The following is a 72,089-nucleotide window of genomic DNA, read 5'->3' on the forward strand; positions in this document are numbered from 1 at the left end:
CCTTTTTAATAAGTTCGAGTATATTAAAAAACTTAGAGAACTTCAGCCAAACTCATGCTAGTTCAAAACAACAAGGAAATACATACTAAGCTTATTTAACTTAAAATGCAAAACTGAGATCATTACAAAAACTTTAAATAATAAAAATCAAGTTGTTTAACAAATCTGGATATAACTTTTTATTTTTCAACTTTTATTATTACTCGTAATTAGAATGTGGTCCTGCTTAAAGTAAACGAGGTGAAATTAGAATGTCTATAACTACTAATATTTTTAAAAAAACTTGGTTTGTAGTTAATATCTCTTAAGTTTTTCAGTTTATTATTAACCAAGACTTAATTAGACTTTCATAAAAATTAAATATTTAGTAACTAGTGTCTTAACAAAGTCATCCTATTAAGCTAGAATTATTTTTATCTATCTTAACTATTGTTTAATTTCTCAATATTATTTACAATAAAAATCTAGTTGTTTAACAAATTTTGATGAAAAAAAAAATTAACTGTTTAAACTAAACCTTATCAAATCTATAAAAATATAACCTTAAATTTTCAGATATTTCAAAACTTTCCTTATTTTTTTTAACTTTTATTATTACTTATAATTAGAATGTGGTCTAGCTTAAAGTAAAAGATGAGATATTAGCTTGTCTATAACTTCTAACATTTTTAAAATGTTTAGTTTGTAGTTGATGTCTCTTAAGTTTTTCAGTTTTTTATCTTATAAAGACCTAGTTATTAAGACTTAAATACTTAGTTAGTACTGTTTTATTGAAGTCATTGTATTAAGCAAGCAGTGTTTCTATTTGTTTTAACTGTTGATAACATTTATAATGTTGCTATTTTTTTATTAAGTTCACTTACATTCAAGCTACACATTTTTTTATAAACGATTTAATGCTAATAAAATTATAATAAAATTAAATTATCAAAAGACAAGTTACAGTTAAGAGAAAAGTTATTTAAAACCTTAGTTTCTATAAAGTTAATAACATTTATTTTGTACAAATATTTCAAAAAGGCTTTAAAAAGTTATTCATGCATAAATTGTAGAAAACTTACGTTTAATATTGTTTTAGTTTTTAGTATCTGATTGTCATTTTTCTGTTGAGACCACAACTTTATTGATTTGATTGACATAACTTGTCATGACCTATTTAAAAAACATTAAGCTTTTTTTATTATCTTCTAAAGAACTTTTAGAACTACTTGCTACTTTTATAAATTATTGCTTAGTTTTAAAAGTTTGTATGATTATTACTTTTGTGTATAACACTTCTAACTGTTTGGAATAAACTAAGTAGATATCATCAAAATTCAAATAAAATAAACTCAGATGTACATCAATTTTTTTACACAATTTGTTAGACTCATAGGTACTTAGTTTTATTTTAACCAATTTATATAACTTAAAGTATTATACACAACAATACCTTTGTTTTTTTAAATTGAAAACATAATATATTATTAAGCTGTTAATTCTTAACAAGTTTTTAGCCTCAAACTCAGCTAATTATAATCTTTTATAGATTAACGCCTAAGGCTAGTACTAAAAATAAAACGTAAAGTAAAAAGATAACATCATTAAGAAAGCGTCAAAGCTTCTCCTAAGTTTTAAAAAAACTTATGTTTTCAAGATCTTAATAACAGGTTAGTATAATAGGGCCCTGTAATACATATACAATCTTTCATTAAAACTTAAGGTTGAAGTTTCTATTTTTAGCTTGTTAAAAATTAATAACTTATATTTATTCGTTTTTGTACCTAATTATTTAAGGTATTTTACTAGCAAGCTAGCTGTCACTGTTTTTATTAATCATATGTGGTCCAGCATAACTGAAAACATGGACTTTAATGGGGATTGATTTTAATATACTTCTAAGGTTATATTTTTAGTTAGTGTCTCTGAATTTTGCCTGTTTTTTTTTGCTTTACCAAGACTAAAAAACTTAGTTTTTAAGACTCATAAATTCAAAAATTATTTTGTTATTCAAGTCATGGAAATAGACTAGGACTTTTTATTTTTATTTTAACTGTTTTTTTAATGATTTTAATTTCAAGTTATTAATTTACTTAACTAACATTTCAGCTGATGTTATGTTAGTTTAAATTCAGTCAAGATATTTTTTTTTTGTCTTAACTTTTCTTTAACTATCCTGTAAGAGAGTAGCAACCCTGTTTAAAAAATAAATAATTAATTTGTCTTCATTCATTTTTAATTATAATCACATCTAGTAAAAAAAAAAATTGACTAAGTATCACGTATATTTAGTTTTCCTCTCGTATCTTAACTAAACCTTTAGTATTAAAATAATAAATTTTATTAATTCTGTGATGTGACACCTGCATATATTAGTTGATGTTTATTTGTTGTGTAAACACATAATTTCTTAATGTTAAGATGAAAACTTAGAACTATTTTTAACTTTAAATAAAGGTAGATGGTTTTTAAAATATTTTGTGCATAGTTTAACACTTTGAAAAACACTGATATGGAGCGAGAATTTTTTTTAGTTTTAGAAACAAGTTAGAAATCTAAACCTCCTATCTACTGTATCAGTTATGTCTTTCGTCAGAGTTCTCTTTTTATGAATCAAAAAACTGTCTTGACTCCTGAGTCATCCTTGACCGTTTATAGTTAGTTTTTAAATAAATAAAAACTTTTCAAAAAAAAAAATCTGTTAAAAAACTGGTTATAAAAAATAGAATCTTGAAAACATTTCATCTAAATCCTATTAAAAATAGATAGGCTAATCTGATATTTTCAGAGAATTTAAAAGTTTCCTTATTTCTTTTTTGAGAAAATAACCTGGCTTGAGTTTAATTTTTTAGTATAAACTAGCCTAAACAGTCTACTGATTAACAAAAAGTTAATCCTAAGTTATTCATGCTCCTTGTTTATTTTTTGATTTTTTAAACTAGTATTAAAGAATACTTACCTTTCAAAATTACTCATAAAAGATTAATAATCAATGAAGTTCTTTATAAATTAGAACAGTAAATGAGATTTATAAATTTTTTGGACAAAGGTTAGTCGTGAGATACTAGAAGAAAATTAAGTATTTGTGAAATGTGCACCTAGATAAGTTTATTATACCAAGTATTGTTTGATTTGAACAATATTAGACAAAAGTTTGAAACTTTTTATACATTTTTTTAGAGTGGACTTCTTCCAGAGAAAAAGTGAAACAAATTTGATTCACAAAAATATATCGTGATTTAGAAATTGTCATGACATTAATGCATGTCTGTAGCTGGAATGTTATTGAATTAAACAAAAAACTAGCTATGTTAAAACTTTAACCAACATTTAAGACAAAAAAACAATGCTGACTTATAAAAAGTATCTGTTAAAAAAAGCTTTTTATTTTTATTTTATTAGTTTAATGTATTTATCAACAGACTTTAAGCATGAATGATTAGCATAATTTTTACTGTTCCGGAGTGCTTTTAATACAGGATTGTTCTTCAAAACAATTCAGGATAGTTTGAAAAGTTAAACAAAAAATATTTCAGTTTAAAACATGACATAAAGAAAGGCTTATTCATGCTTTTTTTTTTCAAAAATCAGGCTTTTTTCAGAATTTCTCAATAATAAAATTCATGTGTTTAAAGAGATTGGATAAAAACAAATAAAATTTTAGATATTTTGAATTAAGTTCTACCAAATTTAGTAAAAAAAAAAAGTTTTAGATTTTCTGATATTTTAAAACTATCCTGAGCGCTTTTTAAGTAATTCTAACTTTTACTCACTATTAATTAAAATGTGGTCTAGCTTAAGATAAAAGTAAAATAATATAGCATGTGGATTATTTATAATATTATTTTAAAACCTGGTTTGTAATCGTGTCTTTAAATTCTGCCTTTTGTATTTAAATGAATTATATAAAATTATTTACTAAGAATTACAAATTTAAGAATTATTTGTTTTTAAAAGTCATGCTTTTAAACTAGCAATATTTTGCTTATCTTATATATTTTTTAAATTTCTTATATTGCTGTTTTTTATTTAGTTTACTAAAATTCCAGCTACAGACACAAACTGATGTAATAATAATTTGTCAGGATAGTTTTTTGTTAATTAAATTTGATTTGCTCTTTTTTTCTAAATTAGTATTAAATAAGTATTAAATTTATCTAGTTAAAATTAAAGTCAAACCATATCTAGTATAATTAGTCTACCAAGATACAAATATCAAAAATACTTAACTTTCTTATTTTGTCTTAGCAGCAACCTTTTATCATTTAACTTTTAACCTATATCATTAATTATATTGTAAAAGATCGTCACTAACTAATAAATGATTATGAGTGATTATAAAACATCAATATTTTACAATTTTCAGTTGTTAAGTTAAAAACTATCTGTGAGTTTAAATGATAGTTGATACTTTTGAAATATATTGTGTTGATCTTTATACTTTGAAAAACGCTAACATAATTTGTTTACTAAATTATGCTTTAGTTTTTATCAAGTTTAAAAGCTACTTTTTCATTTATAAGATTTAAAAGGGTTGCAACCATTTAACTCAAATAAATTGCCCTGTATCCCTAAACATCCTGTAATCCTGGGTTTTTTGAATTTTTTTAAAAAACTTTAGTTTACAAAAATCAAGTTCTTCAACAAGTTATTTTTGAATATCAGGTCTTAGAAAGTATTTACCTAAATCTTAACAAATCTACAAAAAAAAATAGTCGAATATTTTCAGAGATTTTTAAACTAAACTAAATTCTTTTTGAAAATTTTAAACTGGATCAATATCTATTTTTTATTTTAAACAAGTCTGAGCTATTCCTGTTCTAAACATTTAATATTAAAAAAATATTTGGTTACTTTTAACACAGTTTTTGTTATTTTTTTAGAGACTTCGACAATAGATTTGTGGCTTTCAAACTGTTCTGGAATTTTTTAAATACAGGGTTGGTGTTTAGGTTTAGTCAGTGTAGTTTTATATATCTAAATTATCTCATCTACCTTATGCTACTTAAGAATAAAAATATAACAGAGATATTTTGGTTTATTTAGTACAGTTTTTTATTTCAAAATTAGTCTAGTATGGATATTTCTTAATTTTCTGAAAAGTATTCATGACTTGAAGATTTCTGATTTCTAATATAAGGTTTTTATTAAAATATAATTAGTTTCTTAATAATATATATAGTTTGGAAATACTGTTGAACAACAATAGAGTCAACTGGTCAAAAGAAAAAAACTTTTTATTTCTGAGGGCGCTGACTATAAAAAGTTCGTGATAAAATAATTAAATATAAAATTTCAGTCAATTTTTTTTCCAAAAATTATTTATTGACATGAAAAAACCTTTTTGAGTTGTGCTCTTCTTAGACTCTTCTTTAACATTAACCTACTTATTCTGTTCTATAGATTTATCCTAGTAGAAAATTTATAAAATGTTTATACTTATTTTAAATAACAGTTCTAATTGTTTTAAAAACTAATTTTATAATTCAATGACCAATAATTTTACAGGTTTACCAAATCAATAATAAACTGGTAATTTTGATTAATTTTTTATTACTACTACTAAAAAGAAATGATGTTTACAGAAAATAATTTAATTCAGATAATAATTAAATTTTTTTTATTAACTTTACAGATTAGTTACGTATACAGTTTAAAACAATGGCTAAAAAATATAAGAGTAAGAGAAAAGGCCAAAAGAAATCTCAGAGAAGAAAAAGTAAGAAGGTTAAAATTCCTGCAAAGAAAAATAAAAAACAAAAAACAAAAAAACTAGTAGCCGTTAAAGGTCAAACTATCAGTCCACATGAGCTTAAGGTACAAAATGTAAGTATTAATTTGTCAAGGGTAGAAGCAGAAATTGATAACACCATGAACCTACAAATTAAAAATGATGCCAAACCGACAGTTAAAAAAGACATCGGTAAGAAAGACAAAAATAGTAAAGAAAAAAGTAACAGCAAAGCTAAAAGTCAAACCACTAAGAAAAAATCAACAAGCAAGCAGGAGAACGCAGAATCTTCTTCTGAAGATGACGTTGAAGTTGTATCAAGTGAGCTTAAAACTTTAAAAAATCCAATTATCAGATTACAGAGGCGAGAAGCAGTAATTTCTGATCTTAAAATGAGCTCTTCACAAAATGAGGTTGATACCATGCAAAAAAAAGAAGACCATAAAATATATGATGATGAAAAAACTTCTACAATAAAAAAACGAAACTTAGACACAACTAAACATCTCAAAAGTTTAAACATAAAAAAAGATATGAAAATACGAAACGATGAAACTGTAAGAAGCACTGAAGACACTGAAACCAGGAAGTCTAAAAGAAGAAGAAAAGAACCAGTAAAAAACAAATATGCTTATGAAGAGTCATCGATCACAAAAGATTTAAAAGAAATGTTGAAAAATATTAGAAACAACTCTAATCTAAATGAACAAGAAAAACAGCATTGGCACACTTGCTCAAAAACTCTGAGCAAAGAATCTCCTACCCCGGTAAATTATTTGAAGGTAAAATTGGTTTAAACAATTTTGCATTAGATGGAGAATCATTCTTAAGTCTGGTATGCAAAAACAAAGAGCTACAAGAAGAAATTATTGACTTTTTAATTAGTTTAAACGTCAAAAACGAATATGTTCAGTACTTACCATCATGCGTATGTAAAACTATAACTAATAAAAATTTACGAGGAAGTGTTGATAATAGGGTCTTTGAAGAAGATAAAAACTGGCTAGTAGCTGTTTTCAACCAGGACTTAGACAGGTTTGTAGATGGTCAAAAACACTGGATCCTCATATTATTTGACAAACACAATAAGGTTTTGTACATTATAGATCCACTAAAAAACTCTGCGGACAAACAGCTTGGACATGATATCTTGAGTTGGTTTAAAGAAGTCAGCAACCGCACGGATCCCAATGCAACAGAACCTAAACGCATAAGCACGTGGGGATTTGATGAGGAATGGGAAATAAGAACTATTGATCATTCCGTTCAACAGGATGGTACTAGTTGTGGCCTCTTCTGCGTAGAATTCGCAACAGAAGTACTAAAAAATATCACTGTCCTACCTAAAGAAATTAAAGTAGATAACAGCAAAAATGGCATTTCCGAGTTGAGAAAGAAAAATACGGCAACCATATTGAAACATTTAAAGTTTTGCTCCAGAACCCATTAAAACTTACTAAATTACTTTAGCAGTTCCAACCTCTATAATGTCATCACACATACCTTACCACAAAAAATAATTTTTATTCTCAAGCGTTTGTTTGTTTGTATTTCATGCATTTTTAAAGGATAAACCAAAAGCAACATTATTCTTTAACCCTCTCTTGAGTAACTAATCTGCATTGCACACACTGTTTTGCAGATATTTGATAAAGTTTTTGTTTGAGGTCGCTCTTTATCCTAGATGACGTCATCACACATCGACTGTTTCTTGAATATTTTTTTTTATTGATTACAACCATTTTATTTTGTTGTTGTTTTTTTAAACAAATGAAGTTGAGATTTATCTAAGGTTATTTATTTGATATATTGCTTGTTTTAATGTCATGAAGTTTATATAATGGTGTTATATTAAAATGTGCAAAAACTAAGTTATTTTGTTAAATTGATATTTGGGTACTTATATATGTTTAAAATTAAAAGTCTAAAGGTTTATGTTTTAACTGTGCATGAGCTTTCTTATGTAAATTTAAGTAACTTTGATGAAATTTATTAAAAATAAGTCTTAGAATTTTAACTTTCATAAAACTATGTTTACCATTTTACTAAATTTTTACAAATATTAGGGATATAATAACAACTGAACTGATGCTTGAATTGTATTAATTTCGTTTATAAAGAGATTTTTTACAGATATGCTATACTTTGAAAAGAAAATAACTTTTTAATTCCTTAAATACATTAAAAAACTTACTATAGTTACGTTTTAAAATTGAAGTTTTGTTGAATAAGTTAGCCTAATTTTATTTATGTTTAAATTTTGTTTTGTTCTTAATCGTTTAGTTATAAAAAAAATATATATTTTAGAAATTTAAACTTGTTGATTTATTCTAAAAAATTTAAAGCTTTTTATTTATAACAACTTACAACAATAATTTTTACTGTATACATATCTTTGTTTTTTTCAATTGGTTTTGACGTTTAATAGGCAACAACATTTAGTTTTTAATTATATATATATATATATATATATATATTGTATAATAAAAGTTTAAAATATATAATATATATTGTATGAATTTACTCGTTGTGAATTTAAAAAGCGTGTTAGTAATAAAAACCTTTATATAAATGTTTTTTTTTTTAAATAAGTCTTTTTATAATCTTAGATAGGTAGTTTTTTTGTTTAACTGAAAATTAAAAAAAATTTATAGAATAAATAGATTAAATCGATTATAAACTATTGTTATATACATTTTTAAAAATTTTTCAGGTGAAATTTTTTAGTTAAGTTACTTTTTTTAAATGTATATAACACTAGATTTTTTCATATATATAAAAGTTAAGTAAAACCTTCCAATAAAAATTTCCACAAATTTAAAATGTTACAAAAGTTAAGTTTTGACTTCATTGCATAAATTTTGTAAAAGCTTATTTTGCTACGTAATCTTAAAATAAAATAATAAGTTATTTAACTGAATTATTAAACAAATACTTGCATAATACTTAAAAACATAGTCAAAAACTCAACCTACTAAGAACAAATCACACTAGTTAGATTTATTTTATCTTAGGTTAGCATAAGCGAAATTTTTTTAAACTCAGGCTTCTTTTAATGTTTATCACAAATGTCAAGCTAGTTCATAATACCCAAACTGGACCAACTGACTCCCTTGGGGAAGTAGAATGCAAAGAATTTAAATGGTTGAAACGAACAATAAAGGGGCAACATGGGAGCTATGGAACATAACTTTAAACTTACTCTAGATATCCTGAAGTAAAAAATAAGAGCAAAAAATAAAAACCTTTGGTCTTTTTGTTGATGGTAGTTTTGAAACTTATACTAAAAAATGTTTGAAAATTTAAGTAGATTAAGGGGCCTTAAGCTGTAGAAGGGGGAGCTACGAGATAATAATTTGTTATTTATACTCAATAATCTAAAGTTGATGATTAGAGAAAAATATGTTAGGCATATTTCATAGTATTACTTTATAAATGTGTTCGAAGGGGGCAATGGCTTTTTGATTTTTTAATGTCGGCCTTTTGAAAAAAAAAAGTTTGAGAAACCATAGTCTAGTTTTTTGGCAGTAAATTGTGTTACTTAAAGTTAATTTTTATATAACTATTCAACTTTTCAGCTTTTAACTCTACAGGTTCTCATAATGTTAGGATCGTTTAGCTCTTCACCTAGTTTTTGCTCACTCAAGCTTAAAAATATTCTGGAGAAATATGGACTTAAAAATTTTAGTCAAACTTTGAACGTAGGCACTAACCTTAGTTGGACATCAGTATTTTTGTAAATTTACTAGCTCGGTTTAAGTTGTTCATCTGAAAATTATTAATAGCTATAATAAAAAAGACGGCAGCTTCATTTTCAGTGTTATTTTTTAAATTAAAGCTTTCTATTTAAAATAATTGTTTCTATTTTTATTTAAAATATCAGCTCTGCCTGCTTATTACAACCATACCTACTTTGTTCAAAGTGCAAATCAGTAAAAATACAATTGACAAAAAAAAACTAACCATATCCAAACGAAATTGAAAACATAAAAACCCAGGAGTGTTGTGCTGATTGTAAGGAAGATTTTCTTTATAGTTTATTTTGTGCTGTCTATAAGTATTAATTGTCATAAAAAGTTTTCTTTAATTTGTTTCAGAAAATCTAAAAAAAAAAATACTATTTAATCTGGAAACTTTTAGGTTTTTAAACTTATAGTTATATTTTTTAATACGTTATACTTTGAGAAATTATAAATAGAAAACTAGAAACAAAAACAAAAACACATTTGAAAACGATATCAATTTTACAAATCTGTTTGTTAGTTTCAAATGGCAATTTAAATGTGTTAAACATTGCAAATCAAAATGTTTTTATATAAACACAATGTACTTTTCGTAAATCACAAAACATATAATTACTGTTAATGAGCTTTTATTCATATACGGTCTCGTATAAGTATTTAGAATAACATCAAAACTAGCACAATAATCTACAGGTTCAACTCAAATTTGTATTAGGAAAAATAATTAACAATATATTTAAATCGATATAATGATTTTATAACTATAATAAAGTCAATATTTTTTATTAAACAACTGGCTTTAGAGAGGAGTCAAACGACAACAGACATCTTTGATGATTAAAAAATGAATCAAGGGAATGGTTGTTTTAAAAAGTTGAAAACATTAAAAACGATGAGATTTTGCCCATTTTAAATACTTAAACTAATCAAATACTTGAATAGTTATTAACAAATAACATCTTGAAAAATAATTTTTAATTTAATACTAAATACTAATACTAATAAATTAATACTGGTTTAGTGTTTTATAAAACTTAGTTAAGTTTCTTGAAAGATAACAATTATATAACCTTTATTAATCATTAAGATGATAATTTAATATAAGCTTACAAATAAATTTCAACACATTTCTAGTCATACTTTGTTTTTGTACTATAAAATATTTGGTACTACAACCTGGTGCACGAAAAAAACCATTTTTGTTTATTAAGCATAATGTAGTACAGTATTGTTTTATAACTTTTTTTTAGTAAATAATTTTTCATACGACTATTCATCTATAAGGTTCACTTTTGCATGAAATATCAACTTTTCACAAGCTACAATTTTACAGAAAAGTATAAATAATAGAGAATTAACAAATTACCGAATAAGATTAAGAGTTAGGGTAACTGTGATCATAAAAAAAAATATATAAAAAACTGACCGAAGGTATGGGGGTATCAATCAAAAAGAAATTTAAATAAAAAATAAGTAAATTTCACAAAAGATTAATATAATTATCAACCAAGGGTAATAAATACTTATGAAAAAGAAAAAAAAGTTTAAACACTTTGTAGTTCACAAACGTCCCTTGTAAAAGTGTTTTTGTGCATTTTTGACACTAATCCATTATACTATCTACCTAAGGAAGAGTAAACATTTAAAAAAATTTTAAAAAATTTTGAAATTTAACTTTCTTAAGTTATTTTTTAGGGGAATTTAGAAATAAAAACTCAAAACTGAATAAAATGAAAAGATATATAATAAAAGTCTATTCATATTATAATGAATATAATTATTAATTTTTACATTTAGACTAATTGAAAACAATTTTTAGCAGTCGAACCAACTTCAAGAGTCAAAAGTTTAGATTTTGTGGAAAACTGGTGGCAAACCTCTTTCTAAACACATTTACATAAACCAGTTGTTTTTGTCCAATTTATTGTAATAAATAAACTGATAATAAGTCCACAGTGCTTGATAGATTTAAAGTATAACTGTTTTACATAGAACTGTTAAAGAGCTATAAGTTTTTATCAACAAATAGTGGTTTTACTTAAAAAATACTTTTATAGCAAATTGAATACAAAAATTAAACAAAAAGTTTTACACATTTTTTTCTAGTAAATAATAGAAAATTGTAATTTGTTAGCTAGATTTTTTTTTAGTTAATGATTCTACCAAATGCATTATTAAAAATGTAGTAAGTTTTCTTCTACCTTTAATTATAACATAAACAGATTTAATTTATTTTTGTGACTGTTTCGATAACTTATCTATATATCTTAAATTTTCTCATATACTGGCTAAAATTTAACACACATACATTATAATCTATCAAAATACTTGAATAATATTTTTGTTTTAAATAAGTTATAATAAAGTTATACTTATATGTTTCAGCAAATTGGTTTAAATCAAGGTTCCCCAAAGTGGACCAATCTTTAAAAGCCATGAGGCGAGAAATGAAAAAGGGCCGTGACTAGTAAAGCAGTCATAAGAGGTTGCTTGTATCTGAAATTAGAATTTTACACTAATTATTCAAAATTTTAAATTGAAAAAAAAAACCTAAATGTTGATCACAACTTACAAGATATAAAAAAATAATTAAGAAATCCTGGTCAGCATTATCAAAGTTGAACTTAGAAAAATTTTAAAACTACTATAAGCACCTACACTTCATTGAGCTTGACTTGAGCAAAAGTATAAAGAAAGCCTTAGTTAATGGTCAAAATTTTGACTTTGTCAGTAAATCATTAAAAAAATACTTCTAAAGTTTCTATAAAAGTTCTAAAACATGATTATATTAAAGTGACTCCAAAAACTTATCTAAAAAAATCAAAAAAAAATCTAGTAACATTAAAAAACTATTTTTTTTTTGTTATGATTTTACTTTTCAAGGTTCTATGAATGCAGTCTGATAAATATAAAACACTACTTTTTATCAACTACTTAATTTACTTTTTTATCAAATTTAAAATGTATTTGAAATGTAATAAAAAAAAATACTTACTTACTTATGACTAAATTAAAAATACTTTGTTACTAAAAAATTAATGTAACTGATGATACACATAGCTTGCTGTAAAAATTGTATATAGTTTAATTTAAGATCATAGTTTATGTAATTTTTCTTGGAAAATATTTTTAAGTTTTGCAGTGTATTATATTTACTTGGACGGTTAATTCCCGAAAATGATAAAAATAAATATCACTCGGATGCAAGCAGCATTTCATAATTATTTATCATTCTTAAATAAGAAATATATTTTATTACTGTCTAAGAAATGAAGTAAAACTTATTTAGTTCTAAATTAAAAAAAAAAAAGCTTTAACAAAGATAGTTAAGCTAGAAAATGATTTCAAATTAAAAAAAAAATTAATTTAAAAATCTTTTATCGCCAAAAACTTATTTCTAAACAACAAGTTTAGTTCAAAGGCAGGCAATAAGAAGAATAGTTCAAATTTGATCAAAACTTTTAAAGATTGTTAACTAGCTATTTTTTTAGTTAATTGAGATAATTAAATGTATATTGAACAACACTAAAACCTTTTACAATGTTTATTAACAATTACAATCAAGTTTAGCAAAAATAAATTCATTAAAAATTAAAATTAAAGCAGCACAACGCTTCTTTTAGATTAAAAAATTTTGTCATCAAAGTAATTCAATAAAAAAATTAATTAACTCCTATAAAATAAAGTGTAGTTAATTTTAATTTACAAATTTATAAATTTAAATTTACAATTTAACAAAGAAAAATATTTTTAAAAGTTTATTGATTTGTTTATGTTAGTTAAGACTAGTAACTATATATTAATATTTATATCTATACTAGTGATTTTTTTTCTAGGCAAAATTATTTTAAAACTCACAAAAGACTAATAAAAAGTAAACAAGCGTTTATTAGAATTTTTATGTATGTTTTTCAAAAATAACGAAGCTGGTGTTTTATTTAATTAAACTAAGATAAAACTTTACAGCAATTGTCAAGTACATTGAACTGTAACCAAAAAAAAATTCATTTTAAAATCTAAATACATAAAAGCAAGCTAAGTAAAATAATTGTTAAAAAAAAATTGTTTAATGTCATATTTATTGTGAGCTGATTTATATTTGAATATTATAGAAAAACTTATAAACGTACTATTTTAAAGCATAAATTTTTAGTTTTATAAAACTATGAAGTTTAGAAAACTAATAAGAGTACATCGTAACAATATTAAAAATAGTTTTTTAAAATAGTTGAAAATAGAAATTTTTTCTTCGTAAATTTAAATATTATTTAGTTTTTCCCATATTTTAAGAATAAAAAAAAAGATTACCTATTAACTGAATCTAATTGACTTAATTCAAAATTATAATTAAGAAATTTTATGTAAAAAGATATACTATCTTAATGTTTTAAAATCGCGTTAGCGCTAATTTGAGTACATAATTTGAGCTGAGTTTTATTGGATTTTCGGATTCGCTCATAAAACTCTTGTTTTACTTCAAAAGATTTCAAAAAAAGAAAATAAGTATAGTGAAGTGAAATCGGTATATTATTTATTTTTTAATGCTTAAATTACTTTAATTGTTAATATTATAAATAAAATGTAGACAATACCTTTTATAATTTTTGTTAAAAAGGTTCCAAGCCGTTTATAAACAATACATTTTATTTCTTTTTTGTATTTTTGCAAATAAGTAAATATTAAAACATTTAAGTAAAAACTTAAAAACAAACTGCACACACCATTGCTTACACTTTATAAACATTGTTGTTCTAAATTCATTATTACCAAGGTAAGCTTCAACACTCAAAAAGTTCCAGCCTTAAAGAAGTGTAATCGTACCATCTGATCGGGTATACTCTGAATTTTTTGGCCTTAACTGGTTCGGGAAGTTTGTTTATATGAGGGGTTAGGTTGTCGTGGTTTCCAAGAAACCTCTGCAATTTATAAAACAGCATTTATTCTATTTTCAAAAATGAACGACGTTAAAATATTTTTTGAGGAATTAAAAAAAAGTAAGAAAACACCATTTTTGTAAAGCTAATAGATTTTTTCATGTGAAAACATTTAAGTGAAAAAATACTTCTAATGCTACAATAGGAAAATTAAGTTTATGTATAAACTGTGATATGTATAATTATCATAAAGTTTAATGCGTGATAGGAAGAATGTGTATTTTCAACTGAAAAACCAATAAAAAGTCAACTCACAATTGGTCTGCCGCTTTCATCTTGCACGTCAAAAAGGTCATCTCCCGAAAAACCGTACTTAACATAGTACATTTTAAACCATCTATCGGTATTATGGTATCTCTCCATGCCTTGAGTGGCTATACTATGAATCGTTTTGTTTGATCGAAGTCAATCTGGATCCAAGGATCTAAATTGGATACTGCATCAAAAGTTAGTATTGATTTCAACATTATTCTCTATTTCTAACTGAATATATTCAACAAAAAATGTCATAAACAAAGTTGTTCAATATATTAATAGAATTTTTTTGCAGTTTTATGAGAATATTTTAATAATGTTTACTAGATGGATGGATTGGAAATTAATTATCTTTGGAAATTTCTAGAAAAATTTTGCAATTTTAGTGTGACTTTAAAGGATTTCTAATTAACTTTTTACTATTTGAAGGCTTTGGAAAATAAGGCATTTTGTATATTTGAACGGACAATATCTGACTTTTTTAAATTTTTGTCAAACTTCCTGACCTCTATTTAAAAACCGCTAATTTATTCTAACTTTTTCTGGTGGCAGCCGTGAGCAAAGAGTTTTTTCTAAAAATTTGAGGTAATTATCTCAACAACCGTAGGAGGAGATATATTTTTAGTGAAGTTGTTCTTTTTCTACATTTCAGTTTGCGCCCCCAACAAGTAACTTATTGAACTCTCCGACTTTAATACCTCAAAAGCTATTATGAATATTAAAAATCTGTTAAAAGCAACTTGTAGCTTACTCAAAACTCTTAAAATAAGATGAAATTTTGAAAAAAGTGATTTTTTTTAGTGAAATAGTCTACTTTTACACTTTTAGTTTGCGCCTTCCGAAAGTAACCTATAGAATTCTCAAGCTTAATAAATAATTCTTAATAAAGCATCAATAGTACTTTGCCAATAGAAATATGAATTTCTATTGACAATGAATAAATTAGTATTAATAAATAGATTAATATTATATTATAACGCATCCTAATGCTAAAGAAAGCGTTTCTATTAAACTAAGTTCAAATTTATACATCTTGATGTCAAAAATTTAACTAATATTTTATAGAAAAAGAGTTTGTTAAATTAAAAAAAAAATGCAAAAACAAGTAGTTTAAAACCATTCCTAAAAATTTAAGTTAATTATAGATATTAAACTAAATTTTATCAGATCAAATTTCTTTACACTTGTAAAAAGTCGTGTATAACAGTTAAATTATAAAAAAAAATTGTTTTCGAAAATTTGTTACTCAAAAGTTTTTTGAGTAATTTTTTATTTTATTAAAATTCAGCAAACATACTTTATGAAGTTTATCTCACTATTTTGTTATTTAAAAGTCTTTTAAATGCTATAATTCTATTTTTGATTTACAATGTAATAATTGCATTTGCATTGATAAAATTTGTTTATCATCTAATTACTGACCAAATAAAATTCAAGTTATTTTAATGTGGTATTAATTATCAAATGTTTAACGTTCGCTTAACTTTATTAATTTTTTACTTCTGATTAAGAGCACATATTAGCTAAACCTTCAAATTTCATAACTATAACTTTTTGAAGTATTATTTAAGCTAAACAATAAATGATATATTAATAAGTATGTTTTATCGAAATAAAAGCATACTTTTTGTTTTAGACTGACAAGTACAACTATTAAAAAAGCCTTGCTATTAAAAGTCTTAAACAGTCTTAAACAGTATCAACACATTTCTTAACAAATTTTAAATATAAAAAAGTTTAGTTCAACTATATTGTTAGATAAATAATTTTGAATTCCTATAAAAGCAAAAAAAAAAACTTTTGAATGTTTACGTTTTGCATTATTTATGTATAAATTATCGTGAAATAAATGTTTATTTAACTATTTTCGTTACACTAAAACTTACCTGTAATGTTTTCTATAACAAAAAATAAATTTATACTCAAGCTTTATTTTAAATAACAGTTTTTTATGTGATTTATTTCTGTTTTGTACGATAAAAAGTATCTATTAATAAAAAACTAAGATAAAAAACTTGTAAATCACATGAATTAGCTATTTAATAAGTAGACGAAATTTGAGTATATAAAAATATATAATAAAATAGCAACTGTTTAGAGATCTAAAAACGACTCAAATTCCCTAAACACAACGTGATGCGTTATAAATTCAATATTTCGCTTTCTTTAACATAAGTCATCGACCCGTTTTTAAATCGCATTAATATAAGCTGCATATATACTTTGAGCCGATTCATATTGATTTCTCCAGGATATACTATTCTAAAAAATATATTTATCTTCAAAGCTTGTTATAATGTAACATGACTATGTGATAAATTTGCTACACAATTTTGTACGGGTGAAAAGAGGCTTAATAAAACGTCAATACATTGAACTCTTGATAGAAAATAGTTTAAATATTTTATTACTACACGGCTTTATAACAAGAAAGTTTTCCTTTTAGTAATTTGTGGTTTATAAACTTTTACAATATTACGCTTAAAATATTAAAACAAATGTTTTAATCGCAGTTTTTATTTTTATCTTTATTTATGAAATATACGTTTTTTTTATTAGAATACAGCAAACCGCTAACACATACTAAACTAACTGTGTTTTAGGGTGTATAAAAGCTGTATATGGGTGATTCATAACCAACACGTACACGGAAGTTAAACGCGGAAGAACAAACGCGTTGTAAACACGGAAGAGTTTCAAAATGTGCTGAATTTTTATTTCTCAATTTCTTTGTAACTGAAGCTGACGAAATGAAGATCCTTTTCATTCAGCTTTTGAGCATTTTAGTTTAAGGCAGTATGAATGAAAATGTGTTGAAAATAGTACACTTATTTATATACTTGTAAGTACATATACTCATTCACACACTAATGCTTATTCTTAAGCAAGATTACAAGTTACCATAAAAAAGAGCCAATTTTTTACAAAAAATATTAATTCAAAGAAAAATTCAAATACGTGCTAAAATGTATGTAAATACTGCAACTTTTAATAAAACAATTAATCTTAAATAAACCTAAAGTTTTGGTAAGGTGGGTTAAGAATAAGAATAAATTGTTTTAATACTATTATAATACTTTGACATTTCTTTGATAAAGTTATTTTTATCATAATTAAAGCTAAACTTTATTTACTTTTAGCTAGATATATCACAACACTTCTTAACGTTACTGGAATTTTAACTTTACATTTCACTGCTTGTATAAACAACCAAAAAAAGCTTAATTTTTTTTTGTTTACTGGAATCGGTTTATAAATTAAAAACTAGGATTTCTACAAACTTAAATTATCTATAAAGTATCTTTTCATACCATTGATATGATTTTTAAGTTTAAACTTGACTTTTGTAACTCTGTTAAAAAAAACGAATACTTTTACTTTATTTAGAGTCTTAACATCTAGTATTTGTATTCTACTTATTTAAACTGAAACTTTCGTTTTATAAAATTTTATAAGTTAAGACATGCAAATTTAATACCTAATAAATCTATTACAAACATTATATTTAAATGTTTTATTATAAAAACTTACATTTAACGCGTTCAATTTTAATACCCATTAAATTTTATTACTTTTAATTTTATTAAAATTATTACATAAATAAAAACTAACATTTCTACACGTTCAACCTTGGATCTGTAGCTTCGTCCAATTTGTTTAAAAAGAATTAAAAATGTTAAAGTTACCTCGAAATAATAAACAAATAAAAACTTTGTGGATTTCTTAAAAACTTATTTTGAAAATTATAAAATATTTTTTTCTATCATTTTATGTTTTATTAAAACTTTTCTAAGTTCTGCATTTTGTTTTAAAGTTACTTTAAGAAAAAAAAACTTGATAAAAACATATAAAATTTCATAAATAGTATTTTTTATTCAAATTATTTCAACAACTCAAGAAATCAACATTAAAAAGAGTGAATTAGATTCAAAAAAAAATTAAATAGTTTAAAACTGTTGTTCAAGAGGTCAGTAAAATATCGATCTTTTTGAATTCAATTTTAATCAGAGTAGTGAATGCCAATAAAAGTCACAGCTGTGGAAATCAGTCAATAACAACGAAGTTAAAATAAAATAGTTTTTAGTTGTATTTTATAGTTTTAAACCTACGATTAATTTGTTGGATTTTAGTTTAATATAGTAATTATAAAAAAAAACATTAAACAAAAACTTTTTTTTCAACATTGAGTTCAAAAGAATTTTAGTTTGTTTTTAATTTACAAATTTTATATTAGTAATATAGAAACAATTCAATTCAGATTTTTAGTAAAATTCAAATAAGAAGAAGTCTCAGAATATATTAAAGTATAAAAATTATTATTAAAATGTTTTTGTATAAAAATATGATATTATGTAGGGACTATATAGTATCATGAAAAAATGTTGAACTAATGAGCTAATAACACTGATACTTAAAAAGTGATACTAAAAAGTATATAAATGCTCTCTAAACAGTATAGAAATTATAAGCAAAACACAAGTAAAACAATTTTTTTACAACTGATTAGCAATATTGTGAAAAGCTTTGAATATTTTACAGCATTTCGCCAGCTTATATATCCTAAAAAAATTCATTTATTACCTCATAGAAATGTAACTCGTGAAGTAATTGCTTTACTAAATAGATGACGTTTCTCTATGCTAACCTAGTAAAACAGCTCAACGGAGATGTCAATGAAACTTTTCAAATAATTATTACCTACTTTAAAAGCTTCATGAATAACCCCGTAGAACTAAGTTTACTATTTTTACATGCTGTTGTTTTCGTTTTATTTTAACAATTTTTTTTCTTTCAGATCTTTTTTAAAAAGCATACCAAAAATATAAAACTTTTAAAAATTTTTCCTAAGTATTCTTAATTGATTAAAAGTTGTAAAGTTAAAAAACCTCTACCTGTATCAACCTGTAATTGTTTCTAAAGATAGTTTGATAGTAAAACATTAATGTTAGTTGATTTCTAAACAGTGTTTATTTTCTTTAAATAAATGTATGTACATGTTATAAGAGCTTTTCGAATATAATGTCAAAGTATGTTATTTTACAATGTTATACTTTCAATATCAGAAAGGATAATCACGTTAATTTCTATTATAAACATTTTTGAAATTAAATAAAATGTGCAATTAAATCATTAGCAAAACAGAGCTTGTGTAAGCAAACATTAGTAAAATGAATCATTAACTTCCTTTAGTTTGAAAGATACTTAACTCACACTTCTATCATTGTTTTATTTTTAGTTTTGTGTAGTTATACGAAAAAAAACTTTTTAACAACGCGAGTAACACTCTGATAGCTTTTAAGATTTGACACGGGATTATATAGGTTTAATAAGTACTAAACTTTTAGGCCTAAATATTTATTTAATCCCTTAACAAACTTTTAAGTTGTGTAGTTTTTTATGTTATAGATTTTTAAAATAAAAATAATTATCTATTTATTTTATCTGATGGTAAACTTATTTAACTTGCTTAAACCAATTGAAATTTAAATAATGTTTATAGAAAACGTGCAAATTTTTCCAAATTTTTCTTGTTAATAGTATACTTAAACTTTACTAATTTTCTTTAATATATGCTTTTTATAAAAAGTTTTTTTTTTTTTTGCTTTTATAAACATTCTTGACTAATGAATAAATCAAAAAAAAAAAATAAAATATTTCAAGATAAAATAGTCCATAAGAATCTCAATATCAACAATTCACACTCGTAAACAAACAATGTTTGTTTTTCACTAAAAATGTTTATAATTTGTCCTCTGGTTTTAACTTTTTTTTATTTTAGAATGAGTAACAATTTATATTTAGAGTTTAAAATAAATCGAAGAAGCTATAAGTTTGAAAATTTAAAAATACCATCTATTATTTACTTAAAACTAAAATTTATTTATTTTACCAGGAGCCGTAAAATACTTTTCGTTTTGAAAAGTTTTTTTAATATATTTTTTATATAAACTATAACACTGTTACTTAAACAGTGATACTAAAAAGTATATAAAATTTTAAATTAAAAAAATCAATCAGTTCTTCTTTTGTGTTTTTGAAAAAAATCTTAGTTTCAACTATATTGTACAAAGATAAACGATATGAAAATCGGTGTATATATAAAAATAAATAATTATTAAACTGCGTTTCTGAAACGTAAATTTATCGTTAGTTTTTGTCTAGTATAAATTAGGAATATTTATTTTGAATTAAACTTTCACTCGAATAGTCTTAAAAACAATTTAACTTAAATTTAAATTACATTGTGTACATCTAATAGTAAATAAAATATATAAATAAAAAGCAAAACACAGGTTTTTAACTTAAATATAAGTAATATTAAATACATTAATTATTAAAATATATATAAAATTTCAATATCATAACAACTGTTTAGGGATATAAACACTGACTTTAAAATCAAAAATGCAATATGAAGCGTGAAAAATTCAATACTTTTAGCATAATACTTTCATAAATTCAATACAACTACATAAATCATCGAACAGTTTTTAAATCGTATTAAATAAGCTGCATACACATTTAAAGCTAACTCTTATCGATTTCACAAAGATATTTTATTGCGAAGAAAAAAATAAACTATTTTCTTCAGAGCTTGTTACATTCATGTACAGAACTTCATGTAATAATGATAGATATGTTACACAGCTTTAGAGAGACTTAATAATTTCTACCGACAATGAATAAATTAGTATTATGAATAGATTAATATTATATTACAACGCATTCTAATGCTAAAGAAAGCGTTTCTATAAAATTAAGTTTAAATTTATACACTTGTGTCAAAATTTCAATTAAACTTATATTCAAAAAAAGTTATTTATTCTAAATTCAAATAAAACTGCAACAATAAGTAGTTTAAAACTGCTGTTAAAGAAGTAAGTTAACTATCAATATTTAATTAAATGTTAATCATCAACTTCAATAAACTGCGCAAAGTAGCGAAAGTAGTGAACAACAATAAATTAAAGTAAAATGGTTATGTTTTTGTACTTATATACTTTTCACTCAAAAGTATTTTTGGAAGTTTTTTATTTATTAAATGTTCTACAAGTACATTTTATGAAGTTATATTTAATGTTTTATTTTTGAAAGTTTTCTTAATGTTTTAACTCTAGTTTCAATTTACAATAAAAAAATGTTCATCATCTACATACAGAGCTAATAATTATAATATAACTTCAACGTTATAAAAATTTTCAAAGATTTGATCGTTAGCTAAGTTTTATTGATTTTTTACTTCTGATTAAGAGCTCTTTTTATCTAAACTTTAAAACTTTATAACTAGAACTCTTGAAAGTCATTTTAAAACTTCAAAATAAATGGAAAAATAATATTTTACTTTTATCGAAATAAAATCGGACTTTCTCTTGTAGAATTACATATACAACAATTAGAAAAGCCTTGCTAGTAATTCATGTTAAAACATTTTCAAATGATACTAATACTTTTTTTTTTTAAAAGGTATTTTATAATATTAAAAAGTTAATTTATACTATCTTTTTGTTAAAAATAAATTATATTTCTTTTTATCACTCAAAAAATAAACCTTTAGAACGTTTACATATTGCATTATTAATGTATAAGTTACCATAAAACAAATATTTACTTTACTATTTATATAAAACGCAAACTCACCTATAGTTTTTTCTAAAAAAATTACAATCGAATTTTAACCTTCAATTTAAACTATCTTATCATTTATGTATGTTACTAAAGTATCGATACAATAGAAAAAAATTTAATAACAAACTAAGTTCAAAAGTTTCTTAACTAAATGAAGTAATTATCATTTAAGTATATAAAATTTATTAAGTATATAAAACAGTAGCAACTGTTTAGATATTTTAAAAACGACTCTTATTCCTAAAACACAACGTGATGCGTTTTAAAGTCATTCTAAAATAACATAAGTCATCGAACCGTTTTTAAATCGCATTAATATAAGCTGCATACATACTTTGAGACGATTTATATTGATTTTACTAGAATATACTATTCTCAAATAATCTATTTTTCTTAGAAGCTTGTTATAATGTAACATGACTTTGTGTTAAATTTGCTACACAATTTTGTACGGGTGTAGAGAGGTTTAATAAAACGTCAACGACATTGAACTCTTGATAGAAAATAGTTTAAATAATTTATTACTACACGGCTTTATAACAAGAAAGTATTCCTTTTAGTAATTTGTGGTTTATAAACTTTTACAATATTACGCTTCAAATATTTAAAGAATTATTATTATCGTAGTTTTCATTTTTATATTTAACTTTTATATATCCATTTAGTTTTATTAGAATAAAGATAAATAATTCTGTATTTACAACTATAAATACATATAAAGTTTAGATTGTGAAGTATATTTTAAGTTTAGGTTATAGCATGAAACTTGATTGAATTTGACAAAGGTGAAAAAATCTTACTTAAAAACAGACAATATGTTTTTTTAAACTTAGATTATATAACAGATGTCAGTAGGTATGTCATAGTTTTATTGATAACAAAAATGAATTCATGAAAAACCAAAGTAAAAACTTTGTTTGATACATTGGTAAACACTTTTCTTAGAATAAAACTACAAGTTTGATTCAAATTTACTTTAATAGAAATAAAAAATATTAAAACATTTAATTGGTCGTGAAGTAATTCTAATGTCACCTTATAAAATTTTAAAAGTTTTAACTAATCTCAATCAACACGAACGAAGTATATTTATAATCATAAAAAAAATTTACACAAAAAACCAGAAAAAGTTTGTAGCTTAACAGGAATTTTTAAAACCTTTTTTTTTGATTAATATTTTTTTTGGATGATATATAAAAAGAAATATACAATCTGAACTGGTTTTAATTGTAAAATAAAGCACTTATTTGTACTTGTAACTTGTTAAGATTTCGCAATAAAGTAACAATACTACAACTTTTTTTAAAGAATTTAAGATATTACACGTCTTTTAATGTTTCATTCTGCAATACTTTTTTAACATTACATTTTTTTGTTTTCGGTAAGAAAGTTACAGCTGATTAAATTTAAAAATTTTTGAAGAAGACTTCTATACTATTAGTTTAATGAGTTTAAACCCTTTTAAAACAAAATGAAACTTGAATTTTTCTGAATACTTTTTACTTTTTAATAAAAGCTTGCATCATATCGATGGGAAGAGGGAAGATTATGGTGGAATTTTTCTCAGCGCTGATTGAAGTCAGGGTCTGGAGGTATCTGTAAACAAAAATATTAGAAACTACAATCAACTAGTACTCCATTAAAACTCACATTTTTAATATGTTTTATAAAAGTTAAAACCATTTTATTTGATTAAAAGTTCCTTAATAGTGTTCCATTAACTTTTTCTAATTATGTTATTATTTTAGTTTTTGTTAAGTTAATAAGCAACTAACTCCACAAAATTTAAGTTGTGCCACAAAGCAGTTTATAACTTGTATTTATAGAAATATCAAAAGAGTATCACTTTAACATACCTCAGTTGTAGGGAGTTAGAATTTTCAGACATGACGTCAGCAGCTTCTTTCAATTTTCTTGAAGCATTCATTTCTCCTTCGGCAGCAATTACCTGCAGAAGTAACATTTACTTTAGTAAGTTTTTCATTTTTGGTTAAAAAAGTTGCTCAAAATTAACTAAACAATCTGAACTACATGCCTTAACACTTAAGTTTGGTACGAACACTTGAAATTAAATGAAGTGAAAATTGTCAGAATAAACTATTGTAATAAATGAACAGCAAGGGTGCAACCGAATTATTTTCTTTTAAAATCCTTATATATTGACAAATAAATTTTAGGTCTGAGTTGCATTCTACTCACTTATAACATATTATATAGTTGATCATGTTCTAAAATAAAAAACTTTAAATTATTTTTGGAATAATAATCAAAAGTTTACGTGTTTCAAAATTAAAAAATGTTGGTAAGCTGCTAATATCTTCCTATTTTTTTATTTTTTTATGTTAAAAAAAAATCAGTCTCAAACTCTACTCCTTGCAACGATAAACGTTTTTTGGGGATTATATGGTATTATTATAATTTTAATATTTAACTATAGTTTTATGGTTAAAATATAAACTTTAATAATCGTGCTTAATAAACAGCTCATGTATGACCGATTTCGATTTAAGAAAAATTCAACCAAATGATTTACAAAATCGTGTTGCGCGCTTTCACATTATTCTTTCAACAATATATTTTTTTATAAGACTTAAGCATTAAAACTCATTGTAAATTTCTTGTTTTACAGTAGTACGACTAAGTTTTGTAATAATGAGTAAATTCATGACATTCTTTTACTTTTTATGACATCATAAAACATGTGATGTTGAACATTTGCAACTTCTGTCACGAGTTTATTACTTTTTATCTTAATTATAACTTAGATAACTACTGATTAAGTTCAAGAGTTTAACAACTAATAGAAACTGTGTTGTACTATCAGGTATAAGTAAATATAAATACTTTATAAACATTAGTAAAATAGTAAAAAAAGCTACAGATGCTAATGATATAGTAAAACATATTTATTTATTATATCTTAACGTTTCAAAATGTTGTTTCTTTATAAACAAAAATTTTTAACCTTAGCTCTGGCATCTCTGGTTGCTTCGGCTTCAGCAGCCATGGCTCTTTGCAGTTGAACTGGAAGTCTTACGTCCTTGCTGTTAAAAATTAGTGACGTCACAAAAAATAAAATCAAGTTCTTTTTAATTTTAAATGGAATATCTAGAAAATATATCAGTAATTATACCAGTGTTTAAAAGTTTTCTAAAACATTTACATACAATATTTGTATACACAATTTTTTGAATATAGATATTCTTATTGTAAAAGTTTAAAATTTAACATTATTTTTTGTTTATAGATTTAAAGTTTTTTATTATATAACTCACCACTTTAACACCTTCAACTTTAATATTCCTTATATTCATTTAATTACATTATGATCATACTTTCAATTATAAAAGTTAACTCTCAACAAGATCTACTTTTCATTACGTAAAATTTTATTATAAAAACTTACATATCAACACCTTCTACTTTTTATTATGTAAATTTTACTATAAAGACTAACATTTCTACACGTTCAACCTTGATACCCCATGGATCTGTAGCTTCGTCCAAAGTATTCTGAAAATATTAAATTTGTTAAAGTTATATCCAATTAATAATAAAAAATTAAACTATTTGAAAAAGTAATTATTGAAAATAACTATTTTTTTTGTATTCTACGACATTAAATTCTATTGAAATGTTTTTAAGGTCATAAAATGTGTTTTTTAAAGAAACGCCATCGCATAAAATTTTTATCTATATTAAATTTCATGTATGATACATCTTTAAAAGTGTTAAAATAAATTCGCATAGTCCATAAAAGAAATAAAAGAAGAGATTTAAGTCCAAGGAAAATTAGATAATTTAAAACTGTTGTTGAATAGGTCAGTAAAATATCGATCTTTTTAAATTTAATTTTAATCAAAAAAGTAAATGCCAATAAAAGTCACAGCTGTGAAAAGCAGTCAATAACAACGAAATTAAATAAATGATTTTATTTTTCTTTGAATTGAACTGAACTTAACTCGGTTTTTTATTTATAAGTTTTATTTAAAAGAAAAAGAAACAACTTTATTTAGAGTTTTATCAAATGTTTTTTAAGAAGAAGACTCAGAATAAAAGATACTTTAAAATTATTACATTCAACATTATAATAGAATGAAAGGACTAAATTGTAACTTGATATGAAATTATGTTACTGAGCTTATACACTTATTATGAATTAGATTTAATTATTTATTTTTTATTTGGAACAGTTTGTACTATTCTTCACATGAATTGAGGAGCTTTAAAGTTACTTAAATAAACTAATTAAAGTAATTTTAATTAAAAAATATTTATAACAAAAAATTGATTTATAGACTGTTTAGAATAATTTTCTTAAATATATTAACTTATTAACTAATGATATTAATTTTTGTTGTACTGTTGTACTGTTTATTAATTTAACAGGGAAATTTACTGTTAAAAAACATAGTTTTATTTTCAATTTTCATCTTAATTCATGGGAAGTGTTATTGAAACAAAAAAAAAGTTTCTATAGTTAGTTACATATTAAAAATTACTTATGGTTGTTTTCTTATAAATTTATTATTAATATTTTAGTGCAAAGTGTTTACAAAGTTGTAGTGTAAATGGAAGTTTAAACGTCAATTTTTATAAAGTTTATAATTACTTTGACATTATGAATTTTTTTTAAATTCGAACAGTTTTTTGAAACTTTTCTTAAAAGAAGTTAACTCTTTTTAATTGTAATAAAGCACACCATTTTTTACGGAATACTTTTTAATTTTAGATAAAATACTTTACAAACATATGATAATCTTAATGAAAAACTAGTTTAACTCTAAGTGTAAGTTTATGAAAGATTTTAACTGAAAATTAATTTCTTAATATTTCTAACTAGTTATATTTTGAACATTTTTTTTAAAGAAAGTTATACAATTTATTACTACAAAACAATTGAAGAAAAAAAAAATTCTATTCACTTACAATTGTTAAACGATAAATTTAGTATGTTCACGTTTTAAAATATTGATGTACAAATTACCATGATTAAGTATTTGTTATTTTGTTTTTCATAAACGTAAATATGTTGCTTTTTTGTCTAAATAAACACTTAAACTTTCTTCTATCTTCTTTTTAATTTGAACTACTAATTATTTAGGTTCGCTAAAGTAGCTGCAAATATGTTTTATACAAAACACAAATAAGAGAAATATTTAATATATAGAAGTAAATTGAAGAACAGATAATTTGTTACAGAAATATTTTTAAAACACTGTAGTATGTGTTTAAGGATAAAAAGCAAAACTCAAAATTAGGCTCAAAATATAAAATTCAATGAAAACTTGAGTGTTCTCAACATACAGAATCATGCTTTTTTAAATCACATTAATATAAGCTACCTACAGACTTTAAGTCGATCTTATCGATCTTGCCCGGTAACTTGAAATGTATTTTATTTCAAAGCTTATTATAGAGAAACATGACTTTATACGACTATGATAAATTTGTTACACAGTTCTGTGCTTGCGCAGAGAGGTTTAATAAAACGTCAATAACACTGAACTACTGATAGAAAATGTAATGAATAATATATTACTACATGACCTGATAGAAAGAAAAATTTCTTTTAGTAATTGGTGGTTTGTGTTTAAAAAGGTGGTACCTTTTTAAAGTTTTATTTAAAAGTAAGTCGTTGTACTTTGCTAAAAATAATTATATACTTTTCCAAGTAGCATTTTGTCTTTGTTTATAGCTTATTATTTATTTTTTCGCACTAAGTTTAGTTTCTTAAAACTATATTATTAATTAATTAGTTTTGGCTATAGAATTTTCTAAGTACTAACACGCTAATAGGTACATTCAAAGTTTTTATAATATTAAATATACCTGTATTCCAGTACTAAAGTAAGAGAGCTAAAATTCGTTTTCATATCTATCTAGTTTATATATAAACTTTTAAATAATGTTATATTTCTTTTTAATATATAATTCAGTATACGTGTTTTCCCGCTTTTAACAAAATATAATTTATTTGTAATCAAAGTATAAAATTTATTTTTGAAGTATATTTACATACACTTACTAGTAACTATTTTTTTTTAAAGCTGCTCGTGTTTTTAGTTTTATTAGTTAACAACTTGTTTTTCTTACCTGCATTCCAGCGCTAATGTATTCACGATCGGTCAGAACTTCAGCAAGAGTCTTGGTTCCAAGCATGTTCCTCAAAGTGGTTTGTGCAAGCAATCTAAAATTTTAAAACTAAATGTGTTTCTAAGTTACACATTACAATATAAACATAACATTATGAGTGTACTGAGTAAGTTGCAAATATATAGATATTAATATCTAAACTTGGTTGCAAACAAAATACTCAAAACGGTTTGAGCAAGCAATCTAGTTAAATAATAAACATTCAATAGTTATACAGAGTAGAATTTAAGCTTACCAATCTAAAAACGACTTTATTATTTGGTAAATCATTGACATCACATTATATGTGTATTAACTGTCTAGCATTATTACTTGAATTAACTAATAGCATTATATTTAATCTACGTAAATACTTGAATATTATCTTTTTAACAACAAAAATAAAGGTTAAATAGTTATATAAAGTAAATTACTTTTTTTAAACCTTAGAACAAATTTATGCTTTAGTATATCACCAATAATACAATATATCTGTAAATTATGCTTAATTAAACTTTAAACTACGATCATTACTATACTTATATTGTATGTGTAAAATCTCAGTAAAACTCTATTGAACTTTTAGTGTCAAACTAAGAGAACCAATTGACACCATTATCCGTATGCAGTTAGTTAAAAGTTAGTATAACATTTTCCACGATTCTTTATATACTAATATAATATACACACTATATATTTTATATATTAGTATACTACACTAACCTGGTAGCTCCGTCTGCGTTGGCCACATTAGCAATAGACATGGTTGCATCTTGAACTCTGTAATAGACAACTGCGTCCACAGCGATGGTTACACTGTCCTTTGTTAAGATCTAGAAAAAAATGTTTTGCAATATATATGTATGCTTAAATTTAAAATTACACTACTGCTTTATAAGCAAGTGCAGCATTGTTTTTGATTTTTCAAATTTTAAAAGTATATTTTTACGTTAATATTTACATTAGCATCTGTATCAATAGCTGTTGTTGCACTGCCTAAAGTTCAAATTTATTATAACTGGTTTTCAAAAGAAACTTAAATATTAACTAATATTAATTTTTTTTGAAGATCTATTAAACAATTACATAGTATAAATGCAATAAAAGCATTTTGAAAATGTATTTAGATGTTTAGTTTGTCTCCATAAGTGTAGTAAAGTAGTATAATTTAAAGTCAGGTTAAACTAAGTATATTGAATCATATTTAGTATTTTTATATAAGTTTGCAACCATTAGTAAACCTAAAAAAATTGTCGTGTTAAATTTAAAAAACATTTTAGGAATTTCTTGAGTTCATAGGTAGATTACAATTTTGCTAGTCATGATAGCGTGAAGGAATTTTATACTTGATAAATTTCAGGAGACATAAAGTTAAAAATATCTTTGAAATCAGAGTAACCAATAAAAAACAGTTTATATTAATCTACCGTTATTACACTAAATAGATATCTGTACTGTGATATTAAATATTCTTGGTTATTTTTTTTTGCTTTTAATATCGCTTTTTAAGAAATAACTGCAAACAAAATATCAAACTTTATATTATGTATGAAAATAAGTAAAGAATTCAGAAACTTTTTGTTTAAATTATAATAAAAAGGATATGAATTTTTAGTTTTTAACTGATTTCACCAGATAATGATTTAATTGTTACATAAGTCTTTATGACAATAGATAATAGACCACAAATATTTTAATGACGTAATTCAGATCAAAATATTTATAATAACATTTAAACTACTGCTGTTTAAAAACTTACTTCTTGGGGCGGTACATCAAATGACACGGTTCGTAGATCGACAAGCTTGAATTCGTCAGTGCATGGAATAACACAGAAAAGTCCTGTGAAATAATAAAACATGAGTTGAACCAATATGTTTTTTGTGTAGTCATAGCAACCGTGATGTTTTTAAATTATCGAAAATTTTACAGAATTCAGTGCACTAACATAACTAGTTTAGATAGTTGGTGTTGTTGAAACTAAAAATATGCAATTAAAAAAATAACAGGAAAAATTCAGTATCAGAGTTAATTTCAAAACTTCATGTGCTTGCCAGAAAACAAACTAATTTAGACTAATGCCAATATATTTACTTAACTACTAATAAATCGAGCGATTAAGAAAAAGTTTAGTTGTAGAATCAGTATACACATTAACATAAAAATATTCTACGGTTTGTATGTTTAGTATTCTAACACTATACATTTATTGTATACGTACCAGGTCCTTTAGCGCCACCACTTTGGAGTCTTCCAAGTCTGAAAAGAACAGCTCTCTCATACTCTTGTACAACCTGGTAACAAATTATTTAAAATTTATTTTGAAATTATTCATTTAGTGTTTAAACTTTTTTGAATGAGTATTTAAAACAATATGACAAGTAAAATACATTGCTTTAATAAAAAATAACAAATTTTAAATGAAAACCAAATTACTTGTATGTTAGAACATAATATAGGTTATAATATAATAATAATAAAATGTCATACCTTAACAACAAGGCAGCAGGCTCCGAATGGAAACAAAATAACAGTGAACAAAATGCTAACTCCAAGAAGAAGGTTTCCCATCAAACCATAGTTGGTCTGTCCCTCTGTTTTTTAATTAACTCATATAAAAATTGTTAGCTAACATATAATAACTGCTTTGCTACTCATTAAGTTACATAGTTAACATGTAATAAAAAATTGAAGAGAGTATATTGTAAAAAAAACTCCCATAAAACAATAGTTGGTCTCTCCCTCTAAAATTTGAGTGTTTAATAAAAATTACAGAAAAAATATTTGTATTTAGTTGCACAATTTAAAATGGTACTAATATACTTTCACCCGCTGTTATAGAAGTTTGTATGTAAATTTGAATGTTAAATATTTATTAAATAGTGATTATTTTTAAAATTTAGTCTAAAAGCTGATTTTAAGAATGGCAACGTATGACTTGAACACTTTTATAAAAAAATTTAAAAAATGTAATACGAGTAGTTTATTAGTTGTTTTTACTCTCTTCTGTTTTATATGAAATTTAAATTCTTATCTTTATTTAGCAGTTTACTTGCTCATATTACACAAATAAACATCGAATTAAGTTCTATTGGTTGAAACTTTGTTTTATATTTTATTGTGAAATGTTACCATATTTTTAAATTAGCTTATTTTAAAACTTATTTATATGTTTAATAGTACAGATCAAAATTAAATTGTTTTCTAGACATTTTTATAATATACGTAAATTTTTACAAAGTTGTTTTATTTCAAACAAGGTTACGCTTATTTACATTTTTTTTAATATAAAATTAAATTATTTACTAAAACTTGAAAAAAATTATAGATTTCAAATTTGACAGTTAAAAGTTAGTAGTTTGTAAACATTTTTAACATTAATAAAATAAGTGCATAAAATATTTTACTTATTTCTTGTAAATATGATATTATGTATGTGTAATAAATAAACATCATTAGTTTAATAAGATACTCACTGATAATAAATACCTTTCTTCAACTTATCTATAGTTTTTAATGTTATTTTATTTTTCTGGTTTATATATTGGTTAGAAATACACTTAAATTGTTATGATTAGCTAACTATATTTAAAACAAATTAAAATTTAAGCAAATAAAAAAAAGCTTTCATTGCATAAAACATTTACATCTTATCAATAAAAGTAAAATACTTTAGACTTGTGACGTCTTAAACTTAATACATTTTCAAAAAATTAATCGATAAAGTTATTATTAATGTTTTTATGTTTTTTAATGGTGTTTCATACTTTTAACAGTTTGTTTTGATATTTTTAAAATACATTATAAACTTAACTTATACAAATTTAGAAATTTGATTATAAGTTGCTATTTTTTTATGTAATTTTATGTACTCATTTGAATTTTAATGAACTTTTTCTGCATTTAAGTTATTCCTTGAAATTTTCCATTCGTAATTAAAAAGTTTATTGTTCCGTTTATTTGCTAAGTCATGCTGAACTATTGAGAAAAATGCTAAAATAATTGAGGTTTCAAAAAATTTCAAGATTTTTTAAGTGTTGTTTTCATTCTTTTGTTTAGCTGTCATTCAATAGAAACAAACGCAAAAAGGGGAAAAACAACAATTATATAACTTTTTAGACACGGAATAAAATATTGTAGGTTTTTTTGAGTTTATAAGTTTCATAGATAAAGCAACTGAGATAACCAGTTCTAAAAAACACAACTCACAAAACAAGATTTTATAGTTAAATATACATTATCTAATATGATTTAGAAATTTAATCTAAACCTTGCTTTATTAACTCCTGTTGTTCTCCAATAGTACACTAAATATACATATATATAAATATCATAACTATAAAAGACTTAAACTTACGAAGGTTAATCCCCTGATTGTATTGAACCCTGGTGTTTTCCATTTGTACACCTATATATTCATAACATTATTACAATTATAAAAAATCAAACTTACGAAGGTTAATTCCTTGATTATATTGACCCCCGTTGTTTTCCATGGGTACACTTGTTTGATCCTCTCCGCCCATTGTAATAAGTTATATAAAAACTGTTTAGTGTTTTATTAGTTTATTTACTGTAACTGGATGTAATTTTACCATTTATTTTTATTATTTATTATACCATAATTAGAACTATCGTTTTTTGTTTGAAAGGATTTTTTAAATTTTTTCAAATGTTTACAAAATTTATAATAATTTTATACTGAATGCTAGTACTACAAATGTAATTATAAGTTAAACAAAATAAAATATTTTCTTTCATATTAATGATTAAAGTTATACTACCTCATAATAAATCTTTTAATAAGTATATATATATATATGTAGTCTAGCATAAAAACAAGATTTTAAACAAAAAAATTTGCTAAACTCAAACTAATAAAATTACTAAATTTCTATTCTCAACCTTTAATTAAAATATACTAGTGTGTTAAATTAAAACTTTACAATAACAAAAAATATATAGTTTTTAACCACTGTTTAAATGCACAAAATATTTGGTTAATAAAATAAGCTTAAATATAAGTAACCTTTTAAGTAAATTACACATTTGTGCTGTGCATTGTAACATATCTCCGCGCTAATAAAAATGAAATTGATAGAGCATTTGCTCAAATCATGAAGCAAAGCCTTTTTTGTCTTATGATTTGATAAACGCAGCAACGCCCGAAGCTATAACGTTATTTTGGTAAATATGTGAAGTATGCAGCTACTTACTACTAATTGAGAATTATTACTGCCACTATACTTATCACGCTATTTAATAACTTCGAACTCAAACTAGAAAGTTCTGGAATTTTTTGGAATTTATACTAGTTATAAAATTATTTATTTACATATAATTTATAATACTATTCCGTAGCTTAAAACTTATAGCTGTGTAAAAACTAGAATTTTTTTGTTGAAAAACTTTGGTGTAACAGTTACTAAACGTTAGATAACTTTCTACTGTGCACCTATACTAAACTAAGAATTTCTAGCTATGCGAACTTAGAACATGAAAATGTATGATACTTACTTACTTCGACTTCGAACAACAAAAGCTAAGTAATAAATTGTGTCATTTTGAAAATCTGTGAAATTAAAATTACTCAGCTTATGATGAAGTACTGCTATGCTGTAACTTTCATTACATAGTTTTGTAAAATGCACGTATATTAAAGTAAACAACTATATTTTTTATTAAACAAGATCTTACACTTTTCTTAACTTAAAAGTTTTTGTAGAAATTTCTGTCAAACAAACAATCAGTTTTAGTTTTTTTATAAATTAAATTTTTAAACATACCAATAAATATTTACACAAGTTAAGAAAAAAAAAAGAATACATTTAGATTAGTAGTATAGCAAATGTTAAGTATGCAGTAATAATTATGTTTAATTGTTTTATGTAGTACTAAATTGCCAAGTACTTAAACAACTTCTTCAAGTTAACATTGTAAGTTTTTAGTTACTAAGAATGTGACGTATCAACACAACGATATCACTTGCATGGACATTATGCTTACAATAAAACGAGTTTATATTAGTTTGTAAAGACATATGATTGATATGTTTGCTAAATATCTTGTGTAATACATCTACTTAGTAGTAATTATAAAAGCTTTATACAAATATTTTTTATAACTTCATAAAATGGTTTATTAACCATATGATAGTTTTAGTTTATTAATTATAATTTAAGTGATCATAAAACAAAAACAAACTAAAATTTTATATTTTTCTATTTCTATTATACCTTTATATTCTTATTTTAAGCAAGCAGCTGATTATAAAATAAACATTTTAGATTTATTAGTACTTTAATATGTTTTATAATTTTACAAATTAAAACATTTTTTTTTAAATAAAAGTAGCTTGAAAATTTATTTTATTCTTTAAATTAAAAACTATATTTTAAAACTTTACTTTACATAACTAATTTTAAAAATTTCCTCTAAATATATAGAATTAAACAGTAAATAAACACGAATTCAAAAACAATAACATTATAATTAGCTTAGGTTTGTAATATCTTTACAACAAGTTGATAAGGCCGAGCGCAAGTTTTTTTTCCATTCTATAAAAACTAGTATGTGATACTGAGTAATTGTGTCCATACTACATAAAAATTTCAACAAGTTGTAAAACTTTTAAATTACTTAATGGCGACAGACTGTAAAACTTTATATTTTTGTAACATGTTGTAAAACTTCAACTACTAATGTGATATGTTTGTATATATAAAATATAAAGTCCACAATTCATACTGTTACTGAACAGTTACTAATGTTTTTTTTTTATTAGTACATGAGTTTAAAAAATAATGATATGTTCTAATATAAAATTTTATAAGACTTTGTTTCGACAAGCTTTAAATTACTTCATTTCGACTAACTGAAACATTTTAAAATATTAAATGTTGACAGATTGTAAGTTTTCAATTACTAATGTGACGTAGATCTACTTCGCTGTTATCTTTAAAATTAGTTATTCAAAATACCACAAATTTCTTTAACATTAGTCATCGTGCTGTAAAACTGAACAATTTATTGACTAAACTTTGATTATGCTGTTTCAAACACTTCCTGTTTGAGAATTACGTTACATTTTGGGCGCAAACTTTATCTAAATTGTTTTTGGAATTTTCCATTAGTACTCATAAACTGTTCCGTTTGTAAAGTTTTAGAATTTTTCAAAAAAAAATTTACAATATGTTATTCAAGATTACTTTGTTTAATTTAAGAAATGTTTATTTTGATGAAAATTTTTTAAATTTGTTACGAAGGTATTAAAATGCAGTGTTGCACTTCAACAACAGAAGTAAAAGAAACTGAAGAATTTTTAATTAGCGTTTACTCCCCATTATTTGATTGACATGTTTTTACAACATACTTAAGAAAACCAGATAAACGAAATTTTCAAACTTAAACTTTACTGCTTAAACTATTTAGCTTAATTAAAACATCTAAAAGTTGTCTTTTAAACAACATTCTAAACAACTTGTATAAATCAACTTTGTGTTTAAAGGGTAAAAGTATGATTAGGATCAACTAACAAAAACAAAATTTTGCATTAAACAAAATATTAATACTTTATTTATAACTTATTACATAATTTTACTAACTTAGAGGATATATTGTAGTATTTTAGCAACAGCATCTAACTTAAATGTAGTAATTTCGTAGCTATAAAAAGATAGTTCACTTTTAAACTGCAATTTGCTTTTATCTGAGCCAAAAATTAAGTTTTATGAAAAAAAAAGTTAAATCACATCCATAAAGTTACTTGCACATTTTAGTTACAAGCTGCTTAAATTGAAACGTAATTTCCGCTCAAAAGTAAACTTTAATTTTTATTAGACTTAGAATTAGTTTATAGCTTTTAAGTAATTTTTAAAAAAACAAAAACTTTGTTTAAAAGTGTAGTTAAGTTTATTTTAAATGCCTGTACAAACAAACTTAAATAATTTATAATTAACACTAACTTTCATAAAATGTAAATTAGCTTCAGTGTTTTTAATAAAAATAGATTTTTGTTATAAAAAATTTTTTTTACCTGAAAAGAATTGTTCTAGTTTTAATTACTTTAAAAAAAAATTATAAAAAAATTACACTTTTATCCTAACAAAAACTCGTATTTAAATTTATATTAAACGAAAACTTATTAATCAATGGTAGTGTTTACTTTTAGATTTTAAAAAATCTTTTAGTTTATCTAGCATTGAACTAATGAATAAAAACTAATCACGACCTTTTTTTTCTATAGGAAAAACTTCTAAAGAAAAAATCAATAAACCTAAAACAAAACTGAACCCGCCCACAAGAAAGTAGAAATAAACTTCAAGAAAGCGTTGAAACTTCAAGCAAGTTTTCATTCGTGTTGATTTCTAGGCAGTAAGAAATCATTGATACAAAACAACGCAATCACTAGTTTTCTCATTTTTGAGGTTACTTTTTTTCTTTTCTCTCGAAATTTTTGCGCGTTTTTAGCATGGCTTGCTAAAATCCAGCTTTTATTTAAATGCTTTGGAATTTATTTTAACTTAAAGGAATTATATTATATTGCGTTTACAAATTGATTAAACTCAATTTACGTGGTATTTTAAATAGTTTTGTATACGCTTCAGAAAAAAAAAAACTAAGCTTTTATTTAGCTTGTCAGCCTTAATCACAAGAGACATCCAAATTTCAACATTTTTGTTTAGCTACAAGCAAACTAAAATCACAGCTTTAACTACTGAATTGTAATAGTTTCCGTTGGTTATGTTTACTCTGCTTATACGCAAGCTGTGTTTCTTAATTCTAATTTTATCAAAACAAATCGTATTCTACTTGATTAAGCTATTATATTTTGTTAATAAAGTCTAAACAAAACAAAACAATAAAAAAACAACGTAATAAATTCAAACATTAAAAATTTAGTTTATTGCAAAAAATCACACTGTATAGTTCAATATATGTTTTTTTATATTTGAGGTTCTATATTGAACAAAAATAGCTCTCAACTTTTTTGAAAATAGGGAGAAAAATATACACCATTAATTAACCAAAATTTTTATTACTTTAAAACTTATTTGAAACTGAGTTTTAAAATAAAAATTTTGATTAGCTAATGTTGTATGTTCAATTTATATTTAAATTATGTGAATTTTTATATTTTTTTGTAAGTTCTGTTTTAATACTTCGATAGTTTATGTTATTAATCATGTTCAATTTGTCTACAAACTGTCGAATATCATTAGCTTAATAGCTGTAAAAATTTTTTAAGCTCTACAGAGTTAATTCTAAAACAGAAGTAGTATAAATTCAAAATAACCACACAAATGTTTCTAAACCTTTTAGCTAGCTTGTTTTTATCCAATTATAAGATATTAAACCAAGGTATAGCATTAATCGTAGCTTTAAATTTTCAATAGTTAAGCTAATACTTATGGTTTATTTTTATTTAAACAAAACTAAACTATATCCTGTCTTTACTAACAAATTGATGTATATACCGCAAAAATTAATTCAAGTTTCAAACTAAACTATTTTATAATTACTTTTAGGTACCCATCCAAAAGCGTGTTAAATAACTCAAAACAATATTTTTGTTTATAAAACATATAGAAAAAAATATATATTCAATATGTATATATAAACAGTATATGTTCATGTTTTTTCGCTATTCGATAAGCTTACAATGTAATAGTAGTACAATATGCACATAAATGCGAGCTATTTATACTTTTGTTTCAGTTTTTTATTGTTACTCTTTTGTAAACACTATACAAAATTATAATTACAGTTTCAAAATACAAACAATTGCAAACATTGCATTAAAACGAACCCAACTAATTCAAACTTTATCTTATTGTTACACACCCCCACTTAAGTACTGCCTTGTGGTCCACTTATGTGCCCACTTGACCGAAAAGTTAAGAATGGCTCATAACAACTTCGTGTGAGAGACATTTGTAAGTGGAACAATGACACAAACCTATAAATAGAAGGAACGTGTTTTATTTTTGCTAAAAAGTAAAACATATAAGTTAAAATTAGCATTAATACATTGCTTTATAGACCAATGTAGTTTTTATTTCATGATAAGTAATTAATATTATAAAAAAATAAAATAACAATACTATATCGATTAACGTTGCATTTATAAAAAAAAAACATAATTGTATTTATATATATTGTGTGTTCTAGTTATTACAAAATTTTCCTAAAACTTGAAAAACACTAAATTTTTGTAACAACAAACTACAAGTTATCAATATATTTTGTAACATGTTCTTAGCAGTGCAATGTACAAAAGAGTGCATAATGACATGATATGACGTGGCAATTGTTTGACGTCAATGTCTTTGTTGTACGCGCTGTAATAATTTTGCTTTGTTTTCTTAAAAAAACTAAAACTTTAAATGGCTTAAAAAAAATTAATGAATATTATTGTTACTTTTGATCAAATTCTTATAGTACATCTTTTTTATCATTAGTTAGAATTTATTGTATAACTATTAAAATAACCAATATATTAGTTATGTCTTGCTTCAATAAGTATTATAAAATATAGTCCAAATTAACAGCGCTATTCAGCTTATTACATTCAAAATTAAAATGTTTTGTATTAAATAAGTCAATTAGTTTAATTTAATTTAAAAAAAATAATCAAGCAGTCTAGGACAAAAAATGTATAAAACTATTTAATTTTAGTTCATAATAATATTAAATAAATATTAGTCCATTAAGTTAAGAAACTAGTTCTCTAAATTAATAAATAACAAGCTTATTACGTACGAAATAATTTAAGCTGAACTAAAGTTTTCAAGAAAAATTGCTAAATCGGAAAATAAATATTCACATTGTTATTCAAGTTGTAAGTAACAAAACGTTTTCAAGATTATTATCCAACTGGAACAATTTACGGCCTAACTATAAAAAGTTATCTTTGAACTTGAAAAAAAATACCGAACAAAAAAACAATTGTTGATCTAGTACAATAAATAATTGATTACTAGCGTAAAAAACATTGGTGAAGTTTAAACATATTTCATCAGTTGTCTCTTTAACTATTTATATCTAACATACATTGACTTTATAGTATTTTAAACAGTATAATCTGTAATTGATAAATGAATATATATTCATATTCATTAATATTATTTATTATACAACAATCTGCTACCGTTAAGCACTAAATAATGTATATTATCTTGTTGTCCTAAACATACCTAACAATAAAGGCTGATATCAAAATTATTAAAAAAAGTAACAAGGAAGTAATAAAAACTTGATTTTATTTATGATAAGTCTAGTTATAGTAGTTTTAATCAAATAAATTTGAGTTAGTGAAAAAACAAAAACTACTAAAATATGTCCGATTTATTCAAAACTTTTTATTAGTTTATGGTGATTTAATAATGACTATATATAATGAATACTGGCTTATCGACCTCGAAAATTACTTTGAGTTATATTAAGTATTATGCTTGGTTTTAAAAAAGTTAATTAAGAATTTTTTTTTATGAGTTTTTTTGTCACTTATGTAGATTACCTTTCACTTCATAGTTTTTCTAATTTTGTTTTGTATAACTTTGATAGCTGCTGTTTTTCTTAGCTTTATTTTAGACAAAAATTAATACTAAACTAAACAAAATTAACTTAATTCTAAGTTTGCCTATAACGTATTTAAAGGTTTATAATACCAGAAATTTGGTGTTATGCTATTAAAAATGAAATACACAATACTTAAATTTATCTACAAATATATATCTATTTACTTTAAAAAATCTTATACGTATGTTTTTTATGTTTTTGAAATATTATTAGTAAAAGTACGCTTTACGAAAGCTTTAGTTTTTTTAGATCATTAATAAAAATAGTTAACATTTAAACAGTTGAAATCAAACAGCTAACTTTTTTTTTTGATAAAACAAAATAAGTGATAGTTCTTTAGTAGAATTGAAATAAAGTTATGATTTTAATAGAACTAATGCATAAGAACAATAGTTTTTCTATTGAATATATAACAGAACTTTTCTATTAGAATGTGTTATTTTAATATTAAAATAAAAAGCAACAAATCTACGTCTGTGATTGAACCTACAAGAACAAAATCACATTAATAAATCAATAACTTCATGAGACCTTGTATGACCTGCTAAAATATGTTGAAGTTTTTTTGCTTAATAAATCTCAACTTTTTTTAATAATTGAAATTTATTTAAATTAAAAAAAATATATATCAACAATAAAGTAAAAAACACAACTATATGTAAGTATTTTAATAAACTCACCCATTAAAATGGTAGTTTATTAGAAAAAATCATTAAAATGTTCAAAAACTTAATTAATTAGATAAATAAAATATAACAAATATTATAATAAATAACTGACAAGCATCTTAAATTTATTTTCCCTAATTAAAAATAGCTTGAAATTATTAATACTAAGTATATAAATGTTTTATTTTCATTAATTTCTGTGTAACATTTAAAATCATTGAACATTTGCATTTTAATATAGCTTCAAAACAGCTTTAATGTTTTACTTAATCTGTAAAAAAGTTGACGTAGACTTTTGTAGTCTAATAATGGTTTTCAAATACAGTTAATAATTTATTTTGTAAGTTTATTATATTTAATTACATATGTAGTACTTACTTTAAGAGGAAATAAAAACCTTCATTCCATAGATATTTTTATACCAATTTAATAATAAACAACTCTTAGTAGCGTTTTCTATATAAGATGTGCACAAACGTGTTTCACATGATTTTTAACTGAAAATTAAAACAAATCAAAACTTACTCAAAACATATTCGATAAATTAAAAAAAAATATTTAGTCTATATACTGTTAAGATAAAAAAAGTGTTTCAACAACTATAGTACTTTTTAAATTTATCCTTAGTTGACAAAAATAATGTTAAGTATAGTTCGTACTTTACTTGTTATGTTGAAATTTTAAGTAATATAAGCATCTATTAAGAAAATAAAAAGTTCAATTTAAATTCACTTGCTTTCTGTTTTTGAATGATTTAAAGTATAACACGATTTTTGTGAGAATGTGCAAAATAAACAATAAAACTCAGCTCAAAATATTTACACAAATTACCACTAACCCGTGTTAAAAACATTTCGATGGTAGATCTTTATACACAATTTTGTTAAGTCTTGAATTTAATGTAATTCAATTAGATTTAGTTAAAAGGTTTTGTATTTTAAAAACACTTAATAAAAATTAATAGTATTTGAACTAAAAAGCTCTTTGTTAAACTATTTTTAAAAGTTTTTTTAATATTGTTCAGACGTTTTTTTATGACTTTTTTAACTTCAGAACTTAAAAAAACTTAAATTTTCTGCTTTAAAAATGTATATTTTAGGTTATTCTACAAAATACTAAAAAAAAGCTCACAATAATATGTATATGATAAAACATTTTTTTTAAATAATGATTTTTACTTAGCTTGCTTTTATGTATTTACATTTTAAAACAAACTTTTTTTAAATTATGTTTTAATGTCATTGGCAATTGCGGTAAAGTTTTATTTTTGTTTGAGTAACACCAGCTTCTTTATTCTCAAAAAACATAAGTTATATTAAACGTGTTTTTTTTTCTTTATCTTTAATGAGTTATAAAATAATTTGGTTTAAAAAAAAATGCATATTATAATATAAATATATTATGAGTCGTTTTCACGGTTATTTTAGTTTTAATAATGAATAATATAAACAATAAACAAACTTTATTTGCACAAAGTTTATTAAAGATTGAAAATATCTAGGTTTTTATAAGTTCATCCATATTTATTTAAAAAATCTGTTATTTTCTTTAAATGTTAATACTATTCAATGTCTTTATTAAAAAAATTGCACAATTTACTGAAATGTAAATAGCTGATTTAACTTAAGATAAACAATAAAATACTGAATTATATATTTTTAATGTTATCTTTAAAATAAACTTTGCAATAGTAAAAATTTCTTTCTACTAATCCAATCTATTTATGTATTTTATTATCAAAGGAGTGCTTTTTGCTTGAAGAATATTTTTTAGTTTTAGAAGATATGAGGGAGTTAAACAAATAAAAATTTTTGAGAAGCTAGTAAGGAAATTCCGAAAACTAAATTTAAAACTTTTATATAAGCGTTTTTTTTAGAAACAATAAGTTTTTAAATAACCTTCATATCTTTTTCAATTAAAAAAATGGCAATAGATAAAATTTAATTTTACACAAACTGCATATTTGATATTAATACTACAAATAATATAATCATCTATTCATTAAAAAAAAACTTTAACATTAACTTAAATAACTACATTTTTTTGTTTACTTATATGCTTTGTATATTAACAAGAAAGTTATGAGCAAAATCGAAAAAAATCAATAAAACTCTGTTTAAATTTATGTTTTTAAATAACAGCTAATATTATTTTGATCACTACGAAGGTATATCTTTATATATAATGTTGTTAATTTTAGAGTAAATGTAAGTCAATTAGATTCAGTAAATAGGTAGCATTTATTTTTATTGTTAAATAATTGAAAAAATAAATAATATATGAGTTTACAAATAAAACGTTTTTCGTTAAAGTGTTTCTTAAAGTTATATTTAGTTTTATTTTATATGTTTTTAAACGATTTTTTGTTAAACTTATTAAAACTAAAAGTTTATACTTTAAATTTTTATCTAACAGTTTATTTCAAACTTTTATAATAAAAACCGTTTTTAATAAACAAGACAAAATACAAATACTTCAAAAATACATCTACTTTTACCTACCTTACTCCTATTATATTAAAAAAAGTATTTTATTGATTGTAGTACATTGTCCTCAATATTTGAGGTAAAATTTTATCTTAATATAGTTAAATCAAACACTCGCTTCGATATTTTTAAAATTCATAAATATTCTAATAAACGTTTGTTTGATTTTATTTCTGAATATTTTAAAAGTTTTACAAAAACTTGATTTAAAAAAAAATCAATTTTGTCATGAGTAACTAATTCAATTTTAAGTCTTATTCACTGTTATTTTATTTTTAATAATGCATAACATAAACAATAAACAACTTTTATTTGTAAAAGTTTTCAAAGTTTCTAAACTGTTTGGTTTTTAAAAATTTGTTTATGTTTATTTCAAAAAATCTCTTTTTTTTCAAACATGAAAAATTTTGAATTGCAAATTGAATTCAATATAAAACAATATAAACAAATTTTAAAACAGAAATTAGGGTTCACTTTTCTAAATTCAGAAAAGATAAAAAAAAAATTTCTTAAAAATCAAAACTCTTTTCAAAATCGCTATTAAAAGCAATAATCCTTTTAACCATAATTGTATACAGACTTTAAAGTTTATTAAGCTGGTAACAATCTCAAAATAAAAATAAAGATTAAATAAGTGGTAACTAATAATGATAAATTTGTAGACTTACCAAACTAATAAACTGAAATATATTTTGCTTTTCACTTTTTATTATTAATTATTAATTTATTATTAATGTTTTGTAAAACCTAGAACCATAAAACAACAAACTACTTTACACTAGTACCTAACATTTTAAATTTTAAGGTAGCTTAATGAATACAAAAGGAGTTATTATAGAAATACTACATTACAAAAAATAAAATCAAAAATATTAGCTGAACACTTATTAAACAATTCAGATTGCGCAAAGAACTATAATGACAGTAACTTTTCAATTTTAAGTAAAGCTCGTAACGATTATCACCTTAGTGTTTTAGAATCTCTATTTATAAAAACATATAAACCTAAATTGTGTAAGCAACAATATGTTTATAAATCTAATCTTTATAAGTTGTTATAGATTTTATTTGAATTTTGTCGCTTTTTTTTTTTTTATTTTTAATGTTGCTTATCTTAGTTAAATTACTGATAAACTGTTTTATATATGCATTTATGAATTGTGAATGTCTAATTAATTTTGCTCAATTATGCTAATTAGTGTTAATTGATTTTTCTGATTTTTCTGATGTAACCTCTAACTATTTATATACTCAAAATTTAATCTTAAAATTAGTTGCTAACTAAAGTAATTGAAAAGCGTTAGCCGAAATCGATTTTACTCGTTTGTTGCTTTAATAAAGATGTTTTTGAATGAATTTTGTCTTAGATTTTTGTACAAGATATGTAGTACTAAAAAGTTATATACTAAGTTAAGACATAAGTACAGCAAAGAACAATTGATATTGTTGAACAAAGTTCAGAAATGTAAACTGAAGTTACAAAATAATGTATTGAAAGTCAAGTTCTTAAATGATTGTATCCAGTCTCGTGTATGTCCAAATGTAATTTATCACAGAATAAAAAGGTCAAAACTTAAGCAAAGCCCATCAGTGGAAAAAATGTTTATAAAAGATGAAATTGGTAGACTGTATAGTATGAACAAATTTATTAAACTGAATTTTGTCAGTAGTTTTAAAATTATTGTCACTTTTTTGTCATTGATAGATAGATTAAAGTTTATTAAGTATTTGAGTGAACTTATCAAAAGAAATGATAAAAAGATTCTGGATAAAAACAACAAAAGTTTACTACACCTCAGGACAAAACGTTTTGGTAATTTTTCTTCAACATTTACTAAAGTATTAAACCTCTCTGACTATGTACCGAATGTTAATGAAAAGTTCGTATTAGAAAATGGTCTGAAATTCTCTATCCCCTTTAACAACCTGCAACGTGAAAAAATTTTCTCTGAGTTTGAAATTTTATCAGGACAACTTAGACATCACAGACCAATATCCCAAGAGAAGTTAGACGGTTGTAATGCAAAGCTATACAGCTTGTCTCATTCTTTTACTAATGTAAAATGTAACTCTTCTGATTTTAGAATGTTTAAAGACTGCAATGAAGCCTATAAGTCTCTGAAATCTAATCCTGATATAGCAATTCTAAAGGCTGATAAGGGCTCATCTTTTGTTTTGTTAAATAGAGAGGATTATTTAAAGAAAATGTATGATATTTTAGAAGATAAAGATAAATTTATTAAACTAGGTCCTTTTGAAAGATTTGATTCAACTGTTAAAATAGAACGAGCTTTTCAACTTAAGCTCAGAGGTTGGTATGCCAAAGGTTATATTTCTAAGGATTTGTATGAGTCTTTTAGACCTTCAGGTTCTCAGTGTCCGAAACTGTACGGACTACCTAAAACTCACAAAGACGGTGTTCCAACAAGACCTATTTTAGATATGAGTAATTCTGCACAATATAAAATTTCAAAGCTTCTAATCAAAATCCTCGAACCAGTTTCCAGTAAGTATTCCACTTTTTGTATAAAAGACTCTTTCTCATTCGTTGAAGTCATAAGAAAAAATGCTTTTTTACCAAGTAACATGTGTTCTTTTGACATAAAAAGCCTCTTTACTAATGTCCCAGTGGATGAAACTATAAATATATGTCTAAATGAACTTTACAATTCTGGTCTTACAGCTCCTTCTATTCCAAAAGATGTTTGTCTTAGTATGTTAAACATGGCAGTAAAAAATGTTGAATTCAGATTTAATTCTTATATTTATAAACAGATAGATGGAGTAGCGATGGGTAGTCCACTTGGCCCTATTTTAGCCAACATTTTTGTGGGATTCTTTGAAACATTGCTCTTTTCCAAGTATGAAAAACCAATAAACTATATTAGGTATGTTGATGACATTTTTGTGTCTTACAATGATGAATATAACATTGAGGAATTATTTAGCAAAATTTCGAATTTACACCCAAATTTAAAATTTACTATTGAAAAAGAAAAAGACAATTGCTTACCTTTCTTGGATGTACATCTGTTGCGTACATCTTCCGAGTTGCTTACCACTGTTTACAGAAAACCTACATTTGCTGGTCAATATATTCCATTTCAGTCATTCTGCCCTTTATCTCAAAAACTCGGTTTAATCTCTTGTTTGGTATTCAGAGCACACAAGATTTGCTCGAAAAAGTTGTTTGAAGAGGAATTAGATAAAATAAAAAATAATTTTGAAGCTCTTGGTTATCCATCGCATATAGTCAGAAAGACAATTAACAATACAATCTCAAAATTTGAAAAACCGGTTAAATTTGGTCCTAGAAAATGCCCTGTATATTTGAGATTGCCATATTTCGGTAAAGTAGCAACTGCTCTTGAAAAGACTGTAAAATACACTGTAAACTCCACTTTTAACTCTGTACAACTAAGAATCAGTCATGCTACAAGAAAGCCCTTAAATGGAATTTGTAAAGACCGTACTGCCGATCAGGAAAAAAGCAAAATTATTTATATGTACAAGTGCCACTGTGACAGTGAGTACATTGGCAGAACGTCTCAAAGATTCCATATTAGAAGGGATCAACACGTTTTTAATTCCCTCAGAAGATGGATGGACACTGGTTTAAAAAAACCATCTAATACAGGGGTCGGCAGGCATTAGGTGGTCGCGGGCCAAATTTCAAGTTTCCAAAGTTTTCGCGGGCCGCAGTTTTAGTTTTAGTGACATTTGAATAATAACTTGGTTTTAGTTTTACTCACACTGAAGAAAAGTTTTACTCTTATTCACCCTAAAAATTGAAATAACTTTTAGCTATACATAAAATGCCAAATTAAAATCAATATCTATTAGTAAATAATTTACATTGACTAATATACTTAAGTGTTAACAGACTATGTACTTTCATAAGAAATTAATAAGTTAATCTTAAAAAATTTTTAATTTTGCTTACAACCTAACTATCTATAAAAACCTAACTTGAAAGACAATTTTTGGGTTACTTTTATACATTTGTTACATTATCAACTCTTTTTCATTTTTCTAAGAATATTTACTTCGAAAAAAGTTGTTGCGTGTTGCGTTTACACTCATTAGAAATTTTTTTAATTAGTTAACTTAATATAATTAATTCCTGTTTGTATTCCAGAAAGCTAAAACAAACTATTTAACATAATTCATTATCGAAAATTTTAATAAAATATCTTATTAGTAATTGATATTTTACATGGTTGCAACTTAAAAAGCAAAAATGTCTGAGTTGTATCAAACCAGCCTATGTTTATTAAAAGTTAAAAAAGCTAATAAATAGTTGTTAATCACGCTTAAGTACCTAGCTAAAATATCATCATTATCAAAAAGTAAACAAAGTGTAAGAAAAACAAGAAAAAATTACAATTAGTAAACTACTCTACAGTCATAAAAACTATTCTGAGAATTGAAAGATTTCTTTAAAGTGTTTGAAATAAAAGTTTCACATTTACCAGAGTCTTCAAGCTTTTAAAATAGCCTGTTTGTGTAGCAACCCAGTTAAAATAAAGTTCACAACATAAAGAAATAACAAAGGTTATTAACAGTTAATAAATTACATGCCAAAAAAATATAAGTGAGCTAGAATGGACTCTTAAACAAACTTAACAAAAGTATAAAATTCTATTGAGTCATTAGCGACGTAAAAAAAAAATTTTTTATTGAGCATTTTGGCAACTCTTTATCTGAAATAAGAATATTGCATTTAAAAATAGTAATTGTAAAATATAAGACGAGCTACAAGACTAAAAAACGTTAGTTAGGAATTATTGCGAGAAACAAAAAAAAAAAACAAGTCACCAAAGTCAGTTCTCCAACAAAGCACATGATTATCTTCAGTAACTACAGAATGATCAGAAAAAAATGTTAAAGCAATTTATAAAGTAGCAAAATTTATTACTTAAAATGAAATACCGTTTATAATTGAAAACTTTTCTAAAAAATTTATGTTGGCGGTAATGAAAAACTTTTTTTTTATTTCTTCAATGACAGCTAGAAGTCGTGTTTAGGAAATGCATTAAGGTTATATTCGCATAAATCAAACTAGGACTTTAATCAATCTGTTAACATGAGAGCACTGATAAAAAAAACTATTGCTCATCTGAGAATTTTTATTAGAGATGTTTTTATAAACTTTGACATTATAATAGAATTTCTTGCTTTAGTTTCAAAGCGCAGCACAACAATCGGTGAAATTTTACAAGTAAAGGTGAAATGCACCAAAACAAAGTTTTTGGAAGTACAATTCCTTCTTTTAATTTTAGTGTAAAGTTTAATTTAAGTTGAAAAAAATGTCTTAACAAATATACCACAGATGTTTTTGTGTTAAAACTTTATTCCGACTAACGGCGGTTATCGGCTACAGGATTTAACGCCTTTTAACGTTACATCTTAACAAATATATAAATATTAAAAAAAAATGTTAAGCTTCTTTAATATATTTTCTAGTAGAAAAATATTTATTTGGTAAGTTTTTAGTGTCAAATCGGAATTTTATTACTTTGCATGTAAAAATTGTTTGAAATTCTCTGATTCAAGTTTTTTTCCAGAATTTTTAAGCATAAGTTTTCTAGTTCAAAACTTTTCCTGGATTCAAGTTTTTTGGCAACACTGATTGTTCACACTTAAAAGTACGTTATAATATAAATAACATTTTGAATTATATTAGCTGCAAAATTTAAAATTTTAACATATTTTATAGCTCAAACTAACACTATTGATTGAGCAAAACATACATCATAAGTTTAATTTGCCACTATTTCAAGCAAAAAAGCCAGCCTGAGTCAACAAAAATATTCCACATAGTGTTGTATACAAGAAGCAATTCTAGCCAACAACTTAAAAAATGACTTAGTTGGCCTGAGATTTAAAGTCTTAAAATAGTGATAGTCTGAGTGTGTGGCAATGTTTAGTTGTTTATTTGCTTGAATTTGAACTATTTTGATTAACAATGAATAAACTTAATAAACTTACCATCCCTAAATCTAGTTTTTATTAAATATGTAGCTCCAAAAAACAGTAATTGTGTGTATTGATATGCAAGGCATAAAAATAAACTAAGTTTGACAAAAAAAAATATCTAAAAAATGTAATATATATACCTAACAAAAACTATATTAACTTATTTCATATATATATTTTTTTAAATGTGTCTGTACAAATTTAGATATGAAATGTATAAATAACAATGTTAGAAAAGTATGCACAAACTAAATTTAACTAACTAAAGTATTAAATAAAAAGTGGTTTAAAATATGAGCATCTTTTTAAGTTGGTGTGCATAAAAACTAATTTAAAGTTCAAAGAAAACTTTTAAAAAATTAAAATTAAAACAAAAATCAAATAAAACTTATTTCTTATTATTATGTTATATTAATTGTTTTTACACTAAAATGTAACATTTACAAATAAAAAATCTATAAAGAAAACTTAGGTATAAAACATATTGAAAAAGAATTTCTAAGCTATAAAGAAATGACACTTTACTTAATAACTATGCATTACTTTTGTACAAAATGGAAAACATTTGCATTTAATTTATTTAATAAATAGGTTTTATATATCTAACTTATTAAATCCAAGCACTCTTTACACTCCTTTTCTAGATAATACTTGCTGTTGTAAAAAAGAAGTTATTATGAAACTGAGAAAAATATCCTGTTAGAATGCTTATCTGTTTTTTTCACATTTTTAAACTAAAGCAATAATTTCTTCTAATTATCTTAAATATTATACAGAGACTTAAAACCAAACTAATCAAATTAAGTCGAATTACCGAAAAAATTTATCTTGAAATATATTTTTGCTAAGCGGGCCACTTCAACACACTCGCGGGCCACAAAATTTTCCTTCGCGGGCCGCAATCCATTCAAAAAAATAACGTGCTCGCGGGCCGCAGATTTACCCTTCGCGGGCCGCAATTGGCCCGCGGGCCGCAGTTTGCCGACCCCTGATCTAATAGATCATCAGCGATAGCTGAACACTTATTAAACAATTCAGATTGCGCAAAGAACTATAATGACAGTAACTTTTCAATTTTAAGTAAAGCTCGTAACGATTATCACCTTAGTGTTTTAGAATCTCTATTTATAAAAACATATAAACCTAAATTGTGTAAGCAACAATATGTTTATAAATCTAATCTTTATAAGTTGTTATAGATTTTATTTGAATTTTGTCGCTTATTTTTATTTTATTTTTAATGTTGCTTATCTTAGTTAAATTACTGATAAACTGTTTTATATATGCATTTACGAATTGTGAATGTCTAATTAATTTTGCTCAATTATGCTAATTAGTGTTAATTGATTTTTCTGATTTTTCTGATGTAACCTCTAACTATTTATATACTCAAAATTTAATCTTAAAATTAGTTGCTAACTAAAGTAATTGAAAAGCGTTAGCCGAAATCGATTTTACTCGTTTGTTGCTTTAATAAAGATGTTTTTGAATGAATTTTGTCTTAGATTTTTGTACAAGATATGTAGTACTAAAAAGTTATATACTAAGTTAAGACATAAGTACAGCAAAGAACAATTGATATTGTTGAACAAAGTTCAGAAATGTAAACTGAAGTTACAAAATAATGTATTGAAAGTCAAGTTCTTAAATGATTGTATCCAGTCTCGTGTATGTCCAAATGTAATTTATCACAGAATAAAAAGGTCAAAACTTAAGCAAAGCCCATCAGTGGAAAAAATGTTTATAAAAGATGAAATTGGTAGACTGTATAGTATGAACAAATTTATTAAACTGAATTTTGTCAGTAGTTTTAAAATTATTGTCACTTTTTTGTCATTGATAGATAGATTAAAGTTTATTAAGTATTTGAGTGAACTTATCAAAAGAAATGATAAAAAGATTCTGGATAAAAACAACAAAAGTTTACTACACCTCAGGACAAAACGTTTTGGTAATTTTTCTTCAACATTTACTAAAGTATTAAACCTCTCTGACTATGTACCGAATGTTAATGAAAAGTTCGTATTAGAAAATGGTCTGAAATTCTCTATCCCCTTTAACAACCTGCAACGTGAAAAAATTTTTCTCTGAGTTTGAAATTTTATCAGGACAACTTAGACATCACAGACCAATATCCCAAGAGAAGTTAGACGGTTGTAATGCAAAGCTATACAGCTTGTCTCATTCTTTTACTAATGTAAAATGTAACTCTTCTGATTTTAGAATGTTTAAAGACTGCAATGAAGCCTATAAGTCTCTGAAATCTAATCCTGATATAGCAATTCTAAAGGCTGATAAGGGCTCATCTTTTGTTTTGTTAAATAGAGAGGATTATTTAAAGAAAATGTATGATATTTTAGAAGATAAAGATAAATTTATTAAACTAGGTCCTTTTGAAAGATTTGATTCAACTGTTAAAATAGAACGAGCTTTTCAACTTAAGCTCAGAGGTTGGTATGCCAAAGGTTATATTTCTAAGGATTTGTATGAGTCTATTAGACCTTCAGGTTCTCAGTGTCCGAAACTGTACGGACTACCTAAAACTCACAAAGACGGTGTTCCAACAAGACCTATTTTAGATATGAGTAATTCTGCACAATATAAAATTTCAAAGCTTCTAATCAAAATCCTCGAACCAGTTTCCAGTAAGTATTCCACTTTTTGTATAAAAGACTCTTTCTCATTCGTTGAAGTCATAAGAAAAAATGCTTTTTTACCAAGTAACATGTGTTCTTTTGACATAAAAAGCCTCTTTACTAATGTCCCAGTGGATGAAACTATAAATATATGTCTAAATGAACTTTACAATTCTGGTCTTACAGCTCCTTCTATTCCAAAAGATGTTTGTCTTAGTATGTTAAACATGGCAGTAAAAAATGTTGAATTCAGATTTAATTCTTATATTTATAAACAGATAGATTGAGTAGCGATGGGTAGTCCACTTGGCCCTATTTTAGCCAACATTTTTGTGGGATACTTTGAAACATTGCTCTTTTCCAAGTATGAAAAACCAATAAACTATATTAGGTATGTTGATGACATTTTTGTGTCTTACAATGATGAATATAACATTGAGGAATTATTTAGCAAAATTTCGAATTTACACCCAAATTTAAAATTTACTATTGAAAAAGAAAAAGACAATTGCTTACCTTTCTTGGATGTACATCTGTTGCGTACATCTTCCGAGTTGCTTACCACTGTTTACAGAAAACCTACATTTGCTGGTCAATATATTCCATTTCAGTCATTCTGCCCTTTATCTCAAAAACTCGGTTTAATCTCTTGTTTGGTATTCAGAGCACACAAGATTTGCTCGAAAAAGTTGTTTGAAGAGGAATTAGATAAAATAAAAAATAATTTTGAAGCTCTTTGTTATCCATCGCATATAGTCAGAAAGACAATTAACAATACAATCTCAAAATTTGAAAAACCGGTTAAATTTGGTCCTAGAAAATGCCCTGTATATTTGAGATTGCCATATTTCGGTAAAGTAGCAACTGCTCTTGAAAAGACTGTAAAATACACTGTAAACTCCACTTTTAACTCTGTACAACTAAGAATCAGTCATGCTACAAGAAAGCCCTTAAATGGAATTTGTAAAGACCGTACTGCCGATCAGGAAAAAAGCAAAATTATTTATATGTACAAGTGCCACTGTGACAGTGAGTACATTGGCAGAACGTCTCAAAGATTCCATATTAGAAGGAATCAACACGTTTTTAATTCCCTCAGAAGATGGATGGACACTGGTTTAAAAAAACCATCTAATAGATCATCAGCGATAGCTGAACACTTATTAAACAATTCAGATTGCGCAAAGAACTATAATGACAGTAACTTTTCAATTTTAAGTAAAGCTCGTAACGATTATCACCTTAGTGTTTTAGAATCTCTATTTATAAAAACATATAAACCTAAATTGTGTAAGCAACAATATGTTTATAAATCTAATCTTTATAAGTTGTTATAGATTTTATTTGAATTTTGTCGCTTATTTTTATTTTATTTTTAATGTTGCTTATCTTAGTTAAATTACTGATAAACTGTTTTATATATGCATTTATGAATTGTGAATGTCTAATTAATTTTGCTCAATTATGCTAATTAGTGTTAATTGATTTTTCTGATTTTTCTGATGTAACCTCTAACTATTTATATACTCAAAATTTAATCTTAAAATTAGTTGCTAACTAAAGTAATTGAAAAGCGTTAGCCGAAATCGATTTTACTCGTTTGTTGCTTTAATAAAGATGTTTTTGAATGAATTTTGTCTTAGATTTTTGTATAAAAATTATTAGGCAAATGTTAAACAAACCCAATAAAAAAGTCTAGTGTGAGTTTCAAATATTATCTAAGTTGTAGTTAATTTTTTTTTTTCTTAATATATATTTAAGAATAGTTAAAGTAAAGTTTTAATTTCTTTTGAGCTTCACCTAAGTAATCTTTTATGACTGCTTTGATTGCCCCTTTTGCAGCTATTGACTTCTGGCTTTCAAAAATTAAGCCACTTTGTCAAATCTATATCAAAAATGTTTATAATCTATACAGTACAATAACTTTGTTAAAACATTTAAAAAGATTAATATAGATGTGTTTTGAATTTTTTTCCTATATAAGAGTGAAATAAAAATATATAAGTAATTTGTCAAAACAGCCATTAACTTAATTTGATCTTTTAATGATATTTTGTAAAGAGAAAAGCAAGAAAATAAAAAAGTTTTTATATATTTTTAATAATGTGTTTATTAAAATAATTAACTAATCATAAAAATAACTTTAGCTAAAAAAATTATAATTTTATATTGTTTACAACAAATTTCAAAATAATGTAACTATATAGTTACTCGTATAATTTCCATGTATAATTTGACATAAAAGTCTTTTTTTATAATACAACCACTTTTTGTAGTACAACAAAACCTCAAACTTTCAAACAAATATATGCATAACAATTATACTTTGAAGTTATTAAAGACTGAAAACTTACCATTAATTTAATTTTTATAGTTTTCACACTAAATAAGACAAAAACAACTGGTTTATGTAATTATTTGTATTAGAAATAGGTATGCCAGTTGTGGTTCACAAAAAACTAAACTTTTGACTGTTAACCGGGGCTCGACTGTTATAAATAGTTTAAAAGGCTGTTTAAAGTGATAATCTATAAATATACATGTTGTTTCTTCTGTGTAGACTTGAAACCCATTGCAGTTGGTGACCCAACATTTACCCTAGAAAGCTTACACATAGGGCTCAGTCTTAGTTTGACTTTACTATTTGAATTTCATATATTTAATATTTTAATCTAGACTTAATACTACTAGATATCAATACTTTTATAAATAACCAGGCACAACAATTGAGAGGGTTTCTCTATTAAAAGAACTTCAATAAACACGAAACCAATTGTAAAAACCACAACAACTATAAAAGTATGTCAATTATGTGAAAAATGCCTTATATTTAACCACTGTAAAAAATGCTTTTAATAAATCACTTGATGAAAATCAAAAGAGCTATAAAAATGTACAGTAAATGAATTCTTAAACTTACTTTAAATAAAAACCTTTACAATTTCATTACAACTATAATTATGTATACTTAAATTTTATAAAACAAACTTAATACCAATATTGAAATGTCTTTCTTCTAAACAGTCTCTGCAGCTCCTGCTGGTTCTGACCACCATCTCAGTCTGGAATGTCAGCTTGTGACTCAAAACATTAAAAATAGGTGCATCATGCAGTTTAATAAAAGACAAACGCGCTCTCATTCTCTTTTTCACTTTTTGTTTTATAAGACCTTTCCGGGCAAGACTTGTAAGTGCTTGTAAGTGTAAACTCCTAATTTTCTCTTAAAAACAAAATGGTTTTCAAGTGAAACTTGGAATAGCGTAACATTTCCTCTTTCTGCTATTTTTAAAGGGAATCTTTACCCCACTTCTTTTTATTCCTCTTAACGGGAATTGAATTTTACCTTAGGATTTGAAAAACAAAAAAAAAAAAACATTAATAACACAAAAAGATTTCAGATAACTGGAAATAAACAAATAACAGATTTTAATCAGTTCTCTTAAGTTATAATATTTTTTTTTAATAAATCCTTAAAAAGTTTTAATGCTTTTACTAGAAGTTAATTTCAAAAATAATTTAGACATGAGTCAAAAACACTTGCAGAAATTTGCAGTACTAGGTTAAAGAAAACAACGTACAGTAAAATGTAAAAAGATTCAAGAAAAAATCACCCAATTGCTATGCCTAATTTACCCCTAGAATACTATTATATTACATTGGCTTTTCTAAGAATTTATTTGTTAGTTCTTTAATCTTAAGTTTAATACTCTCAACATATTTTTCAATTTTTAGACCTTCTTTTATCAACTGATCTTGCTTTATATGTAGATTTAAAATTTCTCATTGAGGCTCTAGCAATTCTTAATTATTGTTAATAGGTTTATAATCTGCTAAACTAACATTTAATTTGTTTAAAGAATCAAGCTGGCTGTTTCTACATAGAAATTTTCTAACATTAGTTGTTTTAACCTGATGAGTTAATTGGTGAAGAACCATACAAATTTTAAAAGAAAAAATTCACTTTTAATTCACCCATTCCCTTGAATTGACTTTTTAATCATTAAAGATGTCTGTTATCGTTTGATTCTTCATTTAAGCCAATGGTTTAGTTAAAAATATTTACTTTATTATAGATATAAAATCTTTATACTACTTTTACAACATTTATTATTTATTTTTTCTATTACAACTTTGAGTTGAACGAGTAGATTATTGTACTATTTTTATGTATCTTTAAATAAATATACTAGACCGTATATGAATTAAAGCTCATTAGCAGCAATTAGTTGTTTTGTGATTTACAAAAAAGCACATTGTGTTCATATAAAAACATTTTGATTTGCAACTTTTAACACATTTAAATTGCCATTTGAAAGTATACGTTTATTTTTTGTAAATTTGAGTTCTTTTGCAAATGTGTTTTTGTTTTTGTTTACTAGTTTTCTAGTTTTCTTTTCTTAAAGTATAACATAGTAAAAAATATAAAACTATAAGTTTCAACATCCGAAAATTTTGAGATTAAATAGCTTTTTTTTTCGAAATAAATTAAAGAAAACTTTTTATGACAACTGAAATTTATAGACATCATTAAATAAACTAAAAAGAAAATCTTCCTTACAATTAGCACAACACTTTTGGATTTTTATGTTTTTTATTTCGTTTCTAATATGGTTAGTTTTTTTTTTGTTCATTATGTTCTTACTGATTTTGCACTTTAAAAAAAGTAGGTATGATTGTAATAAGCTGGTAGAGCTGATATTTTGTAATAAATAATAGTATTTTTATTTAATAGAAAGGTTTAATAAAAAAAATTACACTAAAAATAAAGACTGCCGTATATTTTATAATATTGTATAGCTATTTATAATTTTCGGATAAATGAATAAAACCGAGTTCATTTACAAAAAAAATAAATAACTTAGATTAGTGCCTGAGTTCAAAGTTTGGCTAAAGTTTTGAAGTCCCTTTTTATTCAGAAAATTTTAAAGCTCGAATTAGCAAAAACAAGGTGAAGAGTTAAACGATCCTAACTTTATGAGAACCTATTGAGCTAAAAGCTGAATATTTAATACTTATATAAAAAAGAACTTAAAGTAGCACAATTTACTGTCAAAAATCAAGACTATGGTTTTTTTAATTTTAATTTTTTAAAAGGCCAACATAAAAATATAATAGCTATTGCCCCTCCAAAAAGATTTATACAGTACTACTATGAAATATGCCTCACATTTTATTTGTTCTAATCATCAACTCAAGATTATTGAGTATAAATAACAAATTGTGATCTCGTAGCTTCCCCTTCTACAGCTTAAGGCCCCCTTAATCTACTTAAATTTTCAAATATTTTTTTGTATAAGTTTCAACTAACATCAAAAAGACCAAAGTTTTTTTTTTTGTTCTTAATGTTTTACTCCAGAATATCTAGTATAATGTTAAAATTGAATTCAAAAGTTCCCCTGTTTGTATATCCCTTTTAATGTTCATTACCAACATTTTGCTTCATTGCTGCTTATTTTACTTAAGGGAGTCATTTAGCCCAGTTTCAATAACCCTAATTAGACTGACATTTGTGATAAGAAAATAAAATCGGAGATTAAAACAAATTCGCTTATGCCATCATAAGTTATAATAAATTAAACTAATGTGATTTGCTCTGAGTAGCTTGAGTTTTGGACCATATTTTTAAGTCTTATGCTAATATTTCTTTAATAATTTCAGTTAAATAACTTATTATTATATTTTAAGTTTACGTAGCTAAATAAGCTTTTTCCAAATTAACACAATGAAGTCAGAACTCAACTTTTGTAAATTTTAAATTTTTAATCGACTTTATAGGAAGCTTTTACTCAACTTTTTTATATTTGAAAAAAATTTAGTGTTATATACATTTTTTTTAAAGTCAAAAATTTACCTTTAATAACTAAATTAAATGATAGCAAATATTTCTGGCTCCTTTTGAAATTTGCTTTATTCTTTTTTTTCTGCATTATAAGTATAAAAAACGGATTTATTAATAAACATAAACAGTTCTCTAAAACTTTTTTTCTAATCTTCCTTTAGTTCAACTTTGTTTATTTAAGTATTTTTATTTTATTTAAGATTTTGTGTTTCATTAAACAATAAATTAAATTTCAATTTTTTTCTAAAGGATTAATACATATAAGTTTTGGTATTATTTAGATAAACTAACTTAATTAAAAAAAAAATAAACTGAAAAATAGTAATATAAAACATATACAACGTTAGTTTATAATCGATTTAATCTTTTTTTTTGTAAGATTTTATTAATTTTCAATTAAATAAAAAAACTACCTATCTAAGATTATGAAAAAACTTCTTTTTTAAAGTATATAGAAAACATAAAAGGTTTTTATTACTAGCAACGCTTTTCAAATTGACAACCAGTAAATTCACAAAACGTATACTTTTATTATACCATTTATAAGATGTAACTTTAAAAGGCGTTAAATCCTGGAGATCCTGAAAAGCTAAGCTTATCGGAATATATACCACAGATGTTTTGTGTTAAAACTTTATTTCGACTAACGGCGTTTCACTGCTCTCAAACATATTTAAGAACAGAACTAGGGAGTCTATAAAATATTAACACACTAGAAAAAAAGCATGTATAATTATGTATAGTGTTTATGTGGAATATAAACATAAAATTACAAAATTCTCTACAAAAATACAAATTTAATAAAAGCAAACACTTACCTCTAAAAGCTCTAAGAATAGTTAAGATTTTGAAATGAAAATTAAATTAAGTTGTGCAGAAATGTTACGTTAGAGCAAATTTAACAAATCGGTCAATAATTTATGCAGCTTAAAAACATTAAGTATTAAAGTTGCAAGTGCTTGTGATTGTAAATGTGAGTGTTGTGAATAAATTAGTACATAAGTAGACATAGTTATTTAAAGTAGAATCGTCGGTTGTGGGGACAAATATTCGATAAATCTTGCCGCTTATTCAGAAGTAGGTCTTTATCTTCTGCTGCAATTACTGCTCTTTCTGTATTGCAAGTTGGGCAAATTCAATTACTCCGTTGGATGCATGTTTGATCTTTGAAACAATACTCCACTCCCTGTTTGGCTTTTTACCGTACCTGTGAAAAAAGCTCCAGACATAATCCGATAAACGCGTGCTTTGTTTTTTATTTATCGACTTCCCGATAGCCACTGTTATAATAAAATTTTCAATAGAAAGACAGTTAAAATTTCTTATAGTTGCGTGAGTAATGTTGTAGCTTTGATACAATAGCACAACAAAAAAGTAATTTCAAACTTTAGAAATAGACATATCAAAGCTAATACAAATAATAATTTTAGTAATAAAGTTAGTAATAACCTAGATATACGTAATATTTCTAATTATACTTATCATACTAATAATAACAGTAATAATAAAAAATAATAATTTTAATAGTAGCGATATTAACGGTAGTAATGAAAATAATTCTAATAGTGGTAATTTTAACCATTATGTAAAACATATTAAAACTTTAAACATTAAAGATATAAGCTGTAATGATAATTAAAATACTAATGATAATGAAAATATTCATATCAATACTACTAATGTTAGTGTAGATTAAAGTAATCAACGTATAACTAGAAGTATTTCTAAAATTATAAAAGAAAACTTAGAACAAGTAAGTGATAATAGCGCTAAAAGTAAAATTCATAGCAATAAAACTATAAATAAATATTCAAAATCAACTAAGCCTAATAATGATAAGTTAAGTAATATGCCTAAAACATGTAATTGCCGTAAAATAAGTAAAGATAACTGCCCATTAAAAGGTAATTGTTAAAATTAAAAATATAGTTTAAAAAGTTTAAGTTTAAAGTAAGGGCCAGGATAAAATTTATTTTGGAAGTACAGCATGTAGTTTCAAGGATAGATATGCTAATCATAAACATACTTTTAAAAATATAAATAAAAAACAAAGCACGCATTTATCGGATTATGTCTGGAGCTTTTTTCACAGGTACGGTTAAAGGCCAAACATGGAGTGGAGTATTGTTTCAAAGATCAAACATGCATCCAACGGAGTAAGTATAATTTGCCCAACTTGCAATACAGAAAGAGCAGTAATTGCAGCTGAAGATAAAGACCTACTTCTGAATAAGCGGCAAGATTTATCGAATATTTGTCCTCACAACCGACGTTTTTACTTATAACTCTGTTTACTTATGCACTTATTTATTTCACAACATTCACATTTACAATCACAAACACTTACAAAATTAATACTTAATGTCTTTAAACTGCATAAATTATTAACCAATTTGTTAAATTTATTATGACGTAACATTTCTGCACAACTCAATTTAATTTTCATTTTAAAAACCTGCTTATTCTTAGAGCTTTTTGAGGTAAGTGTTTGCTTTTATTAAATTTGTATTTTTTGTAGACAATTTTATAATTTTATGTTTTGATTTCTAATATACACTATACATAACTATACATGCTTTTTTACTAGTGTGTTAATATTTTATAGATTCCGTAGATCTGTTCTTAAATTTGTTTGAGAGCAGTAATACGCCGTTATTCGGAATGAAGTTTTAACACAAAAACATCTGTGTTATACAATATATGTATATAGATATATATATATATAAATTAAAACTAAATGTTGTTGCCTAATAAACATCAAAACTAATTAAAAAAAACAAAGATCTAAATACAGTAAAAATTATTGTTGTAAGTTATTATAAATAAAAAACTAATAACAAGTTAAAATTTCTAAAATATTTATTTTATTTATAACTAAACAGTCAAAAACAAAAAAAAATTAAAACATAAATAAAATAAGACAAAGTTATTCATCAATACTTTAATTTTTAAATGTAAGTATAATAATTTCTTAATCTATTTAGGGAATTAAATTGTTATTTTCTTTAAAATGTATAGTATATCTGTAAAATATGTCTTTATAAACGAAATAAATACAATTCAAGGATCAGTTCAGTAGTTATTATATCCTTAATATTTGTAAAAATTTAGTAAAATGGTAAACATAATTTTGTGAAAGTTAAAATTCTAAGACTTATTTTTAATAAATTTCATTAAAGATACTTAAATTTACATGTGAAAACTTATGCACAGTTGAAACATAAACCTTTAGACTTTTAACTTTAAACATATATAAATACCCAAATATCAATTTAACAAAATAATTTAGTTTTTGCACATTTTAATATAACAGCATTATATATATTTCATGACATTAAAACAAGCACTATATCAAATAAATAACTTTAGATAAATCTCAACTTCATTTGTTTAAAAAAACAACAACCAAATAAAATGGTTGTAATCAATAAAAAAAATATTCAAGAAACAGTCGATGTGTGATGACGTCATCTAGGATAAAGAACGACATCAAACAAAAACTTTATAAAATATATGCAAAACAGTGTGTGCAATGCAGATTAGTTATATAAAGAAAATATGATTTTCTAATCAGTCTACCCCTAGTTATTGGATCCGAAGCAAATAGAGCACTACTCAAGAGAGGGTTGAAGAATAATATTGCTTTTGGTTTATCCTTTAAAAATTCATGAAAAAAAAAGACAACAAAATTTTTTTTTTGTGGTAAGGTATGTGTGACGACATTATAAAGATTGGAACTGCTAAACTAATTTAGTAAGTTTTATTGGGTTCCAGAGCAAAACTTTAAATGTTTTAATATGATTGCGGTATTTTTCTTTCTCAACTCGGAAATGCCATTTTTGCTGTTATCTACTTTAATTTCTTTAGGTAGGACACTGATATTTTTTAGTACTTCTGTTGCGAATTCTATACAGAAGAGGCCACAACTAGTGCCATCCTGTTGAACGGAATGATCAATAGTTCTTATTTCCCAATCCTCATCAAATTCCCACGTGCTTATAGGTTTAGGTTCTATTGCATTGGGATCCGTGCGGTTGCTGACTTCTTTAAACCAACTCAAGATATCATGTCCTAGCTGTTTGTCGGCATAGTTTTTTAGTGGATCTATAATGTACAAAACCTTTTTGTGTTTGTTAAATAAAATGAGGATCCAGTGTTTTTGACCATCTACAAATCTGTCTAAGTCCTGGTTGAAAACAGCAAGTAGCCAGTTTTTATCTTCTTCAAAGACCCTATTATCAACACTTCCTCGTAAATTTTTGTTAGTTATAGTTTTACAAACGCATGATGGTAAGTACTGAACATGTTCGTTTTTGACGTGAAGACTAATCAAAAAGTCAATAATTTCTTCTTGTAGCTCTTTGTTTTTGCATACTAGACTTAAGAAAGATTCACCATGTAATACAAAATTGTTTAAACCAGTTTTTCCTTCAAATAATTTACCGGGGTTGGAGATTCTTTGCTCAGAGTTTTTGAGCAAGTCATGCCAATGCTGTTTTTCTTGTTCATTTAGATTAGAGTTGTTTCTAATATTTTTCAACATTTCTTTTAAATCTTTTGTGATCGATGGCTCTTCATAAGCATATTTGTTTTTTACTGGTTCTTTTCTTCTTCTTTTAGACTTCCTGGTTTCAGTGTCTTCAGTGCTTCTTACAGTTTCATCGTTTCGTATTTTCATATCTTTTTTTATGTTTAAACTTTTGAGATGTTTAGTTGTGTCTAAGTTTCGTTTTTTTATTGTAGAAGTTTTTTCATCATCATATATTTTATGGTCTTCTTTTTTTTGCATGGTATCAACCTCATTTTGTGAAGAGCTCATTTTAAGATCAGAAATTACTGCTTCTCGCCTCTGTAATCTGATAATTGGATTTTTTAAAGTTTTAAGCTCACTTGATACAACTTCAACGTCATCTTCAGAAGAAGATTCTGCGTTCTCGTGCTTGCTTGTTGATTTTTTCTTACTGGTTTGACTTTTAGCCTTGCTGTTACTTTTTTCTTTACTATTTTTGTCTTTCTTACCGATGTCTTTTTTAACTGTCGGTTTGGCATCATTTTTAATTTGTAGGTTCATGGCGTTATCAATTTCTGCTTCTACCCTTGACAAATTAATACTTACATTTTGTACCTTAAGCTCATGTGGACTGATGGTTTGACCTTTAACGGCTACTAGTTTTTTTGTTTTTTGTTTTTTATTTTTCTTTACAGGAATTTTAACCTTCTTACTTTTTCTTCTCTGAGATTTCTTTTGGCCTTTTCTCTTACTCTTATATTTTTTAGCCATTGTTTTAAACTGTATACGTAACTAATCTGTAAAGTTAATAAAAAAATTTTAATTATTATCTGAGTTAAATTATTTTCTGTAAACATCATTCCTTTTTAGTAATAAAAAATTAATCAAAATTACCAGTTTATTATTGATTTGGTAAACCTGTAAAATTATTGGTCATTGAATTATAAAATTAGTTTTTAAAACAATTAGAATTGTTATTTAAAATAAGTATAAACATTTTATAAATTTTATACTAGGATAAATCTATAGAACAGAATAAGTAGGTTAATGTTAAAGAAGAGTCTAAGAAGAGCACAACTCAAAAAGGTTTTTTCATGTCAATAAATAATTTTTGGAAAAAAAACTGACTGAAATTTTATATTTAATTATTTTATCACGAACTTTTTAAAGTCAGCGCCCTCAGAAATAAAAAGTTTTTTCTTTTGACCAGTTGACTCTATTGTTGTTCAACAGTATTTCCAAACTATATATATTATTAAGAAACTAATTATATTTTAATAAAAACCTTATATTAGAATTTAGAAATCTTCAAGTCATGAATACTTTTTAGCAAATTAAGAAATATCCATACTAGACTAATTTTGGAATAAAAAACTGTACTAAATAAACAAAAATATCTCTGTTATATTTTTATTTTTAAATAGCATAAGGTAGATGAGATAATTTAGATATTTAAAACTACCCTGACTAATCCTAAACACCAACCCTGTATTTAAAAAATTCCAGAACAGTTTGAAAGCCACAAATCTATTGTCGAAGTCTCTAAAAAAATAACAAAAACTGTGTTAAAAGTAACCAAATATTTTTTTAATATTAAATGTTTAGAACAGGAATAGCTCAGACTTGTTTAAAATAAAAATTAAATATTGATCCAGTTTAAAATTTTCAAAAAGAATTTAGTTTAGTTTAAAAATCTCTGAAACTATTCGACTATTTTTTTTGTAGATTTGTTAAAATTTAGGTAAATACTTTCTAAGACCTGAAATTCAAAAATAACTTGTTGAAGAACTTGATTTTTGTAAACTAAAGTTTTTTAAAAAAATTCAAAAAACCCAGGATTACAGGATGTCTAGGGATACAGGGCATTTTATTTGAGTTAAATGGTAGCAACCCTTATAAATCTTATAAATGAAAAAGTAGCTTTTAAACTTGATAAAAACTAAAGCATAAGTTAGTAAACAAATTATGTTAGCGTTTTTCAAAGTATAAAAAACAAAACAATGTATTTCAAAAGTATCAACTTTCATTTAAACTCACAGATAGTTTTTAACTTAACAACTGAAAATTGTAAAATATTGATGTTTTATAATCACTCATAATCATTTATTAGTTAGTGACGATCTTTTACAATATAATTAATAACATAGGTTAAAAGTTAAATGATAAAAGGTTGCTGCTAAGACAAAATAAAAAAGTTAAGTATTTTTGATGTATGTATCTTGGTAGACTAATTATACTAAATATGGTTTGACTTTAATTTTAACTAGATAAATTTAATACTTATTTAATACTATTTTAGAAAAAAAGAGCAAATCAAATTTAATTAACAAAAAACTATCCTGACAAATTATTATTACATCAGTTTGTGTCTTTAGCTGGAATTTTAGTGAACTAAATAAAAAACAGCAATATAAGAAATTTAAAATATATATAAGATAAGCAAAATATTGCTAGTTTAAAAGCATGACTTTTAAAAACAAATAATTCTTAAATTTGTAAGTCTTAGTAAATAATTTTATATAATTGATTTAAATACAAAAGGCAGAATTTAAAGACACGATTACAAACCAGGTTTTAAAATAATATTATAAATAATCCACATGCTATATTATTTTACTTTTATCTTAAGCTAGACCACATTTTAATTAATAGTGAGTAAAAGTTAGAATTACTTAAAAAGCGCTCAGGATAGTTTTAAAATATCAGAAAATCTAAAACTTTTTTTTTTACTAAATTTGGTAGAACTTCATTTAAAATATCTTATATTTTATTTGTTTTTATCCAATCTCTTTAAACACATGAATTTTATTATTGAGAAATTCTGAAAAAGCCTGATTTTTGAAAAATAAAGCATGAATAAGCCTTTCTTTATATCATGTTTTAAACTGAAATATTTTTTGTTTAACTTTTCAAACTATCCTAAATTGTTTTGAAGAACAACCCTGTATTAAAAGCACTCCGGAACAGTAAAACTATGCTAATCATTCATGCTTAAAGTCTGTTGATAAATACATTAAACTAATAAAATAAAATTAAAAAGCTTTTTTTAACAGATACTTTTTATAAGTCAGCATTGTTTTTTTGTCTTAAATGTTGGTTAAATTTTTAACATTGCTAGTTTTTTATTTAATTCAATAACAATCCAGCTACAGACATGCATTAATGTCATGACAATTTCTAAATCACGATGTATTTTTGTGAATCAAATTTGTTTCACTTTTTCTTTGGAAGAAGTCCACTCTAAAAAATGTTTAAAAAGTTTCAAATTTTTGTCTAATATTGTTCAAATCAAACCATACTTGGTATAATAAACTTATCTAGGTGCATATTTCACAAATACTTAATTTTCTTCTAGTATCTCACGACTAACCTTTGTCCAAAAAAATTATAAATCTCATTTACTGTTCTAATTTATAAAGAACTTCATTGATTATTAATCTTTTATGAGTGATTTTGAAAAGTAAGTATTCTTTAGTACTAGTTTAAATATCAAAAAAAAAACAAGGAGCATGAATAACTTAGGATTAACTTTTTGTTAATCAGAAGACTGTTTAGGCTAGTTTTTACTAAAAAATTAAACTCAAGCCAGGTTATTTTCTCAAAAAAGAAATAAGGAAACTTTAAAATTCTCTGAAAATATCAGATTAGTCTATCTATTTTTAATAGGATTGAGATGAAATGTTTTCAAGATTCTATTTTTTATAACCAGTTTTTTAACAGATTTTATTTTTTTGAAAAGTTTTTATTTATTTAAAAACTAACTTTAAACGGTCAAGGATGACTCAGGAGTCAAGACAGCTTTTTGATTCATAAAAAGAGAACTCTGACGAAAGACATAACTGATACAGTAGATAGGAGGTTTAGATTTCTAACTTGTTTCTAAAACTAAAAAAAATTCTCGCTCCATATCAGTGTTTCTCAAAGTGTTAAATTATGCACAAAATATTTCAAAAACCATCTACCTTTATTTAAAGTTAAAAATAGTTCTAAGTTTTCATCTTAACATTAAGAAATTATGTGTTTACACAACAAATAAACATCAACTAATATATGCAGGTGTCACATCACAGAATTAATAAAATTTATTATTTTAATACTAAAGGTTTAGTTAAGATACGAGAGGAAAACTAAATATACGTGATACTTAGTCAATTTTTTTTACTAGATGTGATTATAATTAAAAATGAATGAAGAAAAATTAATTATTTATTTTTTAAACAGGGTTGCTACTCTCTTACAGGTTAGTTAAAGAAAAGTTAAGACAAAAAAATTATCTTGACTGAATTTAAACTAACATAACATCAGCTGAAATGTTAGTTAAGTAAATTAATAACTTGAAAATAAAATCATTAAACAAACAGTTAAAACAAAAATAAAAAGTCCTAGTCTATTTCCATGACTTGAACAACAAAATATTTTTTGAATTTATGAGTCTTACAAACTAAGTTTTTTAGTCTTGGTAAAATAAAAAAAAACAGGCAAAATTCAGAGACACTAACTAAAAACATAACCTTAGAAGTATATTAAAATCAATCCCCATGATAGTCCATTATGTTTTCAGTTATGCTGGACCACATATGATTAATAAAAACAGTGACAGCTAGCTTGCTAGTAAAATACCTTAAATAATTAGGTACAAAAACGAATAAATATAAGTTATTAATTTTTAACAAGCTAAAAATACAAACTTCAACCTAAATTTTTAATGAAAGATTGTATATGTATTACAGGGCCCTATTATACTAACCTGTTATTAAGATCTTGAAAACTTAAGTTTTTTTAAAACTTAGGAGAAGCTTTGACGCTTTCTTAATGATGTTATCTTTTTACTTTACGTTTTATTTTTAGTACTAGCCTTAGGCGTTAATCTATATAAGATTATAATTAGCTGAGTTTGAGGCTAAAAACTTGTTAAGAATTAACAGCTTAATAATATATTATGTTTTCAATTTAAAAAAACAAAGGTATTGTTGTGTATAATACTTTAAGTTATATAAATTGGTTAAAATAAAACTAAGTACTTATGAGTCTAACAAATTGTGTAAAAAAATTGATGTACATCTGAGTTTATTTTATTTGAATTTTGATGATATCTACTTAGTTTTTTCCAAGCAGTTTATATAATTAGAAGTGTTATACACAAAAGTAATAATCATACAAACTTTTAAAACTAAGCAATAATTTATAAAAGTAGCAAGTAGTTCTAAAAGTTCTTTAGAAGATAATGAAAAAAGCTTAATGTTTTTTAAATAGGTCAGGACAAGTTATGTCAATCAAATCAATAAAGTTGTGGTCTCAACAGAAAAATGACAATCAGATACTAAAAACTAAAACAATATTAAACGTAAGTTTTCTACAATTTATGCATGAATAACTTTTTAAAGCCTTTTTGAAATATTTGTACAAAATAAATGTTATTAACTTTATAGAAACTAAGGTTTTAAATAACTTATCTCTTAACTGTAACTTGTCTTTTGATAATTTAATTTTGAAATAATTTTATTAGCATTAAATCGTTTTTAAAAAAATGTGTTTTTTTTCAAAGACTAAAACCTAAAAAAAAAAAATTATTCGTTTATAAATATATCTTTATAAGTCAATCTAAAGAAAAACAAACAAATTTTATATCATAAAAACAATTTTATGATTACTTTTTTTTTTGTATACTTGTAATAAAAGTTTACCTTAGACGTATAAGATAAGTCTTTATATTAAAGAAACTAAAATTTGGTCCTTCATTTTCTTGAAGTTTAACGTTTATAAAACTATCTTTGTCCTTTACAGAATTTACAAAATTTTCAACTTGTTTATATTAAGATTTATTTTATCAAGTTCATCATTGATTTTTAAGAAACTTCTGCTATTTTAATAAAAGTTCAAAAGTCCTTGTTAATTTTAATAAAACCAAAAGAAAAATAATTATAGAAAGTATACTGTTAAGCTTCATAAAATTTTATTATTAAAAGTAAAACTCGATCATTTTAGATGTCTATCTCCTTAATATTCCAGGTTTTTTTAAGTTTTTGAATCAATAATATTTTAATTCCAGGTTTTTATTCAAAGTATCAAGTTTCTGACATTTTTAATTTGTTTTTTAAATTCCTTAATTTTGAATTTTTTTAGGATTCAAGTTTGAAATGTCTTCGTATTTTGAAATTTATTCCTTAGGATGTCAATTTTTTTATACTCGTTGATAAGACCAGAAATAAAAAAGGACTTGAAATTAGATCATAAAAAATCAATTTTCAGGTTTTAACCTAGCTAAAAGATTAGGAAACAGTTAAAAAGTAAAAAATAAAAAGTCTTTATATTAGCCTAAAAATAACCTAAGCTCGTTCAAGCACCTAAAAGAAATAAAACAACCAATGCTATGTTTATTTATTTAAACTAATCTGAGTTATCTAATTTTTTAAGAAATTTAACTAAGATGTACCTTTCTTAATCAAGTTTTAAAGTTTGATTCAAATTAATTAAGAACAGACATTTTAATAATAAGTACATTTAAAAAAAAAACATATGGCCTATTCACCTAAACATCTAATGTTAAATGCTTTTTTTTTTGTTTATTTTATTTTTGTTCTTCACTATTGCAGCATAGTATAAGTTTCAAATTATGGCCAACTAAGAGATTGCTAAGTCACGAGATGAAAATTAAGTATTTGTGATATATGTTAGGTAAACTTTTATACAAGGTATTGTTTGACTTTAATAGTAGTTACTGAGAAACTAAATATTTATATTACGACTTCATACAGTTGCTATTCTTAAAGAAAAAAAGCAAAACAAGGTTAATTCACAAAAAAATATCCTGACTTACAAATCACCATTGCATTAATATGTGTCTGTAGCTTGAATGTAAGTGAACTGAATAAAAAAATAGCAACATTATAAATGTTATCAACAGTTATAACAAACAGAAACACTCCTTGCTTAATACAATGACTTCAATAAAACAGTACTAACTAAGTATTTAAGTCTTAATAATTAGGTCTTAATAAGATAAAAAACTGAAAAACTTAAGAGACATCAACTACAAACTAAGCTTTTTAAAAATGTTAGAAGTTATAGACAAGCTAATATCACATCTTTTACTTTAAGCTAGACCACATTCTAATTATAAGTAATAATAAAAGTTAAAAAAAATAAGGAAAGTTTTTAAATATCTGAAAATTTAAGGTTATATTTTTATAGATTTGATAAGGTTTAGTTTAAACAGTTATTTTTTTTAATCAAAATTTGTTAAACAACTAGATTTTTATTATTTCAAGTTTTTGAGAAAGTCTGAATTTTGCATTAAAAGATAAATAAGCTGAGTAGGTCTTTCTTTTTTGTTTTAAACTAGCATGAGTTTGGTTAGGATTCTCTTAGTTTTTCAATATACCCTGACTTACCCAAATTGCAAACCTTGTATTTAATGCAATTTATAACAATGAGAGTTATGCTTATTATATATATTATAATTATATCAGCTGAAATGTTAGTGAAACAAATAGATAACTAGCAAGGGAAAAATTTTACCAACAATTAACATGATAGTAATGTCAAATTATACCTTGACTTTAAAAAAGCATTAATTCCTAAATATTTAAGTCATAATAACCAAATTTACATTATCTAGATTTAATCTAAAACTTTTAAAATTTAAAACATTAATCAACTACAAACCAAGCTTTTAAAATATATCAGAACTATTCCACATGCTCGTATGTTTTCTTTTACTTTTTAGCTTTGCTACATTTTAATTAGTAGTTATAAAAAAAGTTAAAAGTAGCTTGCTAATAAATCACCTTAAATTATTCAATGAAAAAAATTATAATCATAAATTATAAACTAAAATAATCCATCTAATAAGCCATTTTTTCAAACTTAGTTTAAAAAGATTAGATGATGTATGGATTTAAAAAAGCAAATAAATGTTAATTAACAAAAAACTATACTGACAAATTAATATTACATGTTTTTGTGGCTTTATATATAATCTTATTTAGAAAAAGGGCGAATTAACAGACACCATTACAAACCAAGCTTTGAAATGATATTATAATTAATCCACATGCTAAAAAATATTATTTTTATCTGAAGCTAGATAGCATTCTAAGTTATAGTAAAAAAAAAAATATTTAAAAACCGCTCAGAATAGTTTTAAAATTTCAGAAAATCTAAAAATGATTTATAATAATATTTGATAAAACTTAGTTTAAAAAATTTAAAAACTTAGTTTTTAATATCTTATTTCTTTAAACACATGATTCTTTTTTTCAAAAGTTCTGAAAAAGCCTGATTTTTGCAAAAAAAAAGCATGATTAAGTCTTTCTTTGTATTTAGTTTTAAACTAGCATGATTTTTGAAGAAATACTACTAAAGTTTTTCAAACTATCCTGAATTTTTAAACGAACTTTGTATTAAAAGCAATCCGGAACAGTAAGAATTATCTCAATTATTTATGCTTGAAGTTTGTTAATAAATACCTTGTATAATAAAATTAAATAAAAAACTTCATTTTTAATGATTCATCTTTTTAAGTTTCAACATTTCTAGATTTTTATTTAGTTCACTAACATTCCAGCTACAGACATATAATAATGTAATGATAATTTGTAAATCAGGATAGATTTTTGTGTATCAACTTTGTTTTACTTTTTTTATGGAAGCTAATCAACCCTAAAGAAATGTATAAAAAGTTTCAGATTTTTGTCTAATATTGTTCAAATCAAACCATACTTGTACAATAAATTTATCTAGATACATATTTCAGAAATATTTTTTTTCTTCTGGTATCTTACTACCAAACTTTGTAAAAATAATTTATAAATCTCATTTACTGTACTAAATTCTAAAGAACTTCATTAATTAGTAATCTTTTATGAGTGATTTTGAAAGGTAAATATTCTTTAATACTAGTTTAAACAATTAAAAAATAAACATGGAACATGAATAACTCAGGATTAACTTTTTGTTAATCAGTAGACTGTTCAGGCTAGTTTACACTATAAAATTAAACTCAAGCCAGGTTATTTACTTAGAAAATAAATCAGGATAATTTTTAAATTCTCTGAAAATATCATATTACCCTATCTATTTTCAATATGATATAGTAGAAACGTTTTCAAGATTCTATTTCTTATAATCAATTTCGTAACAGATTTTATATATATATTTTTTCTTGAATATTATTAAATTAATAACTTTAAACAATCAAGGATGACTCAGGAGTCAGGACAGTTTTTTGATTCAAAAAAATAGAACCCTAACGAACGATATAACTGATACAGTAGATAACAGGTTTAGATTTTGAACTTGGTTTTAAAACTTAAAAAAATCATACTCCATATCAGTGTTTCTCAAAGTGTTAAACTATGCACAAAATGATTCAAAAACCATCTACCTTTATTTAAACTTAAAAGTAGTTCTAAGTTTTCATCTTAACACTAAGGAATTATGTTTTTACACAACAAATTAACATCAACTAATAAATGCAGGTGTCACATCACAGAATATATTAAATTTATTATTTTAATACTTAAGGTTTCTGTTAAGATACGAGAAGAAAACTAAATTTACGTGATACTTTGTCAACATTTTTTTTTACTAGATGTGATTATAATTAAAAATAAATGAAGACAAGTTCATCATTATTTTTTAAACAGGGTTGCTACTCTTTTAAAGGATAGTTAAAGAAAAATTAAGAAAAAAAAAATTGTCTTGACTGAATTTAAACTAACATATTATCAGCTGAAATGTTAGTTAAGTAAATTGATAACTTGAAATTAAAAAAGCATTAAACAAACAGATAAAATAAAAATAAAAAGTCCTAGTCTATTTCCATGCCTTGAATAACAGAATAAATTTTGAATTTATGAGTCTTAAAAAATAATTTTTTTAATCTTGGTAAAATAAAAAAAAACTAACTAGCTTTAGAAGTATATTGAAATTAATCCCAATGATAGTCCATTATGTTTTCAGTTATGCTGGTCCACATATGATTAAT

The 72,089-nt window shown here is 24.2% G+C and overlaps 1 protein-coding gene across 2 annotated transcripts; it reads right to left on the reverse strand.

Annotated features, from left to right (window-relative positions):
* Window positions 1–23,166: 23,166 nt before the first annotated feature.
* On the reverse strand, window positions 23,167–32,978 carry LOC145849924 (stomatin-like). 2 transcript variants are annotated; one of them, XM_082955039.1, is made up of 10 exons: window positions 32,761–32,847; window positions 30,894–30,997; window positions 30,625–30,697; window positions 30,163–30,245; window positions 29,127–29,236; window positions 28,365–28,458; window positions 25,726–25,781; window positions 25,234–25,312; window positions 24,125–24,216; window positions 23,167–23,864 (listed from the first exon to the last, which is right to left on the reverse strand). In XM_082955039.1, the coding sequence occupies exons 1-10, from the start codon at window positions 32,801–32,803 to the stop codon at window positions 23,768–23,770; spliced, it is 831 nt and encodes a 276-aa protein (XP_082811165.1). In that variant the 5' UTR covers window positions 32,804–32,847; the 3' UTR covers window positions 23,167–23,767. The 2 variants fall into 2 exon arrangements, with proteins under 2 accessions (XP_082811165.1, XP_082811164.1); XM_082955038.1 differs by lacking the exon at window positions 32,761–32,847 and adding an exon at window positions 32,857–32,978 and having other exon boundaries at window positions 23,169–23,864.
* Between the last annotated feature and the right edge of the window lie 39,111 nt (window positions 32,979–72,089).

The sequence above is a fragment of the Thalia democratica genome, chromosome 2, assembly GCF_965202585.1.
Source record: "Thalia democratica chromosome 2, ktThaDemo2.hap1.1, whole genome shotgun sequence".
In the NCBI taxonomy this organism is placed as follows: Eukaryota; Metazoa; Chordata; class Thaliacea; order Salpida; family Salpidae; genus Thalia; species Thalia democratica.

Excerpts from the sequence above, each read along its gene's own strand:
- LOC145849924 (XM_082955038.1), bottom strand. The coding sequence starts at position 32,929 with ATGGGCGGAGAGGATCAAACAAGTGTACCCATGGAAAACAACGGGGGT. Across the intron at positions 30,998-32,856 it reads TAATCAAGGAATTAACCTTC|AGGGACAGACCAACTATGGT; the intron begins GTAAGTTTGATT and ends ATTAAAAAACAG. Across the intron at positions 30,698-30,893 it reads CCTGCTGCCTTGTTGTTAAG|GTTGTACAAGAGTATGAGAG; the intron begins GTATGACATTTT and ends ATTTGTTACCAG.